This window comes from Triticum urartu, chromosome 5, assembly GCF_003073215.2.
Source record: "Triticum urartu cultivar G1812 chromosome 5, Tu2.1, whole genome shotgun sequence".
Lineage (NCBI taxonomy): Eukaryota > Viridiplantae > Streptophyta > Magnoliopsida > Poales > Poaceae > Triticum > Triticum urartu.
In genome coordinates, this window is record NC_053026.1 from 610,753,955 (window position 1) to 610,826,043 (window position 72,089).

Genomic DNA, 72,089 nt, shown 5'->3' on the forward strand with positions numbered 1-72,089 from the left:
CCTACTTCCAGAGGGAGTAGGACTCTCCTGGCGCGCCTCTCATAGGCCGGCCGCACCCCCCCTTTAGTCCTTTATATACGGAGGCAGGGGCACCCCAGAAACACACAAGTTGATCCACGTGATCATATTCTTAGACGTGTGCGGTGCCCCCTTCCACCATAGTCCTCGATAATATTGTAGCGGTGCTTAGGCGAAGCCCTGCGACGGTAGTACATCAAGATCGTCACCACGCCGTCATGCTGACAGAACTCTTCCCCGACACTTTGCTGGATCGGAGTCCGGGGATCGTCATCGAGCTGAACGTGTGCTAGAACTCGGAGGTGCCGTAGTTTCGGTGCTTGATCGGTCGGGCCATGGAGACGTACGACTACATCAACCAAACGCTTCCGTTGTCGATCTACAAGGTACGTAGATCACACTCTCCCCTCGTTGCTATGCATCACCATGATCTTGCGTGTGCGTAGGAAATTTTTTGAAATTACTACGTTCCCCAACAGTGGCATCCGAGCCTAGGTTTTATATGTTGATATTATTTGCACGAGTAGAACACAAGTGAGTTGTGGGCAATATAAGTCATACTGCTTACCAGCATGTCATACTTTGGTTCGGCGGTATTGTTGGACGAAGCGGCCCGGACCGACATTACGCGTACGCTTACGCGAGACCGGTTCTCCCGACGTCCTTTGCACATAGGTGGCTTGCGGGTGACAGTTTCTCCAACTTTAGTTGAATCGAGTGTGGCTACGCCCGGTCCTTGCGAAGGTTAAAACAGCACCAACTTGACAAACTATCGTTGTGGTTTTGATGCGTAGGTAAGATTGGTTCTTGCTTAAGCCCGTAGCAGCCACGTAAAACTTGCAACAACAAAGTAGAGGACGTCTAACTTGTTTTTGCAGGGCATGTTGTGATGTGATATGGTTAAGACATGATGCTAAATTTTATTGTATGAGATGATCATGTTTTGTAACCGAGTTATCGGCAACTGGCAGGAGCCATATGGTTGTCGTTTTATTGTATGCAATGCAATCGCGCTGTAATGCTTTAGTTTATCACTAAACGGTAGCGATAGTCGTGGAAGCACAATCTTGGCGAGACGACAACGGTGCTACGATGGAGATCAAGGTGTCGCGCCGGTGACGATGGTGATCACGACGGTGCTTCGGAGATGGAGATCACAAGCACAAGATGATGATGGCCATATCATATCACTTATATTGATTGCATGTGATGTTTATCTTTTATGCATCTTATCTTGCTTTGATTGACGGTAGCATTATAAGATGATCTCTCACTAAATATCAAGAAGTGTTCTCCCTGAGTATGCACCGTTGCGAAAGTTCTTCGTGCTGAGACACCACGTGATGATCGGGTGTGATAGGCTCTACGTTCAAATACAACGGGTGCAAAACAGTTGCACACACGGAATACTCAGGTTATACTTGACGAGCCAAGCATATACAGATATGGCCTCGGAACATGGAGACCGAAAGGTCGAACGTGAATCATATAGTAGATATGATCAACATAGTGATGTTCACCAATGAAACTACTCCATCTCACGTGATGATCGGACATGGTTTAGTTGATTTGGATCACGTAATCACTTAGAGGATTAGAGGGATGTCTATCTAAGTGGGAGTTCTTTAAGTAAATTAACTGAACTTAAATTTATCATGAAACTTAGTACCTGATAAGTATCTTGCTTGTTTATGCTTGTTTGTAGATAGATGGCTGGTGCTGTTGTTCCGTTGAATTTTAATGCGTTCCTTGAGAAAGCAAAGTTGAAAGATGATGGTAGCAATTACATGGACTGGGTCCGTAACTTGAGGATTATCCTCATTGCTGCACAGAAGAATTACGTCCTGGAAGCACCGCTGGGTGCCAGGCCTGCTGCTGGAGCAATGCCGGATGTTATGAACGTCTGGCAAAGCAAAGCTGATGACTACTCAATAGTTCAGTGTGCCATGCTTTACGGCTTAGAATCGGGACTTCAACGACGTTTTGAACGTCATGGAGCATATGAGATGTTTCAGGAGTTGAAGTTAATATTTCAAGCAAATGCCCGGATTGAGAGATATGAAGTCTCCAATAAGTTCTATAGCTGCAAGATGGAGGAGAACAGTTCTGTCAGTGAGCATATACTCAAAATGTCTGGGTATAATAATCACTTGATTCAATTGGGAGTTAATCTTCCAGATGATTGCGTCATTGACAGAATTCTCCAATCACTGCCACCAAGCCACAAGAGCTTCGTGATGAACTATAATATGCAAGGGATGAATAAGACTATTCCCGAGCTCTTCGCGATGCTGAAAGCTGCGGAGGTAGAAATCAAAAAGGAGCATCAAGTGTTGATGGTCAACAAGACCACTAGTTTCAAGAAAAAGGGCAAAGGGAAGAAGAAGGGGAACTTCAAAAAGAACGGCAAGCAAGTTGCTACTCAAGAGAAGAAACCCAAACCTGGACCTAAGCTTGAAACTGAGTGCTTTTATTGCAAGCAGACTGGGCACTGGAAGCGGAACTGCCCCAAGTATTTGGCGGATAAGAAGGATGGCAAGGTGAACAAAGGTATATGTGATATACATGTTATTGATGTGTACCTTACTAATGCTCGCAGTAGCACCTGGGTATTTGATACTGGTTCTATTGCTAATATTTGCAACTCGAAACAGGGACTACGGATTAAGCGAAGATTGGCAAAGGACGAGGTGACGATGCGCGTGGGAAACGGTTCCAAAGTCGATGTGATCGCAGTCGGCACGCTACCTCTACATCTACCTTCGGGATTAATATTAGACCTAAATAATTGTTATTTGGTGCCAGCGTTAAGCATGAACATTATATCTGGATCTTGTTTGATGCGAGACGGTTATTCATTTAAATCAGAGAATAATGGTTGTTCTATTTATATGAGTAATATCTTTTATGGTCATGCACCCTTGAAGAGTGGTCTATTCTTGATGAATCTCGATAGTAGTAACACACATATTCATAATATTGAAGCCAAAAGATGCAGAGTTGATAATGATAGTGCAACATATTTGTGGCACTGCCGTTTAGGTCATATCGGTGTAAAGCGCATGAAGAAACTCCATACTGATGGACTTTTGGAACCACTTGATTATGAATCACTTGGTACTTGCGAACCGTGCCTCATGGGAAAGATGACCAAAACACCGTTCTCCGGTACTATGGAGAGAGCAACAGATTTGTTGGAAATCATACATATAGATGTATGTGGTCCGATGAATATTGAGGCTCGTGTCGGATATCGTTATTTTCTCACCTTCACAGATGACTTAAGCAGATATGGGTATATCTACTTAATGAAACATAAGTCTGAAACGTTGAAAAGTTCAAAGAATTTCAGAGTGAAGTTGAAAATCATCGTAACAAGAAAATAAAGTTTCTATGATCTGATCGTGGAGGAGAATATTTGAGTTACGAGTTTGGTGTACATTTGAAAAATTGTGGAATAGTTTCGCAACTCACGCCACCCGGAACACCACAGCGTAATGGTGTGTCCGAACGTCGTAATCGTACTTTACTAGATATGGTGCGATCTATGATGTCTCTTACTGATTTACCGCTATCGTTTTGGGGATACGCTCTAGAGACGGCCGCATTCACGTTAAATAGGGCACCATCAAAATCCGTTGAGACGACGCCTTATGAACTGTGGTTTGGCAAGAAACCAAAGTTGTCGTTTCTGAAAGTTTGGGGCTGCGATGCTTATGTGAAAAAGCTTCAACCTGATAAGCTCGAACCCAAATCGGAGAAATGTGTCTTCATAGGATATCCAAAGGAGACTATTGGATACACCTTCTATCACAGATCCGAAGGCAAGACTTTTGTTGCTAAATTCGGAAACTTTCTGGAGAAGGAGTTTCTCTCGAAAGAAGTGAGTGGGAGGAAAGTAGAACTTGACGAGGTAACTGTACCTGCTCCCTTATTGGAAAGTAGTACATCACAGAAAACTGTTTCTGTGACACCTACACCAGTTAGTGAGGAAGCTAATGATGAAACTTCAGAACAAGATACTACTGAACCTCGTAGATCAACCAGAGTAAGATCCGCACCAGAGTGGTACGGTAATCCTGTTCTGGAAGTCATGCTACTAGATCATGATGAACCTACGAACTATGAAGAAGCGATGGTGAGCCCAGATTCCGCAAAGTGGCTTGAAGCCATGAAATCTGAGATGGGATCCATGTATGAGAACAAAGTATGAACTTGGGTTGACTTGCCCGATGATTGGCAAGCAATTGAGAATAAATGGATCTTCAAGAAGAAGACTGACGCTGACAGTAGTATTACTGTCTACAAAGCTCGACTTGTCGCAAAAGGGTTTCGGCAAGTTCAAGGGATTGACTACGATGAGACCTTCTCACCTGTAGCGATGCTTAAGTCTGTCCGAATCATGTTAGCAATTGCCGCATTTTATGATTATGAAATTTGGCAGATGGATGTCAAAACTGCATTCCTGAATGGATTTCTGGAAGAAGAGTTGTATATGATGCAACCAGAAGGTTTTGTCGATCCAAAGGGAGCTAACAAAGTGTGCAAGCTCCAGCGATCCATTTATGGACTGGTGCAAGCCTCTCGGAGTTGGAATAAACGCTTTGATAGTGTGATCAAAGCATTTGGTTTTATACAGACTTTTGGAGAAGCCTGTATTTACAAGAAAGTGAGTGGGAGCTCTATAGCATTTCTGATACTATATGTAGATGACATATTACTAATTGGAAATGATATAGAATTTCTGGATAGCATAAAGGGATACTTGAAAAAGAGTTTTTCAATGAAATACCTCGGTGAAGCTGCTTACATATTAGGCATTAAGATCTATAGATATAGATCAAGACGCTTAATTGGACTTTCACAAAGCACATACCTTGACAAAGTTTTGAAGAAGTTCAAAATGGATCAAGCAAAGAAAGGGTTCTTGCCTATGTTACAAGGTGTGAAGTTGAGTAAGACTCAATGCCCGACCACTGCAGAAGATAGAGAGAATATGAAAGATGTTCCCTATGCTTCAGCCATAGGCTCTATCATGTATGCAATGCTGTGTACCAGACCTGATCTGTGCCTTGCTATAAGTCTAGCAGGGAGGTACCAAAGTAATCCAGGAGTGGATCACTGGACAGCGGTCAAGAACATCCTGAAATACCTGAAAAGGACTAAGGATATGTTTCTCATATATGGAGGTGACAAAGAGCTCATCGTAAAAGGTTACGTTGATGCAAGCTTTGACACTGATCCGGACGATTCTAAATCGCAAACCGGATACGTGTTTACATTAAACGGTGGAGCTGTCAGTTGGTGAAGTTCTAAACAAAGCGTTGTAGCGGGATCTACATGTGAAGCGGAGTACATAGCTGCTTCAGAAGCAGCAAATGAAGGAGTCTGGATGAAGGAGTTCATATCCGATCTAGGTGTCATACCTAGTGCATCGGGTCCAATGAAAATCTTTTGTGACAATACTGGTGCAATTGCCTTGGCAAAGGAATCCAGATTTCACAAGAGAACCAAGCACATCAAGAGACGCTTCAATTCCATCCGGGATCTAGTCCAGGTGGGAGACATAGAGATTTGCAAGATACATACGGATCTAAATGTTGCAGACCCGTTGACTAAGCCTCTTCCACGAGCAAAACATGATCAGCACCAAGGCTCCATGGGTGTTAGAATCATTACTGTAATCTAGATTATTGACTCTAGTGCAAGTGGGAGACTGAAGGAAATATGCCCTAGAGGCAATAATAAAGTTATTATTTATTTCCTTATATCATGATAAATGTTTATTATTCATGCTAGAATTGTATTAACCGGAAACATAATACATGTGTGAATACATAGACAAACAAAGTGTCACTAGTATGCCTCTACTTGACTAGCTCATTAATCAAAGATGGTTATGTTTCCTAACCATGAACAATGAGTTGTTATTTGATTAACGGGATCACATCATTAAGTGGATGATCTGATTGACATGACCCATTCCATTAGCTTAGCACCCGATCGTTTAGTATGTTGCTATTGCTTTCTTCATGACTTATACATGTTCCTATGACTATGAGATTATGCAACTCCCGTTTGCCGGAGGAACACTTTGTGTGCTACCAAACGTCACAACGTAACTGGGTGATTATAAAGGAGCTCTACAGGTGTCTCCAAAGGTAAATGTTGGGTTGGCGTATTTCGAGATTAGGGTTTGTCACTCCGATTGTCGGAGAGGTATCTCTGGGCCCTCTCGGTAATGCACATCACTTAAGCCTTGCAAGCATTGCAACTAATGAGTTAGTTGCGGGATGATGTATTACAGAAAAAGTAAAGAGACTTGCCGGTAACGAGATTGAACTAGGTATTGGAATACCGACGATCGAATCTCGGGCAAGTAACATACCGATGACAAAGGGAACAACGTATGTTGTTATGCGGTCTGACCGATAAAGATCTTCGTAGAATATGTAGGAGCCAATATGAGCATCCAGGTTCCGCTATTGGTTATTGACCGGAGACGTGTCTCGGTCATGTCTACATTGTTCTCGAACCCGTAGGGTCCGCACGCTTAAGGTTACGATGACAGTTTAATTATGAGTTTATGCATTTTGATGTACCGAAGTTTGTTCGGAGTCTCGGATGTGATCACGGACATGACGAGGAGTCTCGAAATGGTCGAGACATAAAGATTGATATATTGGAAGCCTATGTTTGGATATCGAAAGTGTTCCGGGTGAAATCGGGATTTTACCGGAGTACCGGGAGGTTACCGGAACCCCCCGGGAGCTATATGGGCCATAGTGGGCCTTAGTGGAAAAGAGAAGGGGCAGCCCAAAGTGGGCCGCACGCCCCTCCCCTCCATTGGTCCGAATAGGACAAGGAGAGGGGGACGGCCACCCTCTCTCTTTCCCCCCCTCCGCGAATCCTATTCCAACTAGGATTGGGGGGGGGGGGGAATCCTACTCCCAGAGGGAGTAGGACTCTCCTGGCGCGCCTCTCCTAGGCCGGCCGCACCCCCCCTTTGGTCCTTTATATACGGAGGCAGGGGCACCCCAGAAACACACAAGTTGATCCACGTGATCATATTCTTAGCCGTGTGCGGTGCCCCCTTCCACCATAGTCCTCGATAATATTGTAGCGGTGCTTAGGCGAAGCCCTGCGACGGTAGTACATCAAGATCGTCACCACGCCGTCGTTCTGACAGAACTCTTCCCCGACACTTTGCTGGATCGGAGTCCGGGGATCGTCATCGAGCTGAACGTGTGCTAGAACTCGGAGGTGCCGTAGTTTCGGTGCTTGATCGATCGGGCCGTGGAGACGTACGACTACATCAACCAAACGCTTCCGTTGTCGATCTACAAGGTACGTAGATCACACTCTCCCCTCGTTGCTATGCATCACCATGATCTTGCGTGTGCGTAGGAATTTTTTTGAAATTACTACGTTCCCCAACACTTTCTTCAACAAATATCGGTATGTTTTCGGATTCGTTTCGTTCATGCGATATGTGCAAGTCTTGGAGCGTCTTTTGCATTTAGGTTTTTATTTTTATTTTTATGCACCATGCTGGTATGAGATAGTCCTTGGTTGATTTATAGAATGCTTCATGTGCTTCACTTATATCATTTGAAGTTTGGATTGCCTGTTTCTCTTCACTTAGACAACCGCCATTTGTAGAATGCTCTTTTGCTTCACTTATATTTGTTAGAGCATAGGCATATCTTTTGTAGAAAGAATTAAACTCTCGTGCTTCACTTATATCTATTTAGAGAGATGACAGGAACTGGTCATTCACATGGTTAGTCATAAAATCCTACATAAAACTTGTAGATCACTGAATATGATATGTTTGATTCCTTGCAATAGTTTTGTGATATAAAGATGGTGATATTAGAGTCATGCTAGTGGGTAGTTGTGGATTGTAGAAATACTTGTGTTGAGGTTTGTGATTCCTGTAGCATGCACGTATGGTGAACCGTTATGTAACGAAGTCAGAGCATGATTTATTTATTGATTGTCTTCCTTATGAGTGGCGGTCGGGGACGAGCAATGGTATTTTCCTACCAATCTATCCCCCTAGGAGCATGCGCGTAGTACTTTGTTTCGATGACTAATAGATTTTTGCAATAAGTATGTGAGTTCTTTATGACTAATGTTGAGTCCACGGATTATACGCACTCTCACCCTTCCATCATTGCTAGCCTCTCTAGTACCGCGCAACTTTCACCGGTACCATAAACCCACCATATACCTTCCTCAAAACAGCCACCATACCCACCTATCATGGCATTTACATAGCCATTCCGAGATATATTGCCATGCAACTTCCATCATCATCATATACATGACTTGAGCATTTATTGTCATATTGCTTTGCATGATCGTAAGATAGCTAGCATGATGTTTTCATGGCTTGTCCGTTTTTTGATGTCATTGCTACGCTAGATCATTGCACATCCCGGTACACCGCCGGAGGCATCCATATAGAGTCATACTTTGTTCTAGACATTGAGTTGTAATATTGAGTTGTAAGTAAATAAAAGTGTGATGATCATCATTATTAGAGCATTGCCCCAGTGAGGAAAGGATGATGGAGACTATGATTCCCCCATAAGTCGGGATGAGACTCCGGACTTTATAAAAAAATAAAAGAGGCCAAAGAAGCCCAAAAAAAGAGGCCAAAGAAGCCCACCAAAAAATAAAAAAATAAAATAAAAATAATAAAAAAACAAAAAAATGAGAGAAAAAGAGAGAAGGGGCAGTGCTACTATCCTTTTTTCACACTTGTGCTTCAAAGTAGCACCATGTTCTTCATATAGAGAGTCTCTTGAGTTATCACTTTCATATACTAGTGGGAATTTTCATTATAGAACTTGGCTTGTATATTCCGATGATGGGCTTGCTCAAATGCCCGAGGTCTTCATGAGCAAGCGAGTTGGATGCACACCCACTTAGTTTCAGTTAGAGATTTCATACACTTATAGCTCTAGTGCATCCGTTGCATGGCAATCCCTACTCACTCACATTGATATCTATTGATGGGCATCTCATAGCCCGTTGATACGCCTAGTTGATGTGTGACTATCTTCTCCTTTTTGTCTTCTCCACCATCATATTCTATTCCACCTATAGTGCTATGTCCATGGCTCACGCTCATGTATTGCGTGAAAGTTGAAAAGGTTTGAGAACATCAAAAGTATGAAACAATTGCTTGGCTTGTCATCGGGGTTGTGCATGATGTGAATATTTTGTGTGGTGAAGATGGAGCATAGCCAGACTATATTGTTATGCTTGAAGTATTATTGTTTTTATGTCAAAGGATAGACTATTGCCTTGAATCACTCGTGTCTTAATATTCATGCCATGATTAGATACATGATCAAGATTATGCTAGGTAGCATTGCACATCAAAAATTATCTTTTTTATCATTTACCTACTCAAGGACGAGCAGGAATTAAGCTTGGGGATGCTGATACGTCTCCGTCGTATCTATAATTTTTGATTGTTTCATGCCAATATTATTCAACTTTCATATACTTTTTGTCAACTTTTTATACTATTTTTGGGACTAACATATTGATCCAGTGCCTAGTGCCAGTTCCTGTTTGTTGCATGTTTTTTGTTTCGCAGAAAACCCATACCAAATGGAATAAAAACTAACAGAGATTTATTTTGGAATATTTATGAATTTTGGGAAGTCGAATCATCGCGAGACGGTGCCCGAGGGGGGCACGAGGTAGGGGGGCGCGCCCCAGGGTGTCAGGCGCGCCCCTGACCCTCGTGGCCACCCCGTAAGGCGGTTGGAGCCCTTCTTTCGCCACAAGAAAGCTAATTTACGGATAGAGATCGTGTTAAAATTTCAGCCCAGTCGGAGTTATGGATCTCCGGGAATATAAGAAACGGTGAAAGGGAAGAATCTGAGAACGCAAAACCAGATAGAAGCAGAGAGATAGATCCAATCTCGGAGGGGCTCTCGCCCCTCCCATGCCATGGAGGCCAAGGACCAGAGGGGAAACCCTTCTCCCATCTAGGGAGGAGGTCAAGGAAGAAGAGGAAGAAGGGGGCCCCTCTCCCCCTCTCCTCCGGTGGCGCCGGAACGCCGCCGTGGCCATCATCATCATCACCGCGATCTTCACCAACACCTCCGCCATCTTCACCAACATATCCATCACCTTCCCCCCTCTATCTACAACGGTCCACTCTCCCGCAACCCGATGTACCCTCTACTTGAACATGGTGCTTTATGCTTCATATTATTATCCAATGATGTGTTGCCATCCTATGATGTCTGAGTAGATTTTCGTTGTCCTATTGGTGGTTGATGAATTGCTATGATTGATTTAATTTGCTTGTGGTTATGTTGCTGTCCTTTGGTGCCCATCATATGATTGCGCGCGTGGATCACACCATAGGGTTAGTTGTATGTTGATAGGACTATGTATTGGAGGGCAAGAGTGACAGAAGCTTCAACCTAGCATAGAAATTGATGCATACGGAATTGAAGGGGGACCAATTTATCTTAATGCTATGGTTGGGTTTTACCTTAATGAACGTTAGTAGTTGTGGATGCTTGCTAATAGTTTCAATCATAAGTGCATAGAATTCCAAGTCAGGGATGACATGCTAGCAATGGCCTCTCCCACATAATACTTGCTATCGGTCTAGTAAAGTAGTCAATTGCTTAGGGACAATTTTGCAACTCCTACCACCACTTCTACACACTCGCTATATTTACTTTAGTTGCTTCTTTACCTTAACAGCCCCTAGTTTTATTTTCGTGCTCTTTACTTTCTTGCAAGCCTATCCAACAACACCTACAAAGTACTTCTAGTTTCATACTTGTTCTAGGTAAAGTGAACGTCAAGCGTGCGTAGAGTTGTATCGGTGGTCGATAGAACTTGAGGGAATATTTGTTCTACCTTTAGCTCCTCGTTGGGTTCGACACTCTTACTTATCGAAAACTGTTGCGATCCCCTATACTTGTGGGTTATCACCTTCCCACATACATTATGGTACACCATGTTGTCTATATCCAGATTATATTGGAGAAATTGATTGTGGACAAGTCATATCCATCCATAATTTCCATGGTTATTCGTTCTCTGGGCGTAGAGGAAGATTCATCTAGACCATGAAGAGATGGAAATAAGATATTGGGACCTAAGGTTCCATATCACAGTGAATGCATTGGATCCACCAAACACAATTGGTTGAGACTAAAGAATATCTTTCGATATCTCCAATGCCTCAAACATCTTGTCCTAACCTTTCATTTCCAGAGAAATATGGATACCAATATCATTGGATACACCGATCAAATCTGTCGTGGTAATCTCACGTCAAATGCCAGGGGTGGCTTATCATGGATGGGGCCAAGAGGACGTCGTCAGGCTCCAGAAGCGGGAGTGAGCACGATCTCGATCACACACGAGATGTACCCAGGTTCAGGGCTCTCCGGAGAGATAACACCCCTAGTCTTGCTCTGCGGGGTCTCCGCATGATGACTATGATCAAATGGTGGCTACAAGATTGCTCCTTGAGCTATGTTGCTAGAGGAGGAAGAAGGGCAGGTGGTGTGTGTGTGGGGGGGGGGATGAGGGCTAAACCCTTTGCATGGGTGAGCCCTGGGGGTTTTATCGGCCAACCCGCAGGGGTACAATGGTAATACGACCGGGTGTAGGACCCGGACGTCAGTGTCTAGGGTCGTCGGGTTCTCCAACGGCTGCTGGGGCCTGCCTTTGGAGGGGCCCCATCGGCTGCCGAGAATCCGGCCGACAAGTAGGGCCCGCCGCCTGCGGGGCACGCTGATTGCCTTTTGTTGTAGCTTTGTACTTGATGATGGAGGCCGCGTTGTGGATCGCATGGCTACAGTCCCGCGTATGGCGGGTCTAGTGGCCGCTTGGTTAGCGCACACTATAGTCATGCTTCGTCTTGTCGAAGTTGGTGAGTGTGGACTCTGAGGAGAGGGGTGCGCCGGCTGCTGGAGGTCGGCCCGCCCCACGAGGCCGTCTTCTAGGGAGGCGCCGTCTCTTGGGATCTCACAGACAGGTAGGGCCTGCCGACCTGACCGTCATTTGCTGTAGCATAACCCTCGCTGACGAGGGCCATGTCATGAGTCGCATGGCTACAGTCCTGCGCCTGCCAAGGGGGTGTCCGCTTGGTCAGTTCACACGGTAGCCACGCTCCTCCGGGATTTGGGGGGAGGCAGGTGGCCCTGTAGCCATGCCCTGTCTTGTCGCAGTGGTTGAGTGCAGACTCCGAGGGAGAGGACAGGCCGGCCCGCTCCCCGAGCCGTCTTCTAAGGATGCTCCGTCTTCTAGGTGTCGGCCGTTTGGTCCTGGCTGCCTTCTTAAAGGGGCACCGTCTTATGGAAGCCTGCCGCTTGTCGCTAGGCTCGAGGGGCTGGGCTAGCCCCGATGTCTTGAAATGACAAGGGGTATGGATGAGGCTACCCGTGGTCAATGCCCACGACAAGATCCTTACTTTGTTAGATCATAGACAAGCTTTGTGTTCCTGTTAGGTGTGGTAGCCATCCCATGAAAGTCTTCGAAATAGACCTCGTGGTAACATCCACCAACCATTATCTCAAAGATAATGTTGCTTGTGTTATCCGGATGCAAACAGGTTATGTAATAAGCAATATCTTTATATTGCATATCTTGCAAGTCGAATCATGTGACTGGTTTGTTCACCAAGTCTTTACCAACTTCTACATTCTAGAAATATGTTCATGGAACTGGTATGTGATGGCTCCGGAATTTGCAAGAATTAGGGGGAGTATCTTCTTGAATTGCTCTTGTTCAAAGCATCATATTATACTGTTTTTTCCTCCGTGAGTTTACTTTACAGGTTCTCATAAAGGTTTTTAATGAGGTAATATCAACACACAACCATATGTCATACTTTCTGTTTTCCCCACCAGAGTTTTTAGGAAAGTATATACGACATATTTATTGTTCTCTTAATTCTATGAGTTTTCTCATATTGAGTTAAAAGAGACAATAACCAGTATATGTTGCGTCTTTTTTCTATTTTCCCATTGGATTTGAAGGAGTTTTAGCAACATATCAAACACATATCTCCTCATATTTTTTTCCACAGGGTTTTTGAGGAGCTTTTCAAGATGATGATGCTATATGGACAAGTGTAGGTTAGGGGGTTGTTAGAGTTAATTAACATGTGTTAATTATGGGGTAAATTTCCCCTTGTTAACTGTCAGGCAGTTAGCACTAATGCTAACCGTCGCATCTGTATGGAACGAACGTATACTCTGGTTGCGTCCCCTAACTTGGATATAAACATCGCTATCAATGAAAGAGAGATACCATTCACTATTATTACATCCGGTTGATTGTCTCGTTTACTTCTACTATAACACAAAGAAGAGGCTGCGCAGTGACGACCGACGAGGATGCCATTCAATTGTGGTAACCCCCTAGAAGCTCAAATGGCAGCGATGGAAGAAGGGCTTCGGCTTTCTCTCCACTGGTCGGGCCTACCGTTGTTTGTTCGGACGGATTGCGTCCAGCCGCCGAAGATGGTGCAATCCAAATACGTGGACAGATTGAGGCACGCGTTTCATACAAATGAGATCATAGGCATTATGACTTTAAAAAGGAACATTAGTCCAACTAAAATAAGTACGCATATGAATGTGGTGAGTCATACTCTTGTTTCTATGGAGATAGCTAGCATTGTCGACGCTGAATGCAATACACATGGTTGATTAAGAGCATCTCTAGCAGCTCCTAGAAAAGCACATCCCGCCACCCTTGAAAACTAGTTTGCGGTCGTGATACTTCAAACCAAATTTCTTTCTCTTCAGTAAATTCATGATTTTGATTAACATAATCTTAATACAACGGCAATATAAATCAAACTTGTTAATGTTTAAATATCATACAATACAACAATCATCTCATTTGATACAAATGTTCAAATCTGAATAATTGAAATAATACGAATGGTCCAAAATGGATAGAATGGTTCAAATCACACGTGAATACAAATAAGGTCAAATGAATAAAATGAAAGTCTACCTCTCATACAGTTGTCGCTGGTGCTCAATGAGATCATCACGGAGCTGGGGTGTGTGTGGTATTGTCCTCAATCTTTCCGCAGGTCTCTAGAAATGCAAGGATCCGATCCGGGTTCCTGGCAGGCTTGACATGGCTACCAATATTGTCATAGAAAAACTCATGTCTATATCCTTCACATCCTCGATAATCTTGTTGTGTAGCATATCACATGCAGTCATGATATTTGAGAGGAATTTTGTATCCCAGAAGCGAGCAGGACCTCGAACAATGGCAACCCGAGCTTGCAACACAACAAATGCCCTCTCAATATCCTTTCAGCATGCTTCTTGTTCTTGGGCAAAAATAGTTTGCTTCTTACCTTTTGACTTACTAATGGTTTTCACAAATTTTGACCACAAAGGATAGATACCGTCGACAACATAATACTCCATGGTATAGTCATGTTCATTGACGATGTAGTTGCAACCCGGAGCATCTCCAGTAGCAAGCCGAGCAAAAAGACGTGACCTGCAATACATTGATTTCATTGAGAGAACCCGACAAACCAGATAAGCAATGTCAAATCCACAAGTCCAGCGAAGCCACGACTTTCAAGCATAATAGTGGGATCACGACGATGGAAGGTGTACTGCTTGTGCTAAGTCATAGGGCTGTTCTTCCACCCACAATGCATGCAATCGATGCTCCCAAGTATGTCCGACCATCCTCTTGCTTCATTCATAACCATCAACTTCTTTGTGTCCTCCTCATTGGGAGCTCGGAGATACTCGGACAAAAACCCGGATCAAAACCTTGGCAAATACCTGCATGCATTTGAGCATGGTATCTTCTCCAATGTGAAGATACTCATCAGTGTAGTCAGTCGGAATGTCATATGCTATCAGTCTCATTGTCGTCGATATCTTTTGGTACGAACTAAGCACAACCAAACCGGATGCATTCCTTGGGCGAGTGAAAAAAACAGCAGTTTTGCTCACAAGCTTCCACAATGTGAACAAAAAGAGATCTATGCATTAGATAACGCATATGAAAGAGGTGAGTCAGATAGATCGGTACCTCGGTGAAGTAATCTTTCATGAGCATGAAATGGCCGAGTGCTTGATTGCGCAGAATGCAAAGACGACCAACCGTCGATCCTCAACGTTTTCTCGTCTTGCCTGCCTCCAATTCATTGACGAGATGTAACAAGACGAGGTGCTTGACATTGCCAATTTTTTTCTCTATGTCGGAATCATCAGACTCCGACTCTGATGACGAACTCCAATTATTATCCATCTAAAAAAATGAGCGATTTAATCTACATATCGTCCATCTTCTAAAATTAAAACCCACAAAAAGCACTAGAAAAATTACCTTTGGCCGCAAGGACGACACTACTTCTTCTCTACCGACGGCCGGTAGAAAATCCGCCCCACCTACTACCCCATGGACGCGCGGCCCCAAACCCGCGCTGCCGTTAAAGATGACAAAGGAAAATTCATTGTTAGCGAAAACTAGAAGATCGATTGGTGTGCTGATGTACTGACAGTAGAAGCGACGACTCTTAGGTTTGGTTTAGTTCTTGCACAAAAGGCAGAATGCAACCGTCTTTTTATTAACTATGATAATATGGAAGTTATTGACACAAAATGGAGGACAATCTGCGAGAGTTGCGGCGGCAGTCTTTGATGATTACTACTTCATGGCATGTGATTTTTCTTTGACTAGATTCGAACATTGGCTCATAAGGTTGCTGACGAACTTGCTAGGCTAGCGAAATTTTCTGTGACTAGAGATCGGTTTGAAGAGTCTACAGAATATTGTACCTCTTTTTACATAGGTGTAATCATTATTTCCAATTAATAAAGCAGATGTTTTTCTTCAAAAAAAAAGAAAACCGCGCTGCTGTCCACACAATCACACAAACCACCACCATATCCACCTCACCTGGCCCCGCCGTCGCCATGCCCGACTCGGCCTCGCCGCCGCCGCCGCGCCAACGATGCTCCCCTCCCTCGCCGCCACGCCGCTTCCCAACACCTCCACTCACCGGAGCCCCTCATCCTCATCCTCCTCCTCCTCCTCCGTCCAGCTCCTCCGCTCGCTCGCGCGCTCCCGCCGCGCGGACCTCGCCCACCGCGCGCTCCTCCTCTTCCGCTCCCTCCACGCCTCCCCGTCCCCGCCGCCCCCGCACTTCTCCCTCCCGGCGGCGCTCTCCGCCGCCTCCTTCCTCTCCGCGCTCCCCGAGGGCCGCCAGCTCCACGCGCTAGCGGCCAAGCTCGCGCTCGCCCCAGCCCACACCGTCGTCGCCAACTCCCTCCTCCACCTCTACGCTTCCTGCGGCCTCCCCGACGCCGCGCTCGCGCTCTTCCGGCTCATCCCCGCCAAGTCCCTCGTCTCCTGGAACACCGCCATCGACGCGCTCGCCAGCAACGGCGACCACCTCGGCGCGCTCGACCTCTTCCGGGAGATGCAGCGGGACACGACCCTCGCGCCCGACGCCTACACCGTGCAGAGCGTCCTCGGCGCGTGCGCCGGCGCGGGCGCGCTCTCGCTCGGGGTCTACGCGCACGCGCTGCTGCTGCGCGAGCTCGGGGGCCACGGCGACGTGTCCCGCGACGTGCTCATCAACAACTCGCTCGTCGACCTTTACGGCAAGTGCGGAGCCGTCGAGCTCGCGCGGCAGGTGTTCGACCGGATGCCCGAGCGGGACATCACGTCGTGGAACGTGGCGATCCTCACGCTCGCCAACCACGGATGCGTGCGTGAGTCCGTGGAGCTGTTTGATCGGATGACGCGGGTGGAGAATGTTGTGCCGAACGCAATCACGTTCGTCGCTGTTCTTAGCGCGTGCAACCATGGCGGGATGGTGGAGGAAGGCAGAAGATACTTCCAGATGATGGTCAGCGAGTACAGGATCAAGCCGAGGATCGAGCACTACGGGTGCATGGTGGACATATTGGCACGAGCTGGCTTCATCGAAGAGGCCCTGGATGTCGTGTCTGGCATGAACTGCCGGCCTGATGCCATCATCTGGAGGAGCCTTCTAGACGCATGCTCCAGGCAGAACGCCGGGGTAGAGCTTAGCGAGGCCATGGCCAAGCTGGCACTCGATGTTCCGGATGATGCTGTTAGTGGTGTCTACGTCCTGCTCTCGAGGGTCTACGCATTCGCACAGAAGTGGAACGATGTGGGCATGGTCCGGCGGTTGATGAGCGACGAGGGTCTCAAAAAGGAGCCAGGGTTCAGCTCCATTGAAATGGATGGCCTGGTTCATCAGTTTGTCGCAGGCGACACGTCACACCCTCGGTCGGAGGAGATATATGCGAAGCTGGATGAGATCCAGCAGAGGCTTGCGTCCTCTGGATACAAGCCAGACTTATCAGAGGCTCGTATGGTTGCTGGCATGGACCATACCAAGGGCGCCGCCCTCCGCTTGCACAGTGAGCGGCTAGCCATATCGTTTGGTTTACTCAAGGCGACACCCGGTGCACCTATTCGGATCCTGAAGAACCTGAGGGTGTGCAAAGACTGCCATACTATCACCAAGCTCATATCAGAGCTCTATGGTGTTGAGATCATTGTTAGGGACCGGATTCGGTTTCACCATTTCAAGGATGGAGCATGTTCCTGCAAAGACTACTGGTGATACTTGAGCCAAAGAGACTGCGCTGCTGGCGTTTTGTTGAGAGTGCCCTAGCAAAACGTAAAATGCATCTCTGCAGGCGTTCAAGACACGAAATGAAATAGGGGGTATACTGAAGCATGTATCTTCTTCATTGTTGTAGGTTGTCCAGATCGAAATTAGCTGATTGGTCAGATAAACAGGATGTTATTAGATACATGTTCTACTTCTCAGTTTTCAATTTCACTCAAACACTATTAAGGTAGATACTGTAATGACAGTTACATTGAGCTCACGAGAAATACGAGGTCGGCCAGTCTGTTGCTTCTGCACGAATTGAATTTGAGTAATTCTTAAGCCCACTTGTGTTGAGCTGAAGTTCTCACTTCATATATCTCAGACACAGTCGATTTTATCAGAGATGAACCTGCTGGAAACTACAAGGGGGTAAGTAATCCCACCATTTCTTTTTACCTGTTGAAAGATTGAGAATATAATGGTAGCTTTGGCTGATGAAACAGAGTGGCACTCGTCAGTTGTGTCATAAAATGCCGCGCAAGATAAAACATTTGTTGTAAGAATTGCTCTGAGTATGAATTGCGTGAACATGTATTAGATCTGACTTTGGGAAATATTCTCTAAACTGGCATCTGGTTTCTTTTGTAGGACTTCCTGCCTGACAATATTCTTCTAGAGGGGTTCCTATGTGCTATCAAGATGGCAGATTATAGCTCTATATGAACTTACAGGCATATTTTAAATATAAGAACTACATTAATGGTGTGCCTTTTAAAAGTTTATGTTTCTATGCAATATAGTTTGGTAACCTTATCAATTTCACTCAGATGATTTTTCCCCAGATTTCATTCTCTTTCATATCTTGAACTTATAAATATTTTCGTCCTTTTTTCATGTGCAAAAAGTTTAGTGCACTCTTACTCTGCTTAGTTATGGATACTACAGTAAATCTTGATCTAACTCAATGCACCTCAAAGAGAGTACAAAAGGCACCTTCCATCCTTATGATTGTTCTATTATGATAGCACGCGACTCAATTGTTGCCTAAATTGAGCCTCAATTAGTCTTCTCATTTTATAACAGGATGTCAAGAGACATTTCATATTATTTATACGTTCTAGGAGGAAATCTATATTATACACAAAGTAATGGAGGGGGTGACCCCTTCCACTGTATAATTTTCTGACATGAAAATGCTATATGCCATTAATTCAGGAGTATATCTAATAAATGATCTCACAAAATGTGTCAACTTCTATACTGGGTCTAACAGTTCCATCTCACATTTCTCTTTTGAGTTTATTAAGGGCTTTCAGCTATAGCTATACACCTTCTTGAGAATAGTAACCTCATGGTACTATGTTTGATTGCTCACACATCTATATTTTTTGCTTCATAAAATAGTTTCCGTTGAATTTTATTATCAAACAGTATTGGTCTGGCCTTTTGAGCATGTCAGGGATGCCAAATATTGATCCAATTCCCTTTTTCTTGAGTACTATCTCACTCCGAAAATTTACTATTGAAAACAATAGAATTTATTATGTCATACTTATGCATCTACGTACAAGTGCTTCATGTTACTTTGCATTTCCAGGGACCCATCTTACAACTATCTGTCAGAAACAACACCTGGCTCTTAATCAACTCCCATGACTTACATTTTTGTTGGTGTCCTTCCTGCTCTGACATTGTTTTTCGAGACTGCAGCAGAGAGCCCCTTGAATCATAAGTATCTCCTTCTGCCGTGTTAGTTTGCCAAGCAACTACACTATGGGTCTGGTAGATAACTCCCGACAGGCTGATGACTCTTTAAGGTATGCCCTTTTTCATGTATACCTTCTATACAACATGACTGTTGTTTTGGTGTTTCATTGAGGCTATTGATGGCAGTAAATATTTCGTCATTTTTGTTTCATGTTTATATGGAGCCCTAACTGAAGGCGGGTTGTATGGTAAGATAAAACAAAAATATACTATGTGGGCAAACGAAGTATACGCAAAGCATAATTTACACTCATTTCGGAAGTAAATTGAGAATAGTAAAGGCAAAAATTAAAGAAGAAAGGATCCAGCGACATATGTGAAATTATGGTAGCTATTTTGATAGTAAACTATATTGTTCTGGTTTAGAGACAAATGCCAACTTCAGTTCCATGGGATGACTCTTCTCAACAGTCAATCAATGTCAATTATGAGGAGTTTAAAAATCCTTAAACAAGGGTATTAGGAAAGGAAAGGGTTACAGTTGCCTTTTTTTTGTAGTTCGTTGGATGCGTAAACTTGTGCAAGATGGCAGAAAGTCAGAATCTAAAACAACATCTGTAAAATTTAGTACTAGTAAAGAAAAATATTACAGTTGCTCACAGTCGAAGCATGGATTGTGGTGGTTACAGATAAGGATCAGAGCGACATTCCGCTAAGGCCCGCTAAAGCGACATGCTAGAACAAATTTGACTAACCCGTGAAACTTAAGGTAGGACTTAATTATCTGAGTTATGAATACGAAGCGGGCATTAGCTTAAGTTCATGATCTCTGCCTATGTATGCACTAGAACAAGATAGGAAGAGAACCCATTGCTCTACCACTCCCCACAATCTCCGAGTCAAATGATCCTAAAGCTGCCTAATGGGGATTGCTTGAGGCAACCACCAAATAATAAAGCTTGCTGCTCAGAGTTTCAAAGCTTGCCACATGTCAGTCTTCTCCTTCGCACCACATGTCAGTCTTCTCCTTCGCACCGCTTGACCGAATCTCGCGTTAATGGAACTGGTGCGCCGCTTTCTTGTTCCTCCAAATCAAAGCTTGCTGCATTTGCTTCAATGCCTCCTTGCTTGCTGAGAGCTACTTGCTCTATCCTCTTCCCCCATAGAACATTGTACAGGCCACCAACCATCAGCGCGCCACTTATTACACTGTTCATCAGAAGAGAAATTTCAAGAAGATAAAAATTGTTGTAGGTCTTCTGTCTACCGAGCAAACGTTAAGACAATGCACCTTCCAAGGGTGACTGCTTCTCCGATGAGGAGTGACAGAACGATGGTGATAACAAAAGTTAGGGGCACTGTCATGGCCAGGAATACCGGGCCGGACTTGTCAATCACCCAGATCAGCAGGTAACCTGAAAATGCGGAAACAACTACTCCCTGCAACGTAAAGCAATTTCAGGGGTTAGGATTTTAAACACGATCTTCCGATCAATCGATCGATGCTTTTGCTTCTGTTGAGGGGATTCTTGTACTTACACAATAGATGATTGCGACAAGACCTACATCCAGCCTCAGCTTCCATCTTGAAAAATCTCGCTCCATCACAAGAGCCATGAAAAAAGATTGAACGGTCGCAAAGACAATTTGCAGGGTCGTGTTAAGCAGCATGGACGGGTACTCCCCCAGCAAAGGGCCCTAGAAAGCAACATGCAAGCTAAATTTAGCATGAATAAATTAGCTTCTAAACACACACACACACACACACATGACACACACACACACACACGCACGCGCGCACACACACACACCTGAATGTGCGCACAGGGGGAGATGCATACCTGAAACACTGTCCAAAGAGCAAACAGTAGAGTCGCAAGAGACTGCAGGAGAATTCCCAATATCCAGCTCCTTGAGGCATGAATATCAACTCGCCTTGTGTGATGAAAAAGAGGGTGGTGGATGATGGATTTGAGCTCAGGTCCTTGGTATAGCGCTAGTACGGCAACACCAACGGCACAAAGCACTATACCAGAAACTTTCACAATCCCATGAAAGCTCTTTAGTTTCAATGACTCCATTCTACCATAAGTGGCACGACAAATCACTCACTGATCCACGGAATTTTGATCATAAAAGTTCACATTGTATGCAAAACAAGTCGAACTTATTTTTCACTCCCACTATCGTTACTACACCAAGTTCATCAAAGCACTCACATCTACACAGAAGTAGGTTTACACAACTGATGGTTCATTAGCAATCTCAAAAACAATCAACAACAGAAAAAATCAACAACTAATGGTTCATGTTAAACAACTGATTTCACGCGAACATAACCAATAGCAATTGATTAGCACTCCCACTCTAAATAAATATAAATCTCTGTAATTATTTTATTGAAGCAAAGTTAATGAGAGAGAAAATTATCACTCAAAGATGTTACCTCCACCCTTTGTCTAAAGTTTGATAGAAGCTGAGTCCAGTCGTCGAAATTAGGCTTAACTAGGCCCCTACAGTTTTCCGCACGGAAATGGTTAGGCAAGCTTTTGGGCCTGGTTTAGGACCGGCTAGGTTGGGTTTGGTAGTAGGGTCTACGATGATCTTGCTATTGATACAACATGTAGAACTGAATTAATTATTATATTTCTTTCTCTGAACAATTGTGTAGTTTCCTAGAGCAAAAGGAATATTTTTCTTTCCTGTGATCTTAACATGAAGAGTTATAAACATCACAATATAACCATTTCGTTAGGCTGCAGAACATCTCTAAATTACAATCTCAACTATGCATGTCACTGAGTCTCATAATCAGACATTTATGCAAGCTATTCTTTTCTCTCTTTTTTGCGGGATATGCAAGCTATTCTTGTGTATATAACATATTCGTGTTACTTATGTATGGATATCCTAAATACAAATTTAGTAACATTAGCTTTATGACATGTTTAAAATTTAATTGTCATGAGCGGAAGAAAAAAAATGGCCTAGCCTTCAAGGAAGTAATGCAATCATCATTAAAAACGCATACCCCAACAGAAGAGCCAAAAAGAAAGTTAACACTGGTTGGAGATTTTGTACTGCAGTAGCGGAAGTTGCTGAAGCATAATTGAGGCCAACAGATGCTATGTTTAGAGAAGCAGACACCCTGGGGATATGAATTAAAAGAAGATTATTAGTAAAAGATTTGCAAGAATAAGATGAGTAACATGTATAAAGAAAACGAAACAGTTAAGATAACTACGAAATACCAAGGGTCAGTTGTAAGCCAAAAAAATGGTACGATTTTACACAATAACTATTTACATAATTCTGAGCTTTGCATAACATTTCTGTCGAAAGTAAATCAGTTAACCTAACTAAATAGCTACTTTCCCACAAAGAGGAAATATTGGAAATATAGATTAAATATGATATAACTGAAATTCTCTGTCAGAAAGGCCGGCTTGCAATTGATGAAGGTGATGGGTATACTACACTGAAACCAACACGACCGAGGTATGATCCTAATGAAAATAAAGTAACTTTTTTTATATCCGAGGGTACACATGGATGCACATAAAAGAACTTCAAACATATAAAGTTTGGATAACCAGCATAATGAAACAATTACGGTATTAGATAGATGTCCAACAACTCCAAGTCACAATTCCTCACATGAATACACCCATTCCAATAAAATACAAAATTATGAAAATAATACATCATTGCAAATCCATTTTTTTATCTAGCAATGCCATTTGATAAACAAGATGATTAAGTATAGACAACACTTCTGCATCGTACTTCCTACCCATATAATGCATGCACAAATAGCTTCAGACAGACTTTGTGTGACAGTTGTGGGGCGGTTTTCCTGCAAAAATAAAATCTCAATTCATGCTTCCTAGATGAAATCCAGATCCAGGCAAAGAAGCAGCCAAAAATCTGCATACCTTTCAGTTGCAAAAGCAATGGGCAGTAACACCATTGTAGCTATTACATGCCTGTAGAAGACAAGAACGTATGTACTTGTACCTTGGTTTAAAGCAACTTTGGTGAGTATCTGCATAACCCCATAGATAAACCTTACGAGAAATGAAACAACATAAGGCGATGTCCTCCCCATTACTCTTGTTTGTTAGAATTTCAAAGATGGTTGCTTAAATACTACTGCTTGTCCATCGGGGCACGTCATCAAACCTTCACTGTCAGGACACCTCATCAAACCTTCGCTGTCATAAGGTTTGGTCAGATATGACTCATAGGTATCCACTTAAGCAAATAATATTTTACTTATGTTTCACTATGTGGAGACCACACTGGTCGCTCGCTTTAATCAAGGTTTGAAAAAGGCAGCAGCAGTTTTTAGGTCTAACCATTTTGTTACAGCATACTTCACAACGGCAAAAATTTACACTCTGCAAGACACAATAATTGAAACAAACTAGGTATTTTATCAGTTCCAAGGTGCTTGTATACTTGTTAAAATGCATGATGCATGCGTCTACACAAATGCATATTGGCATAGATTTGAAGCATCCAACACTTAAACATCAAATGAAAAGGCATGTGCACTAGCTGTATTACTCATTTCAGGGTTGTTCATCTTCCTACAAAAAAGGAGGTGCTTCACTTCCCGGCTGTTGACGTATAAATGTATTGGCTAGTCTCTTTCATCAGATCGATTTTTTTGATTGCATTGGCTAGAGCATGTACTTCTACATGGTATCAGAGTCAAGATATCTTGAGTTCAAAACCCAGCTGGCGCAATTAAATTGCAGCCCACTTTCAGTCCACGTTTAGGCGTGAGGGAGAATGTTGACATATAAATGTATTGCATAGTCTCTTCCATCAGATCGGTCTTTTGGTTGCATTGGCTAGATCATGCACTTCTACACTGGCCAAGGTGTCAAGAATTACATGATTATTTATCGTGTATATTTGACAACATAAAACATGGTAATACTTCAACTATCATTTATCTCGGATAAAAGATTTAAAATAGTGTTTCCTATCCTAATCCTAGGCGGCTAGGGCAAAATTTTCACTCCACACTTCACTGGCGAGCCCGTGGGTTCGCCTCTCCTCTGCCCACCACTCCGTTGGCCGGTTGCGGGAAGGAGAATCTTGGCGCATCCGCTCCGGATATATAGTAGTTTAAATTAGGTTTTTTTTAGTCCTCGCAGGCACGACCCTCGGGCGGATGGTGACGCTTCTTCTTCAAGTTTATTTTCCGGGCTTCGATCCTCCCCGAGTTCGTCTGTTTGGACGTAGTTGATGGAGCTCCGACATAGACTCCTGCCGTCTCCTTGGGGCGGTGAGGTTAAGATTTCTCGTCATGTAGCAAGATTTGATATCAATTGTTTCAGATCTACGCAAGAGTTCAACGAAGGCTATGGCTGGGGCTACATGGTGCTAGTCCTTAGGGGCGCATGCACGAAGACTTCCCGGTTGTCATGGACAAGGTCAAGCTAGCTCGGCAGGGGAACGACGACAGCAGCGCGTCGGCGGTAGTGCTTGTTGGGGGTCTCGGAATTTCAACGTAATTTTTATTATGTTTGAAATGTTTTACTTTTATAACATATTTGATTCTTTCCCGAAAAAAATTAAAATATTGTTTCCGCATATATCAAAGTAACGAGAATCTCGAGGAGTGAATGTTCCCTCGTGTTCCCGGTGCGTGATGACGTGCTCACCATACGATCAGCTAGGCGGCCTAGGCCCTGGCCATGCATAGCATGGATCGGTATGACAACAAGATGATGTGGAATATGCCTCGTGCCGAAAACTAAAGCATATTTATATTTCTACTAAAGAAATAAAAAGGTTTCAATATTTCCAACTTTGTGACTCGGATGCTTTTTGGACATTCTCTACAAAAAATAGTACTCGGTGACTAATGCTCAGTGAGTCAATTCGGACTATATATTTCCGCAGACATTATTCCGTTTGGAAGAGGCCCTTCAGTGACCGCAGTAAACAAATACTACATCTTTATGAAACGGTGGAGGCATACTACGCATGATGTGGAAAAAAGAAAAAAGGGCAGTAGTAAACAAATGCATCTTTATGAAGATTATGTAGAGGGATCAATATCAGAAGTGACGCATGATGTGGAGAAGGAGGAAGGGCAGCAACTATAGACCAAGAGTAAAATGATTGTAGGACAAGTTGTATTAGTGTCTATTGCCTTCTAAACGACACTAAATCCAGAATATTGCCTGCATGTTACCCCTTCGTTACAAAATAATTGAAGTTCTGGCTTTGTTCTAAGTTAAATTTGTTTAAGTTTTACCGAACCTATAGAAGAATACATTAATATCTACAACATCAAATATATACATTCTCAGACAATCGAAATGTAGTGCTAAGAAATATCTACCAGGGTCGAGTTTGCTCGGGGCGCTCTAAGTGCCGTGAGTACATCATGGCATACAAGATTGGTGGTTGTAACCAAAAGGTTACTAATTACTGTAGATCAAGCATGTTAAACCAATCACATTTCAGTGTATGCCTCTATGGCGTGCCTGGTTCATGTGTAATTTTAGCTGTTGTTGCTGTGACACACAGGATGGTGCACTGCAGGGCATTAAACTAACAATTTGATATAGATTTTTTTCGTGAATACGCAAAGCTTGCATGCCATTTCATTGATAGAAAGATTAGACTGAGTACACAGGTACACAACACATGACACGAACGCAAGCAAGTGTGTATATGGTGACCGGAGCAGAGAGACAAGGGATGCTCCGCCCATACAGAGGATACAACACAGCTAAACCTACCAAACCCGAGCCATGGGCGGCGATGCCAAGCCAACGAGAACTCCAACATCGTCTGAGCCAAAACCGGGGACACCGCGAGCGATCAAGATAGTGCCTTCAAGAAGGAATACGACGCCGAGACAACGTCACTATCCGGTCTGAGGAACCCGGACCTAGGGTTTCCCCTGAGCTCGAAGAGGGGTGCAGCTGAAGGCCTTGGCAGTGCCTCCAAGAAGGAAAACGACACCTGCTGGAGCCGTCGCTATCAGCAACGGCAAGCCGAGCATGGATCTCTCCCTGGCCTGAAGCTGAGCGATCCCATAGCCGCCGAGTCCGAAATCAAAGATGGGGAGGCCAACACTGGTCGGAACCACCATGTTAGGAAGGGGTTGGCGGGGCTGCACCTGCCGTTGGAGGGTGGCATCGCCTCTGAGCCCGTGAGCATAGGATCTGGCAAAAGGGGGAGACTTTAAGGCATACAGGGTAGGGCGGGCGACAGGGCGAACCACGTGGGGATCTTGGGGCGACGACATCCAGCAGCGCCGGCAAGGGAGGACTGGAGGGACACATATCCGAGTTGTTGTGGCCTTAGCCGTCGGGACATCAGCGAGCAAGGTAATAAGCTGGAAGGATCCCAGCTACCTAGTCGCTGAGCCCGGAGCTGCCCGGTTGGGGACGCCGGCAGCGAGGGACACCGGAGCACTGGTAGAAAAAGGGCCTGTTGTCCCGGTTCGTAAGGGCCTTTAGTCCCGGTTCCTGAACCGGGACTAAAGGGTCGGTACTAATGCCCTGACCCTTTAGTCCCGGTTCAAACCAGAACCGGGACTAAAGGCCCTCCACGTGGCCGGTCCACCTTTAGTCCCGGTTGGTAACACCAACCGGTACTAAAAGAAATTTTCTGATTTTTTTGAAATTTTTTTATTTTCAAATTTCTGAATTATTTTAACCTCTAATCTCTAATCACCCCTCATCACTGCTCAATTTAATCTCTAATCACCCCTCATCATTCCAAATCATCTAACTTCCCGGATGGTCAACCATCCTCCCACTCCCCCAGCCTGAGCACGCTTAACTTTCGGGTTCTATTCTTCTCATTTCCAAGTCTGCACTCGTTGTTTTCCTGAGAAGTTTAGCTTGAGCATGAAGTCACATATTAACCCTCAGAAGTTTAGCTTGAGCATGAAGTCACATATTTCACTGTTTGAGTTTGAAACTATTGTTCTAAAAAACAATAATTTTTTAGTAACACTAATATTTCTTGAATAAGTAGTTTGACCATTGTTTGACCACAGTTTGACCACAGTTTGACCAGATTTGACCAAAATTCAAAAAAACTGAAATAATTATTTAATAACACTAATATTCTTGAATAATTATTTAGTAACACTAATACTTCTTGAATAAGTAGTTTGACCAGATTTAATGAAAATTTAAAAAAACTGAAAATTTGAGCATAACTTTTTTTCCTTTTGGAATTTGAGGATTCTACAAATTTGCAAATAGGCCGTAGGCGGTCTCCATCGGATGTAACTTTTCGAGTAGATGATTTTTCATATAAAAAACTTTTTAATCCGAGTTCGTATGCAAAAGTTATGCCCATTTTACAAATTCCAGAGAGATTTTGTAAATAAAGTAGAAATTCATATTTGTAAATTTTCCCGACAACTAGACCACATATCACATGGGAAACTTTTTTTTTTTTTTTGGCATTTCCATCATTTTTTTGTTTTTTCTAAAACTGAAAAGGCGGTCCACTGGGGGGGGGTTTGAAAATGGGACCTTTAGTACCGGTTCGTGCCATGAACCGGTACTAATGCCTCAAAGCCCATTAGTCCTGGTTGGTGGCACCAACCGGGACTAAAGGTCTAACCTTTAGTCCCGGTTGGTGCCACCAACCGGGACTAATGGGCATCGCACCCTTTAGTCCCGGTTCGTGGCATGAACCGGGACTAAATGGCCCAGGTGAACCGGAACTAATGCCTTAGCCGCACGAACCGGGATAAATGCACCCATTGGTCTCGGTTCTAGACTGAACCGGGACTAATGGGCTTACCCGGCCTGGACCAAAGCCCCCTTTTCTACTAGTGGAGAGACACGAGCATGAGGCCACCGGTGCCGAAACAGCACTGACAAGGACCACTGCGGGAAGCCTCGTGCCAGGCACAACCTCAGAACCATCGCCGTCTCGACGCAAGAACCATCACCGAGGCTCGGGGGGTGGAGGGCGCCGGAGACCGTGGCAACGGCCAGGATCACCGGATCCGCCACCGGCTGGCAGGCTCGAGCAACAGCTGGTGGGAGGGTGCCCGGAAATCGCCAGGGAGGGCCCCAGGGTCGTGGGCCGAGGGGGCGGAGGCACGTGAGATGGGGGACGCCCGTGACGGCAGAGGATGGCGAGGGAGGAGCGGCTCGCCGGAGGAGGGGCAAGGCCGACGGGGAGGGGGCGCAAATCCACCACCGCCGGACCAGCGGGAAGGGGTGAGGCGCGGGGGTGGACGGGGAGGGGGGTTGGGGGCGCGAGGGGCGCAGATCTGCCCCGCCACCGCCTTCCTGGGGTCCGGCGCGGCTCCGCCGGCCGGCCCTCCGGCGGTGGCGGAGAATGTATCGATGGCGGCTAGGGTTCTCCCGTGTCGCCAGAGGAGGGTGACGCGCGGGGAGGGGGGGAGGGGGGGGGGGTGGGGAGGGATGGACTCCACAATTCGCAATGTCTCAAGGTATATGTAAGTATTAAACTTCTCAGGTGTTGTGTACACGATGTGCTGTGTCATCAAACTTTTTGTCAGGCATGATGTAATCGTCAGCTTTAGTAATCGTAATGTGGTGAACTCCCATTCTTCTGTGTTTCTTTTTCTATTACCATTCAATCCCAAAGTTGACTTGGAATTGAACATGTGATTGTATGCAAACTAAATTAGTGTCGCCTTCCAATAAAGTGTAAATTAATGTGCAAAATAAATTTAGTCATATTTCTTTTAATTTCACATGATGAAACCGCGTATTGGGCATAAAATGCAATGAAATTCAAATTGAACTAAATTAGTTATCTAGTAAGCCAAATACAATACGCTTAAGTTTGACACGGTAGTGTATAACGCTGCCAGGTGCCAAAATAAATAGGTGATATATCATAGATGAGAGTAAAACTGTAAATTAACATAACTGAATTGTTCATAATTGTTAGAGTAAATCCGAGACCACCGTCGATCATCCAAAGACTAACCAATCACACGAACACGACACCGAGATTTGTTAACGAGGTTCACCGATATAGTTATAACCCAGGGCTTAACTATGGGCGCTCCTTCCTATGACACCGCTATAATACCGCACCCGGTCGCCTCTGGACGCCGGCACATACCGCCGGCTTCCCCTGCATTCCGATGCTATTATGTTGGCATAGGTTACATCGTGTGTCTGTCCCCGCTATATAAGAAAGGCCTAGAATACAAGTATCCTACTTGGATACGACTCCATATCCTATCTGAACACAATACAACTCAGAGTCCAACCATAACCTACCTTGTACACAATATTCGACACAACTCTAACAAATTCCACCTTGGCGAATATTCTCCGCCACCTTGAGTTCGTCAATGCATCAAACTTTCATGTGCATTGGATTTGAGCTTATCCCGTGAGCACCGCTGCTACTCCAAAGACTCCATATGACTTCACCTGCAACTTGTAGTCCCGTCTTTTCTTGACCATAGTCAACACTCGAGCAAAATTAAGTTCCTTGTTACTCTAGTTTGTGCTTCCAACTTTCAGAGCATCAGTCCAATGACATCACACACTGATCACTGACCTGTGTGAAAGTTAATAACTCACATATTGGGTGTCACACATAAGAGTTACCTGAACTCAACATCACCGTTCTTCCTTGACCGCATGTCTGAAACTTGAAAGAATTTCATCATCGCTTGTAGTCATTTCGAGTCAAATTCGCATTTATCTCACCACATGTATGACCACCAGAGCCCTGGCCCGTCTCCATGTCCCGTGCATACCACACGCCTCACCGCTATTACCGCGTCGAGCCTTCGCTGTCCTGGTCGAGTCTCAAGGGTCGCGAACCCACACCACTCAACCCCCACTGCAGAGTACCACCGATCATCACCGACCGATGACGAGTTTCGTGCTTCCATCAGACCACTGGGCTCCAGTCCGAACTACATGTCCCTCACTTTTTCCCGCTGAAATAGGCTTCAACTCTGTGCACTTACGCCGTAGCCCCTCAATCCAGCTCCACCTTCAACATGACTCCATGGTAGATGATCAGTCTACCCACGCGCCCCATCAACTTCAAGCTTCATGTGTACATCACCTTGAATCAACCCCGCACCATAACCTTTTCGAAGCCCACAAGCCCTCGGGGCCTGCGCCACGTGTTTCCAGACCCCAGAAGTCGGTCACCATCAGCATCACGCTCCTATATCGCCGTCGTCGATCCCGCACCGTCTTCTGTATCAACCGACTTGAGTCAGTCCGTCAGACTGGAGAGTCTGACCCAGCCGCCCTTGCCCGGCTACAACGACACACTCCAAACTTCTCAAGCCTTCACCGTAACCAACACCATCCATACATAGAAGTGTACCAGCAAAAAAAAACCAAATCAAAATCCCTCACAGCCTTTCCGTGTGAACACCACACGTATATAGCTATTGGACTTATCTTCTTTTTTCTTTCTTGATAGCATCCCGGTCTTGACTAGTCTTTGTGCCAAATTTTTTTCCCAAACAAATCGTGTGCCTTCAAGCTTAACCTCATGTAGTCCTAGCGCACCAAGCTCAAACAAATCGCTGACTGCCACCACGCCTTGGGCCTTGGCTTCCTGCAGCCCACTTGCCTGCGGCCTCTCTTGGGTCACGCGCCCTTCAGCTGCCTACCCGCACCGGCCTGCACGTCGCTCCAGCATCGATGGATGATCCGGCCCTCGCCTGTACGTGCGTGTGCCACGCAACCCTAGCAGCTCTGCACTACCGTTGTACGCTAGGACCGATTTCGATCTGCTGTTGCTTGCCGAAGATAACACAACACGACCGGTCTGCCTGGATCATAACTCGCCCATTATATTCATCCCGTATTACAATCGCTTCTCGCAGATTTATGTCGACGCTTCTAGATCAATGATCTGCAGTCTCCGAATAACCTAGCTCATGATACCACTTGTTAGAATAAATCTGAGGCCATCGTCGATCGGACTAAGCAATCACACGAGCACGACACCGAGATTTATTAACGAGATTCACCGGTATGGCTACATCCCCGGAGCTTAACTATGCGCGCTTCTCCCCATGACACCGCTCCAATACTGCACCCGGTTGCCTTGGACGCCGCCAGATGCCGCCGGCTTGCCCTGCGTTCCGATGCTATTACGTTGGCATAGATTACATTGTGTGTCTACCCCTGCTATATAAGAGAGGCCTAGAATACAAGTGTCCTACTTGCACACGATTCTATATCCTATCTAAACACAATACAACTCAGAATCCAACCGTGACCTACCTTGTACACAATATTCAATACAACTCTAACAATAATCGTGTCTGCAATAGTAAAAAAGAAAAGAAAAGAGATTCAACCATGTGGTGAAAACGCAACTGTCCAACCAGTAATTGCAACCACAAACACCACGATAGTCGCATTCAATGAATTTTAGACAACTTAGAGCAAAGAAAATAATTTTAGGTAAATCGTGTAAACAAAGAAAGGAATACAGACCCACACTGTCAGTAGATAGGAGTATATCAAAGTGGAATGAACCAATCTCTTCGCCAGGCTTTTGGCGTGATCTGGTATCTTTAGAACCGTGGAGAAACAACACTATGAATAAGACAAAACAAAAAGGATACTAAGTGGGCAACCGAAGTAGACGCAAAGCATAATTTACATTTCATTCCTGAAGTAAATTGAGAATAGCAAAGATGAAATTGGGGCCCTGTGCCATCTCATGTGCTGCACACCCATACGCCCTGGCCTGATGCATACATAGGCAGAGCTACAGAGATACATAAACTTAAGCTAATACCCGCTTGATACTCCATACTAAGCTAAATTAGGAGACAAAACATGTTCAAATATTCTGAAAATAATTGCAGACACACATTCATGTTTAATGTATAGCCTCAAAAAGCTTGCCACATGTCAGTCTTCTCTTTCGCACTGCTTGATCGAATCTCGCGTTAATGGAACTGGTGCGCCGCTTTCTTGTTCCTCCAAATCAAAGCTTGCTGCATTTGCTTCGATGCCTCCTTGCTTGCTGAGAGTTACTTGCTCTATCCTCTTCCCCCAGAGAACATTGTACAGGCCACCAACCATCAGCGCGCCGCTTATTACACTGTTCATCAGAAGAGAAATTTCAAGAAGATAAAGATTGATGTAGCTCTTATGTCTAGCGAGCAAACGTTAAGTCGACAATGGACCTTCCAAGGGTGACTGCTTCTCCTATGAGAAGTGACAGAACGATGGTGATGACGAAAGTTAGGGGTACCGTCATGGCCAGGAAAACCGGGCCACAGTTGTCAATTACCCAGATCAGCAGGTAATTTGAAAATGCAGAAACAACCACGCCCTACAACATAAAAGTATTTTCAGATGTCAGGATTAAAAAACAGTCTTCTGATCAATCGACATGATTTGCTTCTGTTGAGGGGATTGTTATACTTACAGAATAGACGATCTCGACAAGACCTACATCCAGGCTCGGCTTCCATCTTGAAAAATCTCTCTCCATCACAAGAGCCATGAAAAAAGATTGAACGGTCGCAAAGACAATCTGAAGGGTCATGTTAAGCAGCATGGAAGGGTACTCCTCCAGCAAAGGGCCCTAGAAAGCAACATGCAAGCTAAATTTAGCATGAATAAATTAGCTTCTGAACATGCGCGCGCGTGCGCGCACACACCTTAACGTGCGCACATAGCAAGATGCATACCTGAAACACTGTCCAAAGAGCAAACAGTAGAGTCGCAAGTGACTGCAGGAGAATTCCCAATATCCAGCTCCTTGAGGCATGGATATCAACTCGGCTTGTGTGATGAAAAAGAGGGTGGTGGATGATGGATTTGAGCTCAGGTCCTTGGTATAGCGCTAGTACGGCAACACCAGCAGCACAAAGCACTATACCAGAAACTTTCACAATCCCATGGAAGCTCTTTAGTTTCAAGGACTCCATTCTACCATAAGTGGCACGACAAATCACTCACTGATCGACGGAAGTTTGATCATAAAAGTTCACATTGTATGCAAAACAAGTCGAACTTATTTTTCACTCCCACTATCGCTACTACACCAAGTTCATCAAAGCACTCACATCTACACAGAAGTAGGTTTACACAACTGATGGTTCGTTAGCAATCTCAAAAACAATCAACAACTAATGGTTCATGTTAGACAACTGATTTCACGTGAACATAAGTAATAGCAATTGACTAGCACTCCCACTATAAATAAATATAAATCGCTGTAATTATTTTATTGAAGCAAAGTTAATGAGAGAGAAAGTTATCACTCAAAGGTGTTACCTCCACCCTTTGTCTAAAGTTTGATAGAAGCTGAGTCCAGTCATCGCAATTAGGCTTGACTAGGCCCCTACAGTTTTCCAGCCGAAAAATGGTTACGCAAGCTGTTGGGACTGGTTTAGGACCGGCTAGGTTCGGTTTGGTAGTAGGGTCTACGATGATCTTGCTATTGATGCAACATGTAGAACTGAATTAATTATTATATTTCTTTCTCTGAACAATTGTGTAGTTTCCTAGAGCAAAAGGAATATTTTTGTTTCCTGTGATCTTAACATGAAGAGTTATAAACATCACAATATAACCATTTCATTAGGCTGCAAAACATCTCTAAATTACAATCTCAACTATGCCCGTCACTGATTCTCATAATCAGACGTTTATGCAAGCTATTCTTCTGTATATAACATATTCGTGTTGCTTACGTATGGGTATCCTAAATAAATTTTTACTGACATCAGATTTATGACATGTTTAAAATTTAATTGTCACAAGGGAAAAAAAAATGGCCTGGCCTTCAAGGAAGTAATGCAATCATCATTAAAAACACATACCCCAATAGAAAAGCCAAAAAGAAAGTTAACACTGGTTGGAGATTTTGTACTGCAGTAGCAGAAGTGGCTGAAGCATAATTGAGGCCAACGAATGATATGTTTAGAGAAGCAGACACCCTGGAGAAACGAGATAAAAGAATATTATTAGTAAAATATTTGCCAGAATAAGATGTATAACATTTATAAAGAAAACGAAACAGTTAAGATAACTACGAAATACCAAGTGTCAGTTGTAAGCAAAAAAAACTGGTATGATTTTACACAATAACTATTTACATAATTCTTAGCTTTGCATAACATTTCTGTTGAAAGTAAATCAGTTAACCTAACTAAACAGCTACTTTCCCACAAAGAGGAAAAATTGGAAATATAGATTAAATATGATATAACTGAAATTCTCTGTCGGAAAGGCTGGCTTGCAATTGACGAAGGTGATGGGTATACTACACTGCAACCAACAGGGCCGAGGGATGAACCTAATGAAAATAAAGTATTTTTTTATATCACGAGGGTACACATGGATGCACATAAAAGAACTCCAAACATATAAAGTTTGGCCGTATGCATCTCTCCGATGTAGACGCCGGGGGATGACCTCCTTTTCTAAAAAAATATAAAGTTTGGATAACCAGCAGAATGAAACAATTACGGTATTAGATAGATGTCTAACAACACCAAGTCACAATTCCTCACATGAATACACCCATTCCACTAAAATACAAAATTACGAAAATAATACATCATTGCAAACCCATTTTTTTATCTAGCAATGCCATTTGATAAACAAGATGATTAACTATACACAACACTTCTGCATTGTACTTCCTACTCATATAATGCATGCACAAATAGCTTCAGACAGACTTTGTGTGACAGTTGTGGGGCGGTTTTCCTGCAAAAATAAAATCTCAATTCATGCTTCCTAGATGAAATCCAGATCCAGGCAAAGAAGCAGCCAAAAATCTGCATACCTTTCAGTTGCAAAAGCAATGGGCAGTAACAACATTGTAGCTATTACATGCCTGTAGAAAACAAGAACATATGTACTTGTACCTTGGTTAAAAGCAACTTTGGTGAGTATCTGCATAACCCCATAGATAAACCTTACGAGAAATGAAACAGCATAAGGTGATGTCTTCCCCATTACTCTCGTTTGTTAGAACTTCAAAGACGATTGCTTAAATACTACTACTTGTCCATCGAGGCTCGTCATCAAACCTTCACTGTCAGGACACCTCATCAAACCTTCGCTGTCATAAGGTTTGTTCAGATAGGACTCATAGGTATCCACTTAAGGAAATATTATCTTACGTATGTTTCACTATGTGGAGGCCACATTAGTCGCTTGCTTTAATCGAGGTTAAAAAATTGCAGCAACAGTTTTTAGGTCTAACAAGTTAATTGGTTACATCTTACTCCCTCCGTCCCAAAATAAGTGTCTTAACTTTGTACTAGTTTATACTAAAGTTGAGACACTTATTTTGGTACGGAGGGAGTACTTCGCAACACATCAAAATTTTACACTGTGCAAGACACAATAATTGCAACAAACTGGGTATTTTATCAGTTCCAAGGTGCTTGTATGAATGCATGATGCATCTACCCAGCAGCAAATTGGCATAGATTTGAAGCATCCAACACTTAAAATTGTCACTGCACAAATGAAAAGATATGTGCACTGGCAGTATTACTCATTTCAGGGTTGATCTTACTACAGAAAAGGAGGTAGGAACTTCGAAGTGCTTCACTTCCCGGTCAAGGTGTCAAGAATTACATGATAACTTCTCGTGTATATTTAACAACATAAAAAACGGTCATACTTCAACCATCATTTACCTTGGATAAAAGATTTGAAATATTGTACCTCATATTGAAGTAACTGGAATCTTCGGGAGTGAACATCCCCGGCGCTCCCAGTGCGCGACGACATGCTCACCATACGATCAACCAGGCAGCCCTGGGACCTGGCCATGCACAACATGCATGGGTATGACAACAAGATGGCGTGGAATGTGCACTGCGTGGGGAACTAAAGCATATGTATATTTCTAAAGGAAAAAAAACGGTTTCAATATTTCCAACTTGGTGACTCAGATGCTTTCTGGACATTCTCTACAAAAAAAATAGTACTTGGTGACTAATGCTCAGTGGGTCAATTCGGACTATATATTTCCCTAGACATTATTCCATTTGAAAGAGGCCTTTTAGTGGCCGCAGTTAACAAATGCATCTTTATGGAAGGGTGGAGGGATACGTGGCAAAAGTGACACATGCATGATGTGGAAAAAGAAAAGGGCAGCATAAACAACTGCATCTTTATGAAGGGTAGAGGGATCAATGGCAGAAGTGACACATGATGTGGAGAAGAAAAGGGCAGCAGCTATGGACAAAGAGTAAAATGGTTATAGGAGAAGAAGTTGTGTTAGTGTACATTGCCTTCTAAACGGCACTAAATCCAGAATAGCGCTTGCATGCATTTCCCTCTGTTCCAAATTAATTAAAGGTTTAGGCAAGTTTATAGAAAAATACATTAATATGTACAACATCAAATGTATATATATATAGTATGAAAATATATTTGATGGTGAAACTGATTTGGTTTTTATGATGAATATTAGCCTGCGCCATAAATCCAAAACCAGTGGGCAATGATTGGTGCTTAAATGGACCTTGCTGCTTACAATCTCACTAATTTCAACAGATCAAGAAAAATAAATGGAGGAAACAACCAATCATCATCCGTCAATTTAGACATGATTTAGAAGCAAATTTGTCAATATAACTCAAATCATACAATTATAACTAAACAAAAGAAGGACGTGGTATGTCCTAGCACACTAATGGACACATTTTTGCTTACTAGTTAATATACTAATGTTATGCTGCTCATTTAATTATTATTAGTAAGTCAGGAATATAAAGGATATTAGCAAACAACCAGTAACTACCATAGTTCTTATGTGATATTATGAAATTTCAGGTACATTTATAAGAGGGCTATATTTTATTCCCTCAATGTTAATTTATTTTATCTTATTATTGATGTTAAAGTCATCTTGATGCGGAGATTATACAATGATATAAATTGAGATAAGTAAAGCTAGTAATCTAGTGGTTCGGGTTCTCCTTTGTAAAGCTTAGCTCCTAAGTTACGCAAAGCTTATTCGGAGCTCCACAAATTGACAAACAAAAAGAGAATGCTAGAACTTCTTTTGCTAATAGAAAATGGAATGTGAAAAAAAAATGTGATGTTGCTTTGTGACCGGACAGCCCATACCATTTCGCATCTAGTAGTCATCATCGCCAGCCATAAGGACTCATGTCAATCCAGTAGAATCGCTCATCAACCATGAGCCATCCTTGCCAAAGACTTGACAAGTGACGCCAGAAACCACCTGGTCTCAGCCACCAACTAACCATTGTATTTGTCCATATGCTTGCTCGCACGTTGGAGAGGACTAGTTCTGGATTCTTGTATGCTGCTTGACTTTGGTGGTTTGCTTTAATATATATAAAACGAGGTAAAAGCCTTTTTCAGTAAGAAGTGTGACGTCATAGGAAAGGCGTCCACGACTGCATGATGGATGGTCATCAGCCTTTTGGGTTGTCCTTATGGCCTGGCTTGCCTCCATGGATTTGATGGTGTCCGTGGTCTTCCGCCGAGTTACTCTGGTTGGGGGTTTCTTTGCGATGTACTCCCTTCATTCCGAAAAAGATGACCCAACTTTGTACTAACTTTAGTAAAAAGTTGAGTCATCTATTTTGGAACGGAGGGAGTAGCAGTGTGTGGTTGGTGGTCGTGGCTGATCGTGCGCTTATAGGGTTGCATGCTCTATGTGTAGTTCATATATGGTAGGTTTGTATCATTTTTGCCCGTTTTTTCATTAATTAACTGGACAATTCTCTTCTTCTTAATTAATCGATGAGGCAAATCTTTTGCCTCCCTTTCCAAAATAAAAATAAAATCCCTCACTTCAAACCACTGGACCTGACACTACTTTGCTACCCACTCCATCAACCCACACAAAGGTCCTTTACGGTACCCCTAAATGGTTATGAGCCATCCATTTTCACTAATCCAACAGGTGATCTTAATTGGTACTCCTAACACTTGTACGAGAGAGTACCAACTAAAAAAGCTAGGGAGTACCTCAAGCGTAGGGGCAAAAACGTAACCAAAAAGCTGTATTTGCTTAATTTATTTTTATTCTCATCTCAGCATACATCACGGCTGCAACATAATATTCGCCGTGATTATCATAGGAGGAGTAACTATTCAACTCAATCATGATTAATCATTTCTGGAGCCCTAATTCTTCACAGGGCTTTATCAGAAAAACAAATCTTCACCGGGATAGGCATCGGCGGCGACTGTGGTGTGCCCTCTTGTATATGTATATCCCAAACAAACGTATTTTTTATATGAGCGACATTGTGTGATTTTTCCCGAACTTTTGGCCGAGAAAATATGATATTTCCATTAATCAATACAATTTGTCATCCTTGTTTGATTTGTGTTGTTTTCAACTCACATGTGATGCTTTCCAAATGAGAGCAGCGGTCATGGGGAGGACAACACCACCGTGCAGCGGCAAGGGTGCCATTGTTGGCGGCGTGCGTAACTGCTCTAGTTATCTTGCGTGACTAGACCGTGAAGGCGCGCGTTGCCACGCCCGTCCCAAAATTATAATATATATAGGTTGGCTTTAACATCTATGTGAATACAAAGTCATTTTGGAATGTAAACATTGCACCAATAGGGCCTCTTTGCATTAACTTGGTTTCACTAATTTCCTGCTCACTCTATTTATTCATAGACAATTACAAAGGACATATTGACAATAGTACCCAAAAACAAGAAATTAAAATGCAAGTCTCATAGCAGTGCGTGTGACCTAAAACACAATAAGATCCTGCATGTGCACAACCATAGTTATACCATCATTTTCAGAAGAATTCCAGACATAAAACAACAATGATGTACATGTGTACCATCACTTCGAAAGGGACCAACAAAAGATGTACCCAGGTTAAGCATCTTTACTCAATAAAAATATATGAAAAGAGAAGACTCCATTGATGGATTTACTCTTACTAGCAGAAAATTCCAATAAGCATATGTTTTAACTAAACATAAGAAAATGATTGTGTCAAGCATCTATTCTTATCAGGACAACAATTTTCCATTCCAATTTTGAATCGGTGAAATTATCCCTTTCTGGTGGTGTATATTCTCAACAGGAATACGACCCAAGGGAAGAAATAGAAGCATGGGACTCACAAGGGAAAAAAACATCGAATGGAGCAAGATTCCATCTCCGCAGACTGCAAAACCAGGGCATGAACCAGTCGCTTACGCATACACGATTCCTCACCAATCGAACCAAAGGGTTCGCGAGGTGTTTACCTACGGAGGCTGAGATTTGTGGGGATGCATGAGAGTTCCTTCAGAATAGGAAGAATCGATCTATGCATCAACAATTTCTTCTCCGTGGACGGATTGTACACCTGCACAACTTCCTAGGCCAATCTGCTATGCCAAACAGAAGGGTCGAAGCGGTCGAACCGCAAGGGACGAAGCTGACAACACACGTGAAGGAGAACCACCGAACAACGAGTAATGAAGTCGACGGCGCGCGCCGCCTCCTCGGGGAGAACGCACGCAGTGTGGTGGAGAAATCTTGAGAGGATGCCTTTTTTTGATAACTCTTGAGAGGATGCCTTTTTTTGAGGGGTGAAAACCAAGTTTATTCATGAAAGTCCACATGGTGTGGGATACATCTGAGGTCATGAGGTGCACCAAGCCAAACATGGCGTCCCGGTCCTCTCGAAAAAGAAAACTTGGCTAGACGGTGTGCTTCTACATTGACAGCACGACTCTCAAAAACAAAAGTACAAAGAAAAGGCGATGATCTAAGGTTTATCTCTCTGATAATTGCTCCATATGTCCCCCTTGCTCTTCCGTTGATGTCCGAGACCACTTGTTGGCAGTCGGAGGCCACTACCAAGCTTTGGATTCCCAGATCTTCCGCTAGAGCCAGAGCTTCTCGACACACCATTGCTTCTAGAGTTGGTGGATCTGTAATTCCTTGCACAACAAGTGATGAGCTACCCATATAGTTTCCATGTTCATCTCTGCATATAGCTGCCGCCGAACCTCCTCTGGTGCCTAGAACTTCGCCGTCCACATGTATTTTGAAATACCCTGGCGGTGGCTTCCGAGGTTGTGTGTGTGCCTTTGTTGTGGTGACACCCCTCACAATAGTTTGCTGCATCTTTTCCTTCACTATGCCGAGCTCAGCCATATACCGTGTGATGAAATCATGGGTCGCATGAGGGGTCTGAAAAATAGCTTCGTGTATTGCCTTGCGCCTCGCGTGCCATATAGACCATAATGTCACCGATACCATTGCAAAATCATCACGTGATAACAGCTCAATCAACGTAAACAACCATTGCTTTGCTGATGGCTCCGATGTAGCTATTATTTTATGCGTGATCTCTTCATCAATAAGAGCCCACATGCTCCTAGAGGAGGTGCACTCGATCAGAGAATGGCGCCAGGAATCCCGAACTCCACATAACCCGCACTGCGGCGAGTCAGTCATATGGCGATGGGCACGGACGTCATTTGTCGGAAGCGAGTGCTTTGATAATCTCCATAGAAACATCCGTACCTTGCCCGGCACTTCCGATTTCCACAACGTTTTCCAGGCCCCTTCTTCGGCCCTAGAGCTGGAAGGCCCCGGTACCTCTTCCAACCACGCTTCTCTCCTGTTTCTGGTAGCTACTAGCATCTTATATGCTGATTTAACAGTGAAAGTACCGTTTTTCTCATGAAACCATGCCCAAAAATCTGTGATGTTTCGGGTGCATATCGGCATACCAAGTATAACTGTAGCATCCATGGGCATAAACGTTTGTTGGACAAGCTGTCTATTCCACGAGGCGGTCACAGTAGTTATGAGCTCCGACACATATGTTGGTGGGTTTGGCGAGATACTCCCATAGGGACGCATCATCTCCTCTATGGGTAACCAGTTCTCGGTCCATATGTTTGTATCTGCTCCATTCCCAATTCTCTTTATCAAGCCTTGCTTCACAACATCCCTTCCCTCTATAATGGCCTGCCATACCTGGCTTGGATGGCTTCCCAATTCATCCCTTCCCTCTATAATGACGGGAAGTACACACTTTTCAACACTCGTGCACTCAGCGACTCTAGGTCTTTCAGCAAGCGCCACGCCTGCCTGGCGAGCATGGACAAGTTGAAGAGTTCGAAATCTTTGAAACCGAGTCCTCCCATTCCCTTGGGTTGTGTCATCGTTTTCCAGGAGACCCAATGTGGCTTACGTTTTCCATCCTTTGCGCCCCACCAAAACTTCCGAATGAGCATGTTCAAATGTTCGCAAAGGCCTCTAGGTAGCTTGAAACATGACATGGAGAACACTGGAACAGCCTGTGCAACAGATTTGACAAGAACTTCCTTGCCAGCCGAGGACATAGTACGCTCAATCCAACCTTGAACCTTGCTCCAGAGCCGGTCCTTGATAAGGATGGCAATGGGTAGGGTATGGGCAGGGTAGAGCAATACCATACCCATACCCGTATAGTCAGTGGGTACAAAATTCTACCCATACCCGTACCCATGGGTATGAAACTTTACCCATACCCATACCCATACCCGACGGGTACCCGTACCCGTTGGGTACCCATCGGGTAGAACAAATAGCACATGGGTTGTTTACATTTTTACACTCATTGATAACACATTTGACATAAAGAAATTATTTTAGCTCAATAACAGGTAGATGAGTACAACATAGTCATAAGTCAATAGGAGTAGAAAAGTCACATGAAAAATTAATGATTAATTGACGAAAACTTAACATTAGTTCACAAGCGGGCAAGGTATGGGTATACCCGCGGGTACAATATTATACTCGTACCCTACCCATGACTCAACGGGTAGGGTATGGGTACTACCCATGGGTATAAAAGTGTGCCCATACCTTGCCCATACGGGTATGGTACCCGCGGGTACCCGTACCTGTGGGTAAAATTGTTGGGGAACATAGTAATTTCATAAAATTTCCTACGCACACGCAGGATCATGGTCATGCATAGCAACGAGAGGGGAGAGTGTTGTATACATACCCTCGTAGACCGTTCACGGAAGCGTTATATCAACGCGGTTGATGTAGTCGTACGTCTTCACAATCCGACCGATCCAAGTACCGAAAGCACGACACCTCCGAGTTCTGCACACGTTCGGCTCGATGACGTCCTCTTCTCGATCCAGCAAGAGGGGCGAAGTAGTAGATGAGTTCCGGCAGCACGATGGCGTGGTGACGGTGTTGGTGAAGAACAATCTCCGCAGGGTTTCGCCTAAGCACTACGAAAACTATGAAGGAGGATAAACTAGAGGGGACGGGGTTGTCGGCACACGGCTTGGTGTTTCTTGATGTGTCTTGGGTGCTAGCCCTACCCCTCTATTTATATATTGAGCCTTGAGGTCAAAACTTGGAGTAAAAGCCTCCATAAAGTCGGTTTCACCCGAAAGGCAAGAGTCCTTCTTGGACTCCAGGACTAGACGCTAGGGTTCCTGGCGTCTGGACCCAGATGCCAGGGACCCTGGTGAGGGAGTCCTGGATTAGGGGGTCTCCGGACAGCCGGACTATATCCTTTGGCCGGACTGTTGGACTATGAAGATACAAGATTGAAGACTTCGTCCCGTGTCCGGATGGGACTCTACTTGGCGTGGAAGGCAAGCTAGGCAATACGGATATGTATATCTCCTCTTTTGTAACCGACCTTGTGTAACCCTAGCCCCCTCCGGTGTCTACATAAACCGGAGGGTTTTAGTCCGTAGGACAACAGACAATCATACCATAGGCTAGCTTCTAGGGTTTAGCCTCTCTGATCTCGTGGTAGATCAACTCTTGTAACACTCATATTATCAAGAACAATCAAGCAGGACATAGGGTATTACCTCCATCAAGAGGCCCCGAACCTGGGTAAACATCGTGTCCCCTGCCTCCTGTTACCATCCGCCTTAGACGCACAGTTCGGGACCCCCTACCCGAGATCCGCCGGTTTTGACACCGACATTGGTGCTTTCATTGAGAGTTCCATTGTGTCGTCACCATAAGGCTGGATGGCTCCTTCGATCATCGCTAGCGATGCGGTCCAGGGTGAGGTCCCCCCGGACAGATCTTCGTATTCGGCGGCTTCGCATTGCGGGCCAATTCGCTTGGCCATCTAGAGCAGATCGAGAGCTACGCCCCTGGCCAACAGGTCAGGTTCGGAAACTTAAACTACACCGCCGACATCCTCGGAGACTTGATCTTCGACGGATTCGAGCCCATGTCGGGTACGCCGCACAGTCATGACGAGCATGACGTAACTCTGCCATCGGACAGTGTTCGGGAGATCGCATCCGCAACCACTCCGGTCGTTAATCCGGAGCAAATCGCGCCATCCGAGAGCGGAGGGATAGACTCCGCCATGGAGGCCGCACTCTCAGTGGCGATGGAGCCAGATACTGACTTCACCCCTTTCGAGAGCCGCGTCGCCGAACCACTGGATTTACCTCCAGCCACGGACTCCGAGCTGCCTACATCCGTGCCCGTCGAATCTGACGGGGCGCCGATCATGGAGTTCACCTCCGCGGATATCTTTCAGCACTCACCTTTCGGAGATGTGCTAAATTCATTAAGGTCTCTCTCCCTGTCAGGAGAACCTTGGCCGAACTATGTCCGACTAGAATGGGATGTGGACGACGAAGAAATTCGCTGCCCACCCACCGCCCACTTAGTAGCCACTGTCGACGACTTAACCGACATGCTCGACTTTGACTACGAAGACATTGATGGTATGGAAGACGATGCAGGAGACGAACAGGAACCACCACCCACAGGGCGCCGGACCACCACTTCATCACATGACGTATACATGGTGGATACACCCAGAGAGGGCAATGGCAAAGAGATAGCGGAGGATTCCCCCTCCAAGCAACCCAAGTGCCGACGTCAGCGGCGCCGCTCTAAGTCCCGCCATAGCAAAAACAGCGATAACATCGCAAGAGGAAATAACAGTCCAGTTGACTCTAGAAGAAACAAAGACTGCACCACCCCGGTGGCAGAGCACGATCAAGATGCAAACTGCAAACATAGTACGGATCCGACGTCCGAACACGACGACGCCAAGGATAAGCCTCATCAAACCCCGTATGGGGAAGAAAACAGTCCGGACGAAGATGCACACATCATCCCGGAAACGCACTTGGAGCAAGAGAACCTCCGCAGAAAGCTTATTGCCACAGTGAGGAGCCTGAAGAAACAGAAGCAAAGGCTTAAGGTCGCACAAGATACGCTCAACAGCAGGTGGAACAAAGTAACAAAGTATGGTGGAAGTTACCACAAAAATAGCTATCCAAAGCGCAAGCTATTACCGGAATTCGACGATGAGGCATTAGAGCCCATACAGCCGAAGAATGATACGGCCAACCGGCCGGATCCACCACCTTGTGAACTTGATAGAGCGGCTAACAAAGTCGCGCATAAGTCAACACACAGTCTACGTGAGAACTTGCGCCAAAAATCCGGCGCAACCAGATCCATGTATGGATCTAGGAAGCGCGCTCCGGTACAAAACCAACACCGAATACTACAACCGTCTGAACACCATGGCACATCCCTATACAGGGGTGCCGCACACCCCTTATGTTTCACTGATGAGGTGCTGGATCATGAATTCCCAGAGGGATTCAAACCGGTGAACATAGAGGCGTACGACGGGACCACAGACCCTGGAGTCTGGATAGCGGACTTTATCCTCCATATTCATATGGCTCATGGAGACGATCTCCATACCATTAAATACTTTCCCCTCAAGCTCAAAGGGCCAGCTCGGCACTGGCTGAAAAGCCTCCCCGAAAACTCAATTGGAAGTTGGGAGGAGCTCGAGGACGCTTTTCGGGCTAATTTTCAAGGGACTTATGTCCGACCTCCGGATGCAGATGATTTAAGTCATATAATCCAACAGTCCGGAGAGTCCGCCCGAAAGCTTTGGAACAGGTTCCTCACCAAGAAGAACCAAATCGTCGATTGTCCGGACGCCGAAGCCTTAGCAGCTTTTAAACACAGCGTCCAAGACGAATGGCTCGCCAGACACCTTCGCCAAGAAAAGCCGAGAACAATGGCAGCCCTAATGATACGTCTCCAACGTATGTATAATTTTTGATTGTTCCATGCTATATTATCTACTGTTTTGGATGTTTATGGGCTTTATTATACACTTTTATATCATTTTTGGGACTAACCTATTAACCCAGAGCCTAGTGCCAGTTTCTGTTTTTACCTTGTTTTAGAATATCGCAGAAAAGGAAAACCAAACGGAGTCCAATTGACCTGAAACTTCACGGAACTTATTTTTGGATCAGAAGAAGCCAAGAAGACTTGGAGTGCACGTCACGGGATCTACGAGGAAGCCACGAGGCAGGGGGCGCGCCCACCCCCCTGGGCACGCCCTCTACCCTCGTGGACCCCTTGTGGCCCCCCTGACGTATTTCTTCCGCCTATATATCTCCATATACCCTAAAAACATCCGGGAGCACAATAGACCGAGAGTTCCGCCGCCCGTAGCCACTGAAAACCAATCTAGACCTGTTCCGGCACCCTGCCAGAGGGGGTAATCCCTCTCCGGTGGTCATCTTCATCATTCCGGTGCTCTCCATGACGAGGAGGGAGTAGTTCTCCCTCGGGGCTGAGGGTATGTACCAGTAGCTATGTGTTTGATCTCTCTCTCTCTCTCTCTCGTGTTCTTGAGGTGGTACGATCTTGATGTATCGCGAGCTTTGCTATTATAGTTGGATCTTATGTTTCTTCTCCCCCTCTACTCTCTTGTAATGGATTCATTCACTACAAAAAAAGACACATCCATGACCACTGTTCAAGATATCTTCCGATATGCCGATAAATCGACCGATTTATCGCTTAGCGCTGTCAGACCAATAAGGTAAATCGGCCGATAACTCAGCCGATATGGCGATAAATCGGTCGATATGCCGATAAAATGGCCGATTTACCCCTTATCATGGATCAACCGATAAGTTCCTGATAAGCGACATCCCCAACATTGTCCGTGACATTTTGGGCCAAACGATTTTTTTTCTGTCATACATATGACACTTCTATGACGATAATTGTGACAAAACTCGGTATCATCATAGATGTAGTGGGCTCCTACTTCTATGAAAAAAAATCATGACAGAAAATGGGCTTTTTGTCCTGGGCGGGCCGGAGACGCAGCTGCATGACATTCTTTGGGCCGTCCATGACGGAAAAACCGTGGTTGAAGCGAGGGGGAGGAAAATCTCGGGGAGTTCCCGGTTACGGTGGGAGGTCGGGGGCCGAGCGATGCGCGTTTCTCTCGTACACGTACGCGCGTGTGTGCGAGGCGTTGGATCTAACTGAACCCGAGTGATGCGTTGGGCTCTAACTGAACCCGAGCGATTGCACTGCAGGCTACGCGTTACTGAACCCGAGCGATCGATCGATGGCTGTTAACTGAACTCGATCGAGCGATTCCTTCGCTACTGCTGCTAACTGAAGCCGATCGATGCTGCCTCTGGGATGAACAGTGAGCGTTGCGGGGGGGGGGGGGTTGGATGAACAGTGAGCAATGGCATTGCCTCTGGATTAACAGGACCCCATGGTGTGGTGGAGGGCTGGATGAACAGTAGACGGTGGAGGGGTGCCCGTGGAGGGGTGGTTGAACAGGACCCCGTGGTGTGGGGGGCTGGATGAACAGTAGATGGTGGAGGGGTGCCCATGGAGGGGTGGTTGAACAGTAGCCGGTGGAGTAGCGCGCGGTGGAGGCTGGATGAACAGGAGCCCATGGAGGCTGGAGGAGGTCGACGGTAGCCCGTGGAGGCTGGAGGAGGTCGACAGTGGAGATGAACAGTATCCCGTGGAGTCCCATTTTGCGGTACGCCAGACCCCTCCCGATGAACAGGACCCCCGTTTCGACCATAGCGCTCCAACACAAGTTCGTTTCGTCTGTTTTGCGGTACGCCACACCCCTCCCGATGAACAGGACCCCCGTTTCGACTATAGGAGGTCCGTTTCATCCGTTTTGCGGTACGCCACACCCCTCCCGATTAACAGGACCCCTGTTTCGACCGTAGGAGGTCCGTTTCCTCCGTTTTGCGGTACGCCAGACCCCTCCCGATCAACAGGACCCCGTTCCGAACGTAGGAGGTCCGTTTCCTCCGTTGTGCGGTACGCCAGGCCTCGTTTCCATCGCCTATTTCGTCCAAGCCCTCCCGATGAACATGACCACACATTCCGTTCCGACCCAGCTGGTTGGCTCCCACGCGCTCCTTTGCCTCCCGATGAACATGACGCATTCCGTTGCCTCCCCATGAACACGACACATTCCGTTGCCTCCCCATGAACACGATGACGACGATGTTTCTCCGTTCTGACCCAGCCATGTACATGAGCCCTGGCCGTACGTATGCGCGAGTAGGCGTTCGAGACCCCGCCCGTATGTACACATACGTGGCCGTATTTTCTTTCTTGCACCCTGGCCACTGTACGTACGTGTACATGCTACGTGCACGCCTCTACTACGACACGTACGCGCCTCTACTACAACACGTGCGCGCCTCTACATCCACCAGTATATATGTACGTACACGTTCGCGACCAGAATGACAATGCTACGTACTCTTCGACCAGGTGGGTCCCGACTATCAGGCACTTCCTTGCCTGCGAAGATGTAGCTGGTGGGTCCCAGCAGTCAGGGGGGGCGAATCATTTTTTTTTGCCCGGACGCACTTCCTTGTGTGCGAAGATGTAGCTGGTGGGTCCCAGCAGTCAGGGGGAAATGTTTTTTTCACGAAATACAGTGGCCCGTCCGGTGGGTCCTAGCTGTTAGGTGGAGGAATCATTATTTTCCGTGTAATAAGGAGGCACTTCCTTGCTGCGGTCGTGGACCCAGCTGTCAGCCTCTCCACGTACAGTCCACATCCGATGGAAGTCGTTCCTTGACCATGTTGACCACGCCGCACCGAGAGCACCAGGGCGGTGGACGACGGCGAGGCCTAGGAAGGGGATGACGGGGAGCCGGGGAAGACGCGATAGTGGAAGCCCGCGCGGAGAGGAGTACGAGGGTTCACTGGTTCGGCTGCAGTGTGAGGCTGCCGTCGCCGCAGGGCCTGGCCAGCGGTGAGAATAGTAGGGGCGATAAGGCCTCCGCGAAAGCACAGCCGACCACGGGAGGCAGGAGCATGCAGCACGACCGGCGCTGCTTTGGGTGGCTGGAGCAAGAAGACCAGAGGTTGAAGAAGCACTACGGCCGCTGGATGGACATCGTACGGTCACTGGAGCTAGAATCGTTCATATTGACTAAAGTTGACAAAGGCCCCCGTCCCAGTCAACTTACTAGGCCCACAAGTCAGCCTGCCACCTGAAGGAAATATGCCCTAGAGGCAATAATAAAGTTACTATTTATTTCCTTATATCATGATAAATGTTTATTATTCATGCTAGAATTGTATTAACCGGAAACATAATACTTGTGTGAATACATAGACAAACAAAGTGTCACTAGTAAGCCTCTACTTGACTAGCTCGTTAATCGAAGATGGTTATGTTTCCTAACCATAAACAAAAGAGTTGTTATTTGATTAACAGGATCACATCATTAGGAGAATGATGTGATTGACATGACCCATTCCATTAGCTTAGCACCCGATCGTTTAGTATGTTGCTATTGCTTTCTTCATGACTTATACATGTTCCTATGACTATGAGATTATGCAACTCCCGTTTGCCGGAGGAACACTTTGTGTGCTACCAAACGTCACAACGTAAATGGGTGATTATAAAGGTGATCTACAGGTGTCTCCAAAGGTACATGTTGGGTTGGCGTATTTCAAGATTAGGATTTGTCACTCCGATTGTCGGAGAGGTATCTCTGGGCCCTCTCGCTAATGCACATCACTTAAGCCTTGCAAGCATTGCTACTAAATGAGTTAGTTGCGGGATGATGTATTACAGAACGAGTAAAGAGACTTGCCAGTAACGAGGTTGAACTAGGTATTGGAATACCGACGATCGAATCTCGGGCAAGTAACATACCGATGACAAAGGGAACAACGTATGTTGTTATGTGGTCTGACCGATAAAGATCTTCGTAGAATATGTAGGAGACAATATGGGCATCCAGGTCCCGCTATTGGTTATTGACCGGAGACATGTCTCGGTCATGTCTGCATTGTTCTCGAACCCGTAGGGTCCGCACGCTTAAGGTTACGATGACTGTTATATTATGAGTTTATGCATTTTGATGTACCGAAGGTTGTTCGGAGTCCCAGATGTGATCACGGACATGACGAGGAGTCTCGAAATGGTCGAGACATAAAGATTGATATATTGGAAGCCTATGTTTGGATACCGGAAGTGTTTCGGGTGAAATCAGGATTTTACCGGAGTACCGGGAGGTTACCGGAACCCCCCGGGAGCTAAATGGGCCATGATGGGCCTTAGTGGAAAAGAGAAGAGGCAGCCCTACATGGGCCGCGCGCCCCTCCCCTCCCTTGGTCCGAATTGGACAAGGAGACGGGGCCGGCCCCTCTCTCTCTTTTCCCCCCTCCATAAGTCCTATTCCAACTAGGATTGGGGGGGGGGGGGAATCCTACTCCCAAAGGGAGTAGGACTCTCCTGGCGCGCCCTATGTGGCCGGCCAGCCTCCCCCTTTGGTCCTTTATATACTAAGGCAGAGGCACCCTAGAGACACACAAGTTGATCCACGTGATCTATTCCTTAGCCGTGTGCGGTGCCCCTAGCCACCATAGTCCTCGATAATATTGTAGCGGTGCTTAGGCGAAGCCCTGTAGCAGTAGTACGTCAAGATCGTCACCACTCCGTCATGCTGATAGAACTCTTCCCCGACACTTTGCTGGATCGGAGTCCGGGGATCGTCATCGAGCTGAACGTGTGCTAGAACTCGGAGGTGCCGTAGTTTCGGTGCTTGATCGGTCGGATCGTGAAGACGTACGACTACATCAACCAAACGCTTCCGTTGTCGATCTACTAGGTATGTAGATCATACTCCCCCTCTCGTTGCTATGCATCACATGATCTTGCGTGTGCGTAGGAATTTTTTTGAAATTACTACGTTACCCAACAGTGGCATCCGAGCCTAGGTTTTATGTGTTGATGTTATATGCACGAGTAGAACACAAGTGAGTTGTGGGCGATATAAGTCATACTGCTTACCAGCATGTCATACTTTGGTTCGGCGGTATTGTTGGATGAAGCGGCCCGGACCGACATTACGCGTACGCTTACGCAAGACCGGTTCTCCCGACGTGCTTTGCACAAAGGTGGCTAGCGGGTGACAGTTTCTCCAACTTTAGTTGAACCGAGTGTGGCTACGCCCGGTCCTTGCGAAGGTTAAAACAGCACCAACTTGACAAACTATCGTTGTGGTTTTGATGCGTAGGTAAGATTGGTTCTTGCTTAAGCCCGTAGGAGCCACGTAAAACTTGCAACAACAAAGTAGAGGACGTCTAACTTGTTTTTGCAGGGCATGTTGTGATGTGATATGGTCAAAACGTGATGAGATATAAGTTGTTGTATGAGATGATCATGTTTTGTTAAAGTTATCGGCAACTTGCAAAAGCCTTATGGTTGTCTCTTTATTGCATAAGATGCAAGCGCCAAATATTTGCTTTACTTTATCGCTATGCGATAGCAATAGTTGCAAGAGCAATAGTTGGCGAGACGACCATGTGACGACACATTGATATAGATCAAGATGATGGAGATCATGGTGTCATGCCGGTGATGATAGAGATCATGACAGTACTTTGGAGATGGAGATCAAAGAAGCAAGATGATGATGGCCATATCATGTCACATATTTTGATTGCATATGATGTTTATCTTTTATACATATTATTTTTGCTTAGTTTGACGGTAGCATTTTAAGATGATCTCTCACTAATTATCAAGAAGTGTTCTCCCTGAGTATGCACCATTGCGAAAGTTCTTCGTGCTGAGACGCCACGTGATGATCTGGTGTGATAGGCTCTACGTTCAAATACAACGGGTGCAAAACAGTTGCACACGCGGAATACTCAGGTTATACTTGATGAGCCAAGCATATACAGATATGGCCTCGGAACACGGAGACCGAAAGGTCGAGCGTGAATCATATAGTAGATATGATCAACATAGTGATGTTCACCAATGAAACTTCTCCATCTCACGTGATGATCAGACATGGTTTAGTTGATTTGGATCACGTGATCACTTAGAGGATTGGAGGGATATCTATCTAAGTGGGAGTTCTTTAGTAATATGATTAATTGAACTTAAATTTATCATGAACTTAGTCCTGGTAGTATTTTGCAAATTATGTTGTAGATCAATGGCTCGCGTTATTGCTTTCATATGTTTATTTTGATATGTTCCTAGAGAAAAATTGTGTTGAAAGATGTTAGTAGCAATGATGCGGATTGGATCCGTGATCTGAGGTTTATCCTCATTGCTGCACAGAGGAATTATGTCCTTGATGCACCGCTAGGTGATAGACCTATTGCAGGAGCAGATGCTGACGTTATGAACATTTGGCTAGCTAAATATGATGACTACTTGATAGTCTAGTGCACCATGCTTAACGGCTTAGAATCGGGACTTCAAAGACGTTTTGAACGTCATGGACCATATGAGATGTTCCAGGAGTTGAAGTTAATATTTCAAGCAAATACCCGAGTTGAGAGATATGAAGTCTCCAACAAGTTCTATAGCTAAAAGATGGAGGAGAATCGCTCAACTAGTGAGCATGTGCTCAGATTGTCTGGGTACTACAATCGCTTGAATCAAGTGGGAGTTAATCTTCCAGATAAGATAGTGATTGACAGAATTCTCTAGTCACCATCACCAAGTTAGTAGAACTTCGTGATGAACTGTAGTATGCAAGGGATGACGAAAACGAATCCCGAGCTTTTCATGATGATGAAATCGATGAAGGTAGAAATCAAGTAAGAGCATCAAGTGTTGATGGTTGACCAGATCACTAGTTTCAAGAAAAGGGCAAAGGGAAGAAGGGGAACTTCAAGAAGAACGGCAAGCAAGTTGCTGCTCAAGTGAAGAAGCCCAAGTCTGGTCCTAAGCCTGAGACTAAGTGCTTCTACTGCAAAGGGACTGGTCACTGGAAGCGGAACTACCCCAAGTGATTGGCAGATAAGAAGGATGGCAAAGTGAACATAAGTATATTTGATATACATGTTATTAATGTGTACTTTACTAGTGTTTATAGCAACCCCTCAGTATTTGATACTAGTTCAGTTGCTAAGATTAGTAACTCAAAACGGGAGTTGCAGAATAAACAGAGACTAGTTAAGGGTGAAGTGACGATGTGTGTTGGAAGTGGTTCCAAGATTGATATGATCATCATCGCACACTCGCTATACTTTCGGGATTAGTGTTGAACCTGAATAAGTGTTATTTGGTGTTTGCGTTGAGCATGAATATGATTTGATCATGTTTATTGTAATATGTTTATTCATTTAAGTAAGAGAATAAATTGTTGTTCTGTTTACATGAATAAAACCCTGTATGGTTACACACCCAATGAAAATAGTTCGTTGGATCTCGTTCATAGTAATACACATAAATCATAATATTGAAACCAAAAGATGCAAAGTTAATAATGATAGTGCAACTTGTTTGTAGCAGTGCCGTTTAGGTCATATTGGTGTAAAGCGCATGAAGAAACTCCATGCTGATGGGATTTTGGAATCACTTGATTATGAATCACTTGATGCTTGCGAACCATACCTCATGGGCAAGATGACTAAGACTCCATTCTCCGGAGCGAGCAACTGAATTATTGGAAATAATACATATTGATGTATGCGGTCCGATGAGTGTAAAGGCTCACGGCAAGTATCGTTATTTTCTGAACTTCACAGATGATTTGAGCAGATATGGGTATATCTACTTGATGAAACATAAGTCTGAAACATTTGAAAAGAATTTCAGAGTGAAGTGGAAAATCATCGTGACAAGAAAATAAAGTTTCTACGATCTGATCGCGGAGACAAATATTTGAGTTACGAGTTTGGTCTTCAGTTATAACAATGTGAAATAGTTTCACTACTGACGCCACCTGGAACACCACAGCATAATGGTGTGTCCGAACATCATAACCGTACTTTATTAGATATGGTGCGATCTATGATGTCTCTTACCGATCTACCACTATCGTTTTGGGGTTATGCATTAAAGACAGCTGCATTCACGTTTAAAAGGGCACCATCTAAGTCCGTTGAGACGACACAATCTGAACTGTGGTTTGGCAAGAAACCAAAGTTGTCGTTTCTTAAAGTTTGGGGTTGTGATGCTTATATGAAAAAGTTTCATCCTAATAAGCTCAAACCCAAATCGGAGAAATATGTCTTCATAGGATACCCAATGGAGACTGTTGGGTACACCTTCTATCACAAATCCGAAGGCAAGACTTTTGTTGCTAAATTCGGAGTTTTTCTAGAGAAGGAGTTTCTCTCGAAATAAGTGAGTGGGAGGAAAGTAAAACTTGATGAGGTAACTGTACCGGCTCCCTTATTGGAAAGTAGTTCATCACAGAAATCTGTTCCTGTGACTACTACACCAATTAGTGAGGAAGCTAATGATGATGATCATGTAACTTCAGATCAAGTTACTACCAAATCTCGTAGGTAAACCAGAGTGAGATCCGCACCAGAGTGGTATGGTAATCCTGTTCTGGAAGTCATGTTACTAGACCATGACGAACTTGCGAACTATGAGGAAGCGATGATGAGCCCAGATTCCGCGAAATGGTTTGAGGCCATGAAATCTGAGATATGATCCATGTATGAGAACAAAGTATGGACTTTGATGGATTTGCCTGATGATCGTCAAGCCATAGAAAATAAATGGATCTTCAAGAGGAAGACGAACGCTGATAGTAGTGTTACTATCTACAAAGCTAGAATTGTCGCAAAAGGTTTTCGACAAAGTTCAAGGTGTTGACTACGATGAGAATTTCTCACTCGTATCTATGCTTAAGTCTGTCCGAATCATGTTAGCAATTGCCGCATTTTATGAAATCTGGCAAATGGATAAACAAAACTGCATTCCTTAATAGATTTATTAAAGAAGAGTTGTATATGATACAACTAGAAGGTTTTGTCAATCCTAAAGGTGCTAACAAAATATGCAAGCTCCAGCGATCCATCTATGGACTGGTGCAAGCATCTCGGAGTTGGAATATACGCTTTGATAAGTTGATCAAAGCATATAAGTTTTATACAAACTTGCGGTGAAGCCTGTATTTACAAGAAAGTGAGTGGGAGCACTACATCATTTCTGATAAGTATATGTGTATGACATATTGTTGATCGGAAATAATGTAGAATTATTCTGCAAAGCATAAAGGAGTGTTTGAAAGGAGTTTTTCAAAGAAAGACCTCGGTAAAGCTGCTTACATATTGAGTATCAAGATCTATAGAGATAGATCAAGACGCTTGATAAGTTTTTCAATGAGTACATACCTTGACAAGATTTTGAAGTAGTCAAAATGGAACAGTCAAAGAAAAAGTTTCTTGCCTGTGTTACAAGGTGTGAAGTTGAGTAAGACTCAAAGCCCGACCACGGCAGAAGATAGAAAGAGAATGAAAGTCATTCCCTATGCCTCAGCCATAGGTTCTATAAAGTATGCCATGCTGTGTACCAAATCTATTGTATACCCTACACCGTGTTAAGCAAGGGAGTACAATAGTGATCTAAGAGTAGATCACTGGACAGCTGTCAAAATTATCCTTACTGGAATAAGGAAATATTTCTCAATTATGGAGGTGACAAAAAAGGTTCGTCGTAAAAAGTTACGTCGATGCAAGTTTTGACACAGATCTGGATGACTCTAAGTCTCGATCTAGACACATATTGAAAGTGGGAGCAATAAGCTAGAGTAGATCCGTGCAGAGCATTGTTGACATATAAATTCGCAAAATACTTACGGATCTGAATGTGACAGACCCGTTGACTAAAATCATCTCACAAACAAAACATGATCACACCTTAGTACTCTTTGGGTGTTAATCACATAGCGATGTGAACTAGATTACTGACTCTAGTAAACACTTTGGGTGTTGATCACATATCGATGTGAACTATGGGTGTTAATCACATGGTGATGTGAACTATTGCTGTTAAATCACATGGCGATGTGAACTAGATTATTGACTCTAGTGCAAGTGGGAGACTGAAGGAAATATGCCCTAGAGGCAATAATAAAGTTATTATTTATTTCCTTATATCATGATAAATGTTTATTATTCATGCTAGAATTGTATTAACCGGAAACATAATACTTGTGTGAATACATAGACAAACAAAGTGTCACTAGTAAGCCTCTACTTGACTAGCTCGTTAATCGAAGATGGTTATGTTTCCTAATCATAAACAAAAGAATTGTTATTTGATTAACAGGATCACATCATTAGGAGAATGATGTGATTGACATGACCCATTCCATTAGCTTAGCACCCGATCGTTTAGTATGTTGCTATTGCTTTCTTCATGACTTATACATGTTCCTATGACTATGAGATTATGCAACTCCCGTTTGCCGGAGGAACACTTTGTGTGCTACCAAACGTCACAACGTAAAGGGTGATTATAAAGGTGCTCTACAGGTGTCTCCAAAGGTACATGTTGGGTTGGCGTATTTCGAGATTAGGATTTGTCACTCCGATTGTCGGAGAGGTATCTCTGGGCCCTCTCGGTAATGCACATCACTTAAGCCTTGCAAGCATTGCAACTAAATGAGTTAGTTGCGGGATGATGTATTACAGAACGAGTAAAGAGACTTGCCGGTAACGAGGTTGAACTAGGTATTGGAATACCGACGATCGAATCTCGAGCAAGTAACATACCGATGACAAAGGGAACAACATATGTTGTTATGCGGTCTGACCGATAAAGATCTTCGTAGAATATGTAGGAGCCAATATGGGCATCCAGGTCCCGCTATTGGTTATTGACCGGAGACATGTCTCGGTCATGTCTGCATTGTTCTCGAACCCGTAGGGTCCGCACGCTTAAGGTTACGATGACTGTTATATTATGAGTTTATGCATTTTGATGTACCGAAGGTTGTTCGGAGTCCCGGATGTGATCACGGACATGACGAGGAGTATCGAAATGGTCGAGACATAAAGATTGATATATTGGAAGCCTATGTTTGGATACCGGAAGTGTTCCGGGTGAAATCGGGATTTTACCGGAGTACCGGGAGGTTACCGGAACCCCCCGGGAGCTAAATGGGCCATGATGGGCCTTAGTGGAAAAGAGAAGAGGCAGCCCTACATGGGCCGCACGCCCCTCCCCTCCCTTGGTCCGAATTGGACAAGGAGAGGGGGCCGGCCCCTCTCTCTCTTTTCCCCCCTCCACAAGTCCTATTCCAACTAGGATTGGGGGGGGAATCCTACTCCCAGAGGGAGTAGGACTCTCCTGGCGCGCCCTATGTGGCCGGACAGCCTCCCCCCTTTGGTCCTTTATATACTGAGGCAGAGGCACCCTAGAGACACACAAGTTGATCCACGTGATCTATTCCTTAGCCGTGTGCGGCGCCCCCAGCCACCATAGTCCTCGATAATATTGTAGCGGTGCTTAGGCGAAGCCCTGCAGCAGTAGTACGTCAAGATCGTCACCACGCCGTCGTGCTGACAGAACTCTTCCCCGACACTTTGCTGGATCGGAGTCCGGGGATCGTCATCGAGCTGAACGTGTTCTAGAACTCGGAGGTGCCGTAGTTTCAGTGCTTGATCGGTCGGATCGTGAAGACGTACGACTACATCAACCAAACGCTTCCGTTGTCGATCTACTAGGTATGTAGATCATACTCCCCCTCTCGTTGCTATGCATGACATGATCTTGCGTGTGCGTAGGAAATTTTTTGAAATTACTACATTACCCAACACCACCATGGTGGGTCCTAGCTTGCAGGGGGAGTATTCATATTTTTGTGCGTAATAAGGAGGCACTTCCGGTGGGTCCGAGCTGACAGCGGGGGGAACATTTTTTTCGCGAAATACGCTGACCCGTCCGGTGGGTCCCAGCAGTCAGGGGGGAAACATTTTTTTCGCGAAATAAGGTGGCCCATCCGGTGGGTCCCTGCTGTCAGGTGGAGGAATAATTATTTTGCGCGTAATAAGGAGGCACTTCCTTGCGGCCGCCTGGACCCAACTGTCAGCCTCTCCACGTACAGTACTCTTCCGATGGAAGTCGGTCGTTGACCATGTTGACCACGCCGCGCCGAGAGCACCAGGGCGGTGGTCTGGATGACGGCGAGGCCTAGGAAGGGGATGACGCGGAGCCGGGGGAGACACAGCAGTGGAAGCCCGCGTGAGAGGAGTACGAGGGTTCACTGGTTCAGCTGCGGTGTGAGGCTGCCATCGCCGCAGAATAATAGGGGGTGTGGGTGAGTAGAGGGATGGCCTGGCCAGCGGTGGGGGTAGTACGGGGCGGTGAGGCCTCCGCGGCATCACAGCCGGCCACGGGAGGCAGGAGCACGCGACACGACCGGCGCTGCTTTGGGCGGCTGGAGCAAGAAGACCAGAGGTTGAAGAAGCACTACGGTCGTTGGATGGACATTGTACGATCACTGCAGCTAGAATCGTTTATATTGACTAAGTTGACAAAGCCCTTGGTACGCGTCGACTTAGTAGGCCCACAGCTCGGATTTGGCAGATAACATATAGCCCATTTGCGATTTGTAAGAATGTACAACCCATTTTTTAATTCTAATGGAATTTACTACAGCCCATTTACAATTTGTTAAAAGTACATCCCAACTTCTAGCTAGGACAACGATTAATAATTTCAAACAACTGCTCAAAACAGAATTCAAAAAAATTCCCACATTTTGATGGGATCTGAAATATTTTTATCCGAAATTTCTAGTCAGGTCAAATATAATTTCAAAATAAAGTTGTATTACGTTAAAATCCAACGAAATATTGCGCGCGCAACAAGTAATGAAATTAAAATTTTCAAACTCCAAAATAATATATTTTTCAAAATAATTACGTGTTTGGTGCATAGTAACTGTCCAGTTATTATAATTACATCCCATTTATTATTTCTTAAAGTCCATTTTCTTGTTAAGCCTAATGCATACCTCCTAGGAAAGTTTGCAGCCCAGCGGGGCGGAGAATAACAAGTTGACCCGGATATTGTGTACAACTGTCGGCCCAGTTGCATTGCTGATGTTGAAAAAAGGCCTGTGTAGTACAGTACAACCTAACATGGTTACTTAGCCCACATTCAGCGACGCCGGAAAGGCCCAAACAAGGCTTCTGTACAACTTTTTGAAGTCACTGAGCTCAATTAATAACTTAAGAAAAAAGTTAGATTACAGTGGAACCTAATTAAAAGCTGTCACGAGCAAATAAATAATTCAACGGGTCCCACTTGTGCGTCTGCGCGTGTGTGCGTGTGTGTGTGTGTGTGAGAGAGAGATAGAGAGAGAGGCCCATCGTTCGATGCTCGTAAATACATCTTTCAGCCATATGCATTGCTGATGCTCAATAAAAACTTATATAGTTGACACAATCATATAGAACATCATAGCACACTGAACTTGCATACAGAAATTTCACGCAGGCGGCACAATCAGGATGAAAGCAGTGGATCGCTATGGGAAGCGCTATGTTGAAACCAACGAAGTCGTACATAATGGTTCATCGTCTTCATCAATGACGGGGAAATATCTTGACTGTTGTGCAAAGAAAACAGACAGACAACACAATAAGTTCTGCTAGCACATTAAGTTGACGTATATCCCTTTCTAAAAAAAGTTCAGGTACAAAATTAGAACAGGTCACAATCAAATGTACTGGCATATCAGTGCTTCACACCCATAGCTCGGATTTAACTAGTACTCCCTCCGTCCGGCAAAAGTTGTCCACATGGCAGTGTATTTTTTTTTTTGCAAAAAACCCACAGAGTTTTAAACACGTCACAAAGAAGTCCATCTCCTTCCTTCCTCCTCCCCGTCGCCCGCGCCTTGCAGCCATCGCCGGCTACCCACCTGCACCGCCGCCCGCCTGGATCTGCGCCGCGACCAACACCAGAACCGTGGCCCAGCCCGCGACCAACAACAGCGCCGCCGCCCGCTTGCACCCGTGCCGCGGCTTACCACCTGCACCGCCCGCCGTGAAAGCGACGTGCGCTGGCGCCCTCCTCGAGCTACGCCGCCGGCCCCGTTGAAGGTCGCCGCCCACGTTCGCCCACCTTCGCCGCCCACCTGCGCCTCCGATTTCGTCTGCTTTGGCCGCTGGCGCCGTGGACAATTCCGGCCTCTCCCGCCTCTCATGCTGCTACTGGTGGACGACGCCGGCACCGTGGACCTCTGATGCTGCTTTTGCCTTTTCCCCTGCCTCGCCTCTGCTGCCACTCCCGCCTGTGCTGGTGAGTCTGCCCCGCCCGCCTCTGCTATTGCTGCTGTTCAATTTGTTGCTGTGAGTCTGAATTTGCTGTTCTCAGTACATGCGGAGAAAATTCAGTCAGGGGATACAAAGCTAGAGAAATAATCCAGGACAAAGGCTGTACACTGCTGCTAAATGATGAACAGATTATAGTGAAAATTTAGTTTGATGCCATCAAATTCATTGAGTAATACTCTTGGCATTCTTGGAGATCTGCTAGTTTTTGGAAGTTTTTCTTGCTACAGTTAACTAAAAATGTTCAGTGTTCCAATACTGTAGAGAAATTATAGTGCCTGTAATTCAGGTATGACTCCTTTACTGAAACTATAGTGTTTGCTAAAACTGAGATGTAAACTAAAGGAGTTTGTGATTTACAGAAGCTGTAGCATACTCCAACAAGTGATAAATGCACTCAAAAGTTCACTGAGAAAATGCAGAGGCTGCTCACTTGTTACTGAAAGTTTTCTGGAGTGATAAATGCATGCAAAAGAAGTTCAGTTAACTGTTACTGTTGCTGTATGAATTCCAACCAGGTCAATTTGTTGTGAATTACTCTATAATACTCAACCAGGTTTATGCAAAATGAAGATCAACCATGTTTATTTGGATTTATTTGGATTTATTTGAATCATTTGAATTTATTTGCTTTATTTGGATTTATACACCATTTGTCCAATTGCAAACATACCTAAAGTTTCCAATTGTCCAATTTCAGTCATTCATTTTACAGAGAGCTAAGCATAGCCATGACTCTTCCCTAAATATTCCTGTAGAATCAATTCAAGCAGCACAAAACTGAAAACTGCCACAACCCCTTAACTAAGAGTTGATAAAAACATGTCCCTAAAATTGGAATTATTTGAATTAGCTAGGTTTATTCTTCTTCATATACAGAAAAAGATGAATATTGTTTGTCTACTAGTTACTTCAAATTTAGGACTGAATAAACACTTGTCATCTTTAGTAAACACTTGTAAATCTAGAGTGGTTTTAAACTTAGAATGCACCAAGTAGTAATATCCTTTGCCAGGCTACACACCATCTACTTGGAGTAGACAACAAGATTCACAAAGACATGCACGCTTCAATAGACTTGTGAATGCTAGCAAAGTGATAAGTAAAAACTTGGATGTTCTCAGAAATATAGCACCAAAGGACATTAAGTGAACTGGCCTGTATGCTAAAGGCAAGGAAATGCCACCTTCTTTTCTTCTTCGAGCAGTTGATGAACTGGCTTATATGCTGCAGCTACACATATGTTCTGCAGAAAATGCACCAAAAGAGTTACACACAAGTGAAGTAAGTGGAAAGCAACATTTAATCTCCACTTCTTTTCTTTTGGTAGTGAAATTCAATCTGAATTTTGTAAGCACAGAAAATGCACCAATACTAAACATTTATTCCCACCCCCACCACCATCTTGTCAGTTTCGACAGTGTGTGTATGGAGTAGTTTTGACGGCAGTATAATTGTGCATCATGTAAACATTATGAGAATGATTAAGGGTTCATCAATCAGATTATAATTATGACCAGAACAAAGGAACAAATATCGTGGTTAGTTTTATGTAAAAAAAATCTGAAATGGTGTTACTCACTTGAAGTTACTATAGTTACTCACTTGAACTTACTGTAGTAGTGGCCAAAATTCAGAAAAGTTACTAAACAGTAGAAGTAGTGGCCAAAATTCAAAGTACTAACAAGATTCTACACTAAATATACAGTGTTATCCATGTTCTGTATCCAGGACATTTGAATTATTCAAAGAAGGATAATGCAAACTAAAAAGTGCTACGCAAACTGAAAACTGATCCATGTTCTGTATCCAGGACACTAATTTTTGACATTTGAAGCTACATTTCAATTGTTATGCCTCTATCAATTATTGAATTATTTAGAATATTTGAATTATTCAGAGATCCATGTTCTATATCCAGGATAATGCAAACTGAAAAGTGTTAAAAAGACCATGTGTTTTTGGGGTCAATGTAAAACTGAAAAGTGAAAATAAAAATGGAGAATGTTGTGTCTCCCACTCATGCGCTAAAAAAAACTACGACACATTTTTTTATCTGTTTGCATAGGTCCCACCTATTAGGAAGGATGGGCACGTACACGAACATGTACGACTCATCAGTCTACCCGCATAGCCTTTTCGTTTATTCTACCTAGCCGTCTAATCAACTGCCTGCACGCCACTTCTCCCATTTACTTCTCCATCGGGAACCGATTCTCCTCGGCTTTTTCACCTCCCCTTCGTCTTCATTTGCATCCAAACCCCACTGCGTTCACATTGTTTTAACCTCTTTAAATAATCATCTACTACTTCAGTTAGACTAGCCATCTAATCCTAATTCTCCAAACCATAGCCCTCCATTCCAGCGGTTCCAAATGGCGGAAGAGATCGAGATGCAGGTTTTTAGCGTCCAACATGTCCTCGTCGAAGGCTCGATGTGCATAGTTGCCACCGTCACCATCCACCCAAGGGTTGTTCGACAGTGGATCAACAATGTATCCAACTCCCTCGAAAAGGTTGAGACGAGGGTCATCGGTCTCGACGCAGAGTACACGGAGCGTGCCCCTGGGAAGATCCAGTGCGCCGCCATCCTTCAGCTGTGCCACGAAGAAGATGTTTTGGTGTACCACATCATACACTCGCCCTCCATACCACGTGAGCTTCAAGATTTCTTGTCTCGGGAGGACGTATACTTCTGTGGGGCAGCCATCGAAGGGGACAAACAGAAGCTGGAGCCGTACAACCTTGATTTGAAAAGCATCGCTGACCTACAAACCAGAATAAAAATTCCTGTAGAAGATTGTGATAAACAGACACCATCCCTATTCGACGTAGCAAATTTTGTGCTCGGTACAAATCTTCAGAAGGGTGACGAGATGGTGGCATTAAGGTCGTCTGGATGGGAGAATTATCCCTTGACTTACGAGCGGATAAAATATGCTGCCCTCGATGCCCGTGTGAGTTTCGAGATAGCTGCAAGGTCCAAAGAGCTTCTTGCGAAGCCGTCTCCCACAGAGAATGAGAACAAGAAGAAGAAGAAGAAGAAGAAGAGGTTGCACCAGCAGGAGGGCATTATGGATGGATGAACTATTTCCTCTCTTGTAAAAAAAATTATTCCCTCTCGGTGTATATTGATATAGATGGACTATTTCGATGGTGTGCATGTCTTTGGAACAGAGTAGTAGTGTGGGTCCGCTTGACTATAAGGAACTATTTATCCGCATATATAGCTTTCTCTGCTACTCCTTCCAGTGATCGGTATGCAGTGCATGTGTCCATAGACATGACAGCTTGTGTGCATGACATGTGGGCCACCTAAAATGCGGCGAACATCAAGTTTCTACCACAGCCACCCGCGATTCCAACGACGCTGCTCGAACCCATGAAACCACACGTCCCCCGACCTTCGGCTCGCCCCTCTTGGCCCCACTGCCCCTCTGCCTACGGGAGCATTACATGTGGAACAGTCACCTATCGGGTCCACATGTTATTGACTCAAAGGTAGGTGTAGTAAGGTGCTGAAGCTCAGTCCCGACGGCCCTGAGAGGGAAATGTAACTCCTACGCCAGGGCTTGTGGTGCTCCTGCAGCACAAACTCATGCCAAACTCGAGATTTGTTTCTTTACTATACATGCACGCAACGATTTAATGGACATTGTAATCTCAACATGTGATGGGGAGCTCTAAATTTGAATTTGAAACTTATAAAATGAAAAGATTCAAAACAAATAAACTGGGAGAGAGGGAGTATATCGTAGGATGTGTCCCATACAAAATAAGTCCCCTGGTTTGTCAGCACGAAGATGTGGTTAGAAAGGAGCACAACGTCTTCCTACTCGTACGACAACAAATCGGCCGTAGACAGCATGGTCCGCCTTTGACCGCCATGTGCAAGGTTCGTGCTATCTTATTCAATCTCACCATGGTTCCATCGTACCAATTCATGTGGTGGCCCGTTGCATGGATGATCCCAATGTTGGACAAAGGTTCTACGGGAACGGTGTCACCGTTGTAAATATTGTGCAAATTGATGTTGGTACCCTCCTGTACATATGCAAGCCAATCTCCACTCGCACCGAGCCTAACCTGTGAAACAGTGGGCATGGGGAGAATTAGGAAATGGACACGGAAGTAGTCTTTAGAATGCATTTACTACATGATCAAACTTATCTTACCTGCTCATCAGAGGAAATCCGAGTGCCCCTCAACATCGGCATCTCAAGGGGCGTCAACTTGCAACTACGGCCACGCTGCGCTGGAGAGACCCCCAAGGAAACATCCTTGTGCGTTCCACGGAACATCAAGATGCATTTGTATGAGTAGTTTATCTTGTGAGAGAAAAGGATGAACGAGGGAAGGCCTCTAGATATAGAGATGGACACTACTACTACCAATGTGCTGGCCCGTGCGTTGCAATGTATCCAAAGTAGTAGAATAATACTTGTTCACGTGCTTGAAATATAAACACTCTAGTTTTGATATACATGTGTCAGCAGACATGACAGCTTGTCCATGGAAGTTGAACCACGGCGACCATCACGTTTCTTGTTTCTACCACTGCCACACCCACACACGCGATTCCCGCGACGCCGCTCCAACCCACGGTGCGACGTCCCCCGACGTGGACATGGATCCTCTGACGTGGCTATCACTGCCTTGCCCTGCCTTTCCTTCGCTGATAGGTGGGACCCACGCTTATGGGTCCCACATGTTAGTGACAAAATGGTAGGATTGTTCACGTCAGGGGATCCTCATCCCCCCGACGTGCCCCTCATCCCTCTCGGCCCCACCGCTCCTCTGCCTTTGTGTGCATGGCATGCGGGCCAGCTGAACTGTTGCGACCATCAACTTTCTACCACAGACACACCCGATTGGATGCGGTTTGCTTGCTCCGCCGCTGTGCTCCGATCCGTACTCCCGCACCATCGAATTTCATCTAGAGGCTGTGACACATTTCGTCCCGGGCATCAATCCTCAGCTGGAGTACTTATGTACTCCCTCTAGTCCTTTTTACTCTACACATTGGATTTGCCGAAAGTCAAACTTTGCTAAGTTTGACCAAATTTATATTAGAAATTATTAGCATCTATAATAAATAAATATAATAAGAAAATATATTCCAAGATGAATCTAATGATATTGGTGTTGTTATGTGAATGTCTATAATTTTTTATATAAACTTGGTCAAAGTTGGATGAGATTGACTTCGGACAAACCTAATATGCAGAGTAAAAAGGACCGGAGGGAGTACTACAGGTAGTACCCGCCGGTTTGGCCATCTACGCCTCGTAACGCCCCGACGCCCAGCCGTGGCACCCTTGCCACGACCACGCCACCACCGGCCGGTTCATCTCGAACGAGTGAGTCGCGAACCACGCCACCACCATGAGAATGACATGTGGGCCAGACGCATTTAAGGTTCGCATGTCATTGACTCATAGGCCGGGCACTAAGCCACTGAAGTTCGGTCCTGTGGGCCCTGAGAGGGAAATGTAACTCCTGCGGCAGGCCTTGTGGTGCTCCCGCAGTACGAGCGCATGCTAAAACTGGAATTTGTTTCTTACTACTACCAACTAGTACTAGTAAGATACATGTGTATTGCATGCATGAGATTTTGGTGGTTTGTGCATTATGCTTCTACATGTGGAGCTTTCTGGATTCTAACATGTGACGAAATCTGGTGGAATGTAAGGTTAGGCAAGTTTGATTAACTTAGGTGAGTGTTTGGTTCAAGCCACACCTTAGGCAAGCCACACTAAGGCCCCACATGACATACACATAAAAAATGTGGCAAGATTCCCTTAGGCTTGCCAACTTGTTTCTCTCGTTTTGAAGAACTAATAACTTTGCCTAAACTTAGTCGTGGCAAAGTTAGTCATGAATTAAGTTCAACCATGGAGTCTTCTAGATTATACATGTGGCAGAATCTAGTGGATGATATCCAACGGCCAGTAGTGCTCGGATTTGCCATCTTTGTACCGTCAGATTGTCTTCATCCAACAACCAACTTTCAAAGTTTTTCACACACTATATAGGGGGTATAGATATAGATGTGCCGGTCCGTTGCAATGGATCCAAAGTATATATATATATATATATATCTATTTAGTGGAGTGCACTCTAAACACATTATCTATTTATTTTTCTCTAACCTTCCGTAGCCATGCAACCAAGCCACATAAGCTTCATGGGTGCCCCCACATCATATTATTCATACTACGTTGATTGAAAAAAAGATAAATCACCCAAAACAAGATCTTCCCGTTTTTTTGTTCCTACGATGTTGTGCCGTGCATGTACCTACTAGTTGTATAGTGGTAGTACTAGTAATATAGTATTAGGAGTACAAAATTGGTACTAGTAGGAGTAGTACTAGTACGGAATGCTCCTACTCTATCAACGAGCCCCGTCTGACACCAAATTTTTTGGCTTCCGTGCTACAGCTAGATCTTCCCCTCGTTTCTATTTTCCAACCAGGCGGCGGGCGGGGTGTCAGTTTGCTCAACGGCGGTCCCACATGAAAGTGAAAATGCTAGGCAACACGCCTTCCCTAAGCTACAGGCCATGTTGTACTCCCGATTCCCGGGCGTGTGGGGGTGCGACGCGAACGCGGCAGGCCTTTTCCTTTTACCAGCAATGTGCCCATGCATTGCGACGGTTCCAAAGTAGTAGAATAGTAGTATTTGTTCACAAACTTGAAACAAATCACTATTTTTTTGATATACTCCTAATATATTACTCCATCCGTACCTATATATTTGTCTTTTTTGAGATTTCAAATGGACTATCACATACGGATTATATAGACATATTCTAGTGTTTCTAGCAAGATGCCCGCGCGTTGCACGGAGTTGATGGAAAAGGGAAGCACAACTTATAAATTGACGGATGGAGTACTAGTTACAGTGATGCATATAATTAAGCAAAGGGATCGCACATGTCGGTATTGACTGGAATGAGAATGCAACAGCACAATAAGAATTAAGGCCACGATGATGCGATCGCAGTGGTGGTTACAGAAGGAAAGAAGAAAGATGGATTCACGAACGTACGACCTCCTCCTCAAATTAGTGCGCCGGGCCACCGACCGGCGGCTAAGGAGCGGCGGCTTTTGTGGCGAGGTCGAGGTGCTTCTCAGCAAAGGCATCCAAGGCTTCCAGCCAGTTGAGGAAGGCCAACGTCGTAGCGTCCTCACTGGCCTTGTAGATACCTATGTACACGATTTCCTCGTACATGTGGATGTGTAGGTTGACAAATTCTTGCAGGGCGAGGCGCCTCGCGACGAGCGCGACCTCCAGGTGGACATTCTTCGTGCCGTCGGCGGGCAGTCGCAGGGCCACCAGTGCTTGAAAGAGGTTCCGGCCATGGAGGCTGATTAGCATGGCAGGCAATGAGGAGCCCGGGCGCGCGGGCTGGAGGAGTACGGCGATGTCGTCCGCAAGCTTCTTGAGGACGTTGAACTTGTTGCTGGTGGCAACGATCATCTGGTCCAACTGAGAGTCGTAGTTGGCGTCGAAGGCGGCCATCCACGAGTCAGTCTCCAACACCGTTTGGAGATGATCCTCGGCGCCATGCCATAGGCCGACGTCGTGGACCATCTGGCGCAACCGCTGGCCGCTCATGCGCATCGCCACCATGGGTCTGGGGTGAGCTCTTTTGCGCTTAGTGTAGGTGCTTAGGCAAATGCTTAGGTGTGTATGATGTGGTAGATGCATTGGAATGGAGGAGCGCCTTTATATGAGGGCAATGAGGGCAAACTGCGTTGCATTCACATCGTGCAGCCTCTTTTCCCAGACCTCCTCCCATTACTTCCCTCATGCATTAATTGAAGGAGGATGCATTGGCCGTTCAACATATCGGGAACCGCTACTCCCTCCCTCGTCTGCATTAAAGCCGTATCAGGAACTGCGCCGCCCGCTGTCAAATCGAATACTCCCTCCGTCTAGGTGAGTATTAAGTCATCTTATGAAAAGCAAATAGTAAACACTTAGGCATGGTGCATTAACTCTCACGTTGTTTCTTATTTTTTGACATAAATAGAGGAATCAACCAAGAAGAGATGTGGGGCTTGTATGCTTTTAATGACTTGAGACTATCAAACATGACATGCAGTGGTCAGTTCGTTGCACAAGAACAAATACAACCCACGTCAGCACACACGCATCTTATATAGCATCACATCCAATGGATATAAAATATGAATGAGACCAAATTATATCTCATCTAGATGAGTTCTAGCAAAACTGTATTAATAATACTTAGTACTCCTGCGCCATGTATCATATATTAGTATCATGTAGTACTTTATTTATTTATGAGGTATCCAGATGGCACTGCACCGCCAAGAAAAGAGGGTAACATCAAATTATGGACTACTTTTTTGAGTATGTTGGTAAGGTCCGGTCATAGTCACTTGTTGACATCTCTAAAAAGACAAATACCCCCTCCGTCCGGAAATAGTTGTCATAAAAAAGGATTGTAACATCCCAAATTTTCAATTTGGAATGTTATACATAGGTCATGCATGCATATCATATTTTATTGCATTTTCGTTTTCGCAATCCTCGAAATCCTAAGCAACTCAAGGACCCTCGGAGAGAGTTGGGGATTTCCAGGTTTTCATATTTGATTCTTATCAAATAATGAAACGAGGATTTTGATTTTAATAATTTTTCTCTCCGAAAAATATTTCGTATTAAAATATAAGAGAGGAGATAATATGACTTCTCCAAAATAATTGAAATATTGGAGGAAAAATATTAAAATCATTTATTTTGATTTCATTCGATTTTATTCGGATTTTATTTGCAATTAGAAAAATTGCACGTTTTCATAATTGCATTTTAGGGCCAAGAAAATGTTCATCTCGTTCTAAATATTTTATTTAGACGGTAAAATTTGTTTTGGCATTTTTAGATTTTTATCTTATTTTCTAGGATTTTATTTCTGTCGGCGAAATTGTTTTTTTAAACATCTCCAGCCTACTGGGCCGAACCCAGCCGGGCCGCCGGCCCAAGCCGCCGCCGCCTTCCCGCGTGCGAGCGCCGCCGCGCCAAGCTCGGACCGGAGCTCGAACTCCGCCTCCACCGCGCCTTGCCCCCTCCTCCAAGTCGCCCCTCCCCCTTTATATATGCACCACCCGCCCCCCACCACCACACCACCGCCGCTGCCGAGCCCCGCCGCCCCGCGAGCCGCCGCCCCGCCTCGCCGGAGCCCCTCGCCGGACCGAGCCACCGGTTTTTTTAAACCGTTCAGTTTTTTTAGAAACCCTCGTTCGTTTTTTAGATCGGTTCGCCGGTTTTTCTCGGTTCTTCTATTTAGCGGACATTCGTCCGTACGTTCATTTTAACGAACAGTTTTCGCCCATTAGCCACAGCTAATGAACGCTCGTTCATTAGACTGTTCGTTAGTTTTCTTTTTATCAGAGTTATCTGCGATTTTTCTCGATCACGATTTCTGATCCGATCTTAGTTTCTGTTTATCTTTTCGCTCGTTAATTGGAATCAGGCGATTCAAACGCCTAGATCTTTGTCTCGGGACCCTCTTTCTGTTTAATCAACTTAAACAAGATTTTGGTACTGTAAAATTTGGACCTTAGTTCAGATTAGTAAACGGATCTTGTTTCTTTCGCCGTTTGAGTTTCGTTGCTCCGTTTGATTTGATTCCTTTTTGCGTACCGGAGTTCTTAAGTTGAAATTTCTGGTCAACCCCTCGTATTTGAGTTTTGCTTGTGCATCTTTGCTTGTTGCTTATGTATGTTATTGTTTGTTTGCGATAGAACACCCGGAGTGCGAAGCGTGTTACTACGAGTCTCTAGGTTTCGCGGATCGTCAGCAAGGCAAGTAACACATTGATCATACTCTTTTCATACCCAGTTTTTATGCATTAGTTCCAATCCTCAAACATTGCATGATTAGGACGTCATTAACTTGTGGGTTGGGAAGTAGTTGTTGAGGTAGAACCTATTACCCTGTTACTATCAAACCCTTGGGAGTTACTTCTACGCGTTGCTTATATTGCTATGCTATGCTTGTTGGGGATCGTAGCAGAAATTTAAAATTTTCTACGCATCACCAAGATCAATCTATGAAGTAATCTAGCAACGAGGGGAAGGGGAGTGCATCTACATACCCTTGTAGATTGCTAAGCAGAAGCGTTACTAGAACACGGATGAGGTAGTCGTACTCGTAGCGATTCAGATCGCGGTTGATTCCGATCTAAGCGCCGAACAACGGCACCTCCGCGTTCAACACACATGCAACCCGGTGACGTCTCCCATGCCTTGATCCAGCAAGGAGAGAGGGATAGGTTGGGGAAGACTCCATCCAGCAGCAACACGACGGCGTGGTGGTGGAGGAGCGCGGTACTCCAGCAGGGCTTCACCAAGCACTACGAGAGACGAGGAGGGACAGAGGTAGGGCTGCGCCTTGGGAGAGAGGACTCGTGTTTTGTGCAGACCCAAAACCTCCACTATATATAGGGGCAAGGGCAAGGGGAGGCGCCCTAGGGTTTCCCTGGGGGGGGAGGGGGGGGGCGGCGGCCAGGGCAGATGGGATCTCCCCCTTGGGTGATTTGGCCCCCAAGCCAGGAGGTGGGAACCCTAGATGGGGCGCGCCAACCCCCTGGTCACGTGGGAATAGGTGAGGGGGGCGCACAACCCCTTAGTGGGCTGGTTTGCCCCCTTCCCTTGGCCCAGGAATCCCCCAACACTTGCCGGGGCTCCCGAAACACCTTTCGGTCATGCTGGTCATCACCCGGTACCTCCGGAACACTTCCGGACTCCAAAACCCTTCGTCCAATATATCAATCTTCACCTCCGGACCATTCCGGAACTCCTTGTGACGTCCGGGATCTCATTCGGGACTCCGAACAACATTTGGTAACCGCGTACATACTTTCCCTATAACCCCAGCGTCATCGAACCTTAAGTGTGTAGACCCTATGGGCTCGGGAATAATGCAGACATGACCGAGACATCTCTCTGGTCAATAACCAACAGCGGGATCTAGATACCCATGTTGGCTCCCACATGTTCCACGATGATCTCATCGGATGAACCACGATGTCAAGGATTTAGTCAATCCCGTATACAATTCCCTTTGTCTACCGGTATAGTACTTGCCCGAGATTCGATCGTCGGTATCCCGATACCTTGTTCAATCTCGTTACCGGCAAGTCTCTTTACTCGTTCCGTAACACATCATCCTGTGATCAACTCCTTGGTCACATTGTGCACATTATGATGATTTTCCTACCGAGTGGGCCTAGAGATACCTCTCCGTTTACACGGAGTGACAAATCCCAGTCTCCATTCGTGCCAACCGAACAAACACTTTCGGAGATACCCGTAGTGCACCTTTATAGCCACCCAGTTATGTTGTGGCGTTTGGTACACCCAAAGCATTCCTACGGTATCCGGGAGTTGCACAATCTCATGGTCTAAGTAAATGATACTTGACATTAGAAAATCTTTAGCAAACGAACTATACGATCTTGTGCTAGGCTTAGGATTGGGTTTTGTCCATCACATCATTCTCCTAATGATGTGATCCCGTTATCAATGACATCCAATGTCCATGGTCAGGAAACCATGACCATCTATTGATCAACGAGCTAGTCAACTAGTGGCTTACTAGGGACATGTTGTGGTCTATGTATTCACACATGTATTACGGTTTCCGGTTAATACAATTATAGCATGAACAATAGACAATTATCATGAACAAGGAAATACAATAATAACCATTTTATTATTGCCTCTAGGGCATATTTCCAACAGTCTCCCACTTGCACTAGAGTCAATAATCTAGTTCACATCACTATGTGATTGCAATGAATCCAACACCCATGGGGTTTGTTCATATCTTGCTTGTGAGAGAGGTTTATTAGTCAATGATTCTGAACCTTTCAGATCCATGTGTGCTTTACAAATCTCTATGTCATCTTGTAGATGCAGCTACCATGCGCTACTTGGAGCTATTCCAAATAACTGTTCTACTATACAAATCCGGTTTACTACTCAGAGTCATTCGGATTAGTGTCAAAGTTTGCATCGACGTAACCCTTTACGACGAACTCTTTTACCACCTCCATAATCGAGAAAATTCCTTACTCCACTAGTTACTAAGGATAAGTTAGACCGCTGTCGTGTGATCCGTTCCTGGATCACTCTTGTACCCCTTGACTGACTCATGGCAAGGCACACTTCAGGTGCGGTACACAACATAGCATACTGTAGAGCCTACGTCTAAAGCATAGGGGACGATCTTCGTCCTTTCTCTCTCTTCTGCCGTGGTCAGGTCTTGAGTCTTACTCAATATTCACACCTTGTAACACAGCTAAGAACTCCTTCTTTG

At 44.9% G+C, this 72,089-nt stretch overlaps 3 protein-coding genes across 4 annotated transcripts; 1 reads left to right on the plus strand and 2 right to left on the minus strand.

Annotated features, from left to right (window-relative positions):
- Window positions 1–15,927: 15,927 nt before the first annotated feature.
- On the plus strand, window positions 15,928–17,979 carry LOC125511221 (pentatricopeptide repeat-containing protein At1g59720, chloroplastic/mitochondrial). The gene has a single exon (XM_048676543.1). It carries the CDS (start codon window positions 16,025–16,027, stop codon window positions 17,669–17,671), a length of 1,647 nt encoding a protein of 548 aa, XP_048532500.1. The 5' UTR covers window positions 15,928–16,024; the 3' UTR covers window positions 17,672–17,979.
- Window positions 17,980–18,100: 121 nt separating this feature from the next.
- Window positions 18,101–25,000, minus strand: LOC125511222 (WAT1-related protein At5g64700-like). Its single transcript, XM_048676544.1, has 7 exons — window positions 23,308–25,000; window positions 23,166–23,228; window positions 22,404–22,520; window positions 21,214–21,454; window positions 20,912–21,070; window positions 20,664–20,812; window positions 18,101–20,581 (listed from the first exon to the last, which is right to left on the minus strand). The coding sequence occupies exons 1-7, from the start codon at window positions 23,478–23,480 to the stop codon at window positions 20,389–20,391; spliced, it is 1,095 nt and encodes a 364-aa protein (XP_048532501.1). The 5' UTR covers window positions 23,481–25,000; the 3' UTR covers window positions 18,101–20,388.
- Window positions 25,001–31,987: 6,987 nt separating this feature from the next.
- On the minus strand, window positions 31,988–35,351 carry LOC125511223 (WAT1-related protein At5g64700-like). 2 transcript variants are annotated; one of them, XM_048676547.1, is made up of 8 exons: window positions 35,296–35,321; window positions 35,159–35,209; window positions 35,017–35,079; window positions 34,188–34,304; window positions 33,051–33,291; window positions 32,786–32,944; window positions 32,541–32,689; window positions 31,988–32,455 (listed from the first exon to the last, which is right to left on the minus strand). In XM_048676547.1, the coding sequence occupies exons 1-8, from the start codon at window positions 35,310–35,312 to the stop codon at window positions 32,263–32,265; spliced, it is 990 nt and encodes a 329-aa protein (XP_048532504.1). In that variant the 5' UTR covers window positions 35,313–35,321; the 3' UTR covers window positions 31,988–32,262. The 2 variants fall into 2 exon arrangements, with proteins under 2 accessions (XP_048532504.1, XP_048532503.1); XM_048676546.1 differs by having other exon boundaries at window positions 35,159–35,351.
- Between the last annotated feature and the right edge of the window lie 36,738 nt (window positions 35,352–72,089).

Bases quoted from the DNA above. Each gene is read 5' to 3' on its own strand.
- LOC125511222 (XM_048676544.1), bottom strand. From the start codon at position 23,480: ATGGGGAGGACATCGCCTTATGTTGTTTCATTTCTCGTAAGGTTTATC. The intron at 22,521-23,165 runs GTAGGAAGTACG...TCATATCCCCAG, and splicing joins TTTGTGCATGCATTATATGG to GGTGTCTGCTTCTCTAAACA. The intron at 21,455-22,403 runs GTATGCGTTTTT...CACTTATGGTAG, and splicing joins TTTTTGGCTCTTCTGTTGGG to AATGGAGTCATTGAAACTAA.
- LOC125511221 (XM_048676543.1), top strand. From the start codon at position 16,025: ATGCTCCCCTCCCTCGCCGCCACGCCGCTTCCCAACACCTCCACTCAC.
- LOC125511223 (XM_048676546.1), bottom strand. From the start codon at position 35,331: ATGGGGAAGACATCACCTTATGCTGTTTCATTTCTCGTAAGGTTTATC. The intron at 32,945-33,050 runs GTATGCATCTTG...GTTGCTTTCTAG, and splicing joins CTCTTTGGACAGTGTTTCAG to GGCCCTTTGCTGGAGGAGTA. The intron at 32,690-32,785 runs GTAAGTATAACA...TTTATGTTGTAG, and splicing joins TTGTCGAGATCGTCTATTCT to GGCGTGGTTGTTTCTGCATT.